Source organism: Schistocerca piceifrons, chromosome 8, assembly GCF_021461385.2.
Source record: "Schistocerca piceifrons isolate TAMUIC-IGC-003096 chromosome 8, iqSchPice1.1, whole genome shotgun sequence".
Lineage (NCBI taxonomy): Eukaryota > Metazoa > Arthropoda > Insecta > Orthoptera > Acrididae > Schistocerca > Schistocerca piceifrons.
The window spans coordinates 501,960,133-502,032,221 of record NC_060145.1 but is presented as its reverse complement, the minus strand read 5'-3'; the positions used below and the strand labels follow the sequence as shown (position 1 = coordinate 502,032,221).

Here is a 72,089-nt window from a genome sequence, read left to right as displayed (position 1 = left end):
AATCGGCACACACAAATTCTTCCAAGGAAGTGTTTCCAAATGCTAACAGCAAGAAAGACCATAGCTACTGTGTTTTGGGACTGTAAGGGAGTGATTATCCATTGATTTTCTTGAACGTGGCTCAATAACTAACGCAGAGAGGTATTGTCAAACACTGTGCAACACGAAACAAGCATCAGGGAAAACTTACCACAGAAGTTTTGTAGTCCTTTCAAGACAATGCACGTCCGTAAATGGCCAGTTATTCCCATGGGGTCCTATGGGGATTTGGATGGGATTTGGCACCGATCGATTACTGCCTCTTCTCAGCAATGAAGACTTGGCTCGCTACAATACACTGCTTTGACACTGACACGAAACTGCATGTCGGTATAAAACAGTGGTTGCAATTGCAGGTGGCTGATTTCTACAGAGATGGTATTGAAAAATTTGTCAGATAGTGCCATAAGTGCATCAGTTTGAATGGTGATTATATAGAAAAGTAGGTTAAGAGTGTATCTTTGAAATGTACACAATAAAATTTGGTTTTTCCATATTTTTAATTGTTTATTTCAAAACATCTGTTTTTTTCTGGATAATCCTCACATGTGTGTTACTGAACATTATACTACTCCTCGGCTTTAGATGTGCCCTTATTCACTGTCTGAAAAGCATATGATTTAAGCAACATATAATTATTATTGATACAAATGTTTAAAGTTTCAAACTATTCCAACCATATTACTCCCAAAAACTTGGCAGTTTGTGACTGTACCAGGAATTTTAATACAATTTACTGTATATCAAGACATGAAATCGGTGATATGTTTCATATGTTAGTGAGTTATCAGTGCTTCAGATTCATTGTGACTAACTACAGGAGGACACGGTTGTTTCCAGTTTGATTATATTAGGCTAGATATACTTTGTGTTCCATAGATCCAAAGTTAGGTAATCTTCAATAATGTTGAACATATCATAATCGAGAACTACTCAGTATAACAAATGGTAAAAAATCAGGGATGGATTAACAATATTAATTCCTACAGACTGGTACTCACCAAATAGAGGAGTCGAGTGGCAGACAGGCACATTTATACACAAACAATTATCACACGAACGGCTTCCATCATCTCTGGAGCACCGTGACCCATCTGACCCCAGTAGGACTACAACTCGCTTCCAGCAAGCTGAGTAGACGTGGCAGACAATGCAGCTCTGAGCAGTTTCGACAGACTAAAGCAATATTAGGAAACGCTGTTCTGAGATACGCTGGAAGGATTACGTGGACAAACAGTGAAAAGATAATCTCTGGGGTGAGGCATATAAAGTCTTCACTGGGAGAATAGAAATACCATTATTATTGTCCCCCCAGGGGGCTCGCAGCTCGTCGGTGGGTTCGTGCTCGGCTACCTCGGAGCCCCAGCCGTTGCAGCAGCTTTTTCCTTCTGTCAGTCCTCTCGCTATTCTTTTTCCCCTCCCTTGTGAGACATGTCTGGGATGTTTTTGGGAATGTGTTCTGCATTTTCAGTAACTGACATCAAAACAGTCTCTCCACTGTCTGTCATTCCTTTTTTCTTTCTTCGCTCACCTTCTCCTGTCCTTCCTCCCCTTTGGCATTTGAGTTTTCTCTCATTTTCTTCTTCCTCCCTTTGCACTCCTGAAGGCCGGCCCGCGTGTCTGATGTGTAACAGGTGACTGGGTAACACGTAAGTCCCAGCCCCGGGTTGACAGGTAGGGTTTGCACGTACCCTCTGGTAAAGGCCAGGCCCAGGGAGAGGTGATTGCCTCAGCTGCTACCTTTCCAAATTGCCGATTGTCTCCCTGTCACGTGTCCGGGAGATGTGACCCTGAGTGTGAACAATCACCTACGGTGGGTGCACCCTTACTGAGGGATCCTCCCCCCCCCCCTCCCCCCCCCCCCTCTCCCCCCTCCGTTATTGGAAGGAGTGCACCATCGAAGATGCTGGCAATCGTGGGGGATTTTCTCGCAATGAGCAAATCGTCTTCTCAGCAGTCAGCATCTACTAAATGTAATTGGAATGGGGATCATAATTCAAAGACCCTCCCAGCTGCCTTGTGGTTCCTCACGGTTCCGTGTACTGAAGACAGTTGATATGGTAAATTCATTTAGTATTCAGAAATCAAACAATGGAAAATCCGTGATGGTATGTAACAACATTTGAAAAGTAAAGTTGCCACTCACCGTATAGCGTAGATGCCGAGTTGCAGATAGAAGTAACGTGTTTATCTGCGACTCGGCATCTCTGCTATATTATTCGGAAAGGTGTCGATACAGTTGCCGGCCCGGTGAAATACTGCTCTCATTTACTCAGTCACTCTTTGCTTTCGGAAATTACTTCAGATTCTCAATCGCAACAACCACTCGCAACTCCGATCCTCCGCGGCTATCGCATTCGTGTCTCTCCCCGCCGAGTGCTTCCCACGATGTCACGTACGCTAGGCCGCTCGTCGGTCCGACCGAGGCAGAAATCCGAACGTACCTCTCCGATCGGGGCGCGATTACGGTCCGTCGGGTGATGAAAAAGGTAGATGCATCCTTAGTGCCCAAAACACACGTTTTTCTCACTTTCGATAGAGTTGTCCTCCCGTCAAAGATGAAAGCGGGCTACAAAATGATCAGTCAGACCGTACCTGGTGTGCTGCTACCAGTGTCATCATTACAACCACACTCGAGAGTCCTGTCGACAACGGGCCAAATGCGTGTAACCTGTGGCAGGGACGCTCACGAGGGTGATTGTCTGCCTCCGCCTGCTCCCCACTGTATCGATGCAATGGTGACCGTGCAGCTTCCTCCTGAGATGAGCGGGCCGTCCGGGAGATCTGGGTGAAGAAAAAAGTGCCGTACCCCGTCGCTCACGTGTTGTCGACTAGTCGGAAACTTTGCGTTGCACCCTCCGGCACTTACAGTAACACTCTTGCTACATCTCGCCCCACAAATGACGTTGCCACACAGATGTGCAACTTCAAATTCGGCACCACAGGTGTAAAATCGCCCAGTGTCACGGTAGCGTCTCCGTCTCCTGCTCCAGCAGTGCGTCGAGCCGCCGGACTTTTGCCTCGTGGGGCAGTCAGCTGCTACACGACCGGCAGGCCGGAAAGGACAGGAGGAATATTTCCGCGAAGGCTTTTTGTAACCCTCCGGCCGGCAAACGTCTTTCCAACTGGAAAGGCTCCAAAAAATCGAATGGAGGCAAACTGTCTTCTCCTTCGCAGACCCGGAGATTGTCTTCGACAGTGTCACCCGGTGACCTCTGTGTCACCAGAGTACACTGCCGAACATTTTTCTGCCCTGGACTCCGCAGACTGACAGGAGGAGAATGCCGAAGCCTCTGTAGATCTCGTGGAGCGTGATCCTCCGGCCTCTGTGCCCTCTATCAGACAATATTTGGAGGCTAGCACTTGGCAGCCACTGAGGTGTCCCTCGTTAATTTTTTTCCTCACCTGCTGTCTTTGTCACGACTCTCCTTCAATAGAACATTCGTGGCTTTAGATCCGAGAAAGATGAGTTATGAATCAAACAATGGAAAATCCAGGATGGAATGTAACATGCTTCGTGGCTTGTTCCACAGCTGGAGGAGGAGACGGAGGTGCTACTGTGACACTGGGCGATTTTACACCTGAGGAATTATGGCTACTCTTAGAATTGCAGTGTCCGCTTGTTCTCTACCTCCAGGAAACAAACTTGTGTCCTCACAACCGCTTCGAGCTCTCGCATTTCTTTCGTGTCCGCTTTGACCTTCCACACGAAGACTGCATTCCATCTCGTAGAGGAGCCGTGCTGCTCACCTGGGATGACTCATGTCCATGGTCAAACCGTCTACCTGACTCGAGCTGTTGCAGTCTGGAGTTTTCTTCCTCGCTTCACCTCTTCTCTTTGTACTGTTTACATCCATCCATCATTTGGTGTCACAAGGGCAGACTTTCTCCAGCTTATTGGGCAACTCCCTCACCCCTTTCTGCTCCCCCCAGGGGGCTCGCCACTCTTTGGCGGGTTCGTGCTCGACTACCACAGGGGCCTGGCCCTTGCAACACTTTTACCCTTCCGTGCTGCATGTCTCTCCTCTTGCTATATTTTCCCCCCCTCACTTGGGGAACACGTCTGGTGTATTATTGGGAATGTTCTGAATTCTGTCGCTGACCTGCAAATAGTCTCAACTTTCTTTTTGGCTCCCTTTTCCTTTCTTTGTTTCCTTCTCCTCTCGTTTCTCTGCTTTGTCATTTGAGGATCCTCTTTTTCCTTCTTCCTCCTTGTGTGCTCCTGAAGGCTGGCCGACGCATGTGGTGCAAAACAGGTGACTGGGTAACGTGTAATCCACAGCCCCAGGTCGACAGGTAGGGTTCGCCCCTGGTACGGGCCAGGCCCTGAGAGGGGTGACTGCCTGAGCTGCAACCTACCCAAATTCCCGACTGGTCCCTCTGCCAGGTGTTATGAAGGTGTGACCTGAGATGTGAACAATCACCTAAGCTGGGTGCATCCCCTGTGAAGGGAGCCCCCAGGTGGAAGGACCACACCAACAGAGAAGCTGGGGATTCCCTTGCAATGAGTCAATCATCTTCACAATCAACGTCTACGATATGTAAACGTAATGAGGCTAACGATTCAAAGACCCTTCCCATTGCAACACGGTTCCTCGTGTTATCACGTACTGAAGATGGTCAGTCCTTCGCCACGGTCGATCCGTTTATTATTCAGAAAGGTGTCAGTGCCATTGCTGGCCCTGTGAAATCCTGCTTTCGTTTACGGAAGGGCACTTTGCTTTTGGAGATGGCTTCTGATTCTCGAGCAGAAATACTACTTGATGCCTCACTTCTGCATGACTACTCTGTTCGTGTCAAGGCACGTAGAACTTTGAATTCTTCCCGTGGTGTAATTTACACCGGGCCGCGTGACGGTCTAACTGAGGCCGAAATACAATCTTACCTCTCCGATCAGGGTGTCATTGCCGTCCATCGTCTAATGAGAAAGGTCGATTCTTAATCGGTGCCCACCCGCACTCTTTTCCTCACCTTTGACAGGGTGGTGGTGGCGTCCAAGATTATAGTGGGCTACGAAATCGTCACAGTCTGGCCGTACATTCCGAATTTGATGTGCTGCTACCAGTGTCATGGGTACAGTTGCACTAGAATGTCTTGTCGACACCCAGCCACGTGTGTAACCTGTGGCAGGGACGCACACGAGGGCGAATGTCCGCCTCCTTCTCTCCGCCGTATCGACTGCAATGGCGGCCGTGCCGCCTCCAAGCGGGATTGCCCCATGTGTCTAGATGAGCGGGCAGTTCAAGAGATTCGGGTAAAGGAAAAAGTACTGTACCCAGTAGCTCGCAGGTTACTGGCTAGTCGCAAACCCCGTGTTCTCCCATCGGGCATCTACAGTTCAGTTCTCGTTAACCCTTGCTCTGTGAAGGACACAGCCATGCAGATGTGCGACCTCAAATTTGGCTCTGAGGTTGTGAAGTCGCCCAGTGTCGAGGTAGCATCACCGTTCCCCTGTCCCACTGTGCGACAAACTGTCCAACTCTTGCCTAAAGGGGTGAAGCTACCCGCTATACAACTGGCAGGCGGAATGAATCCCTCCATCCCTCTAGCCAAACAACACCCCAGTCTTCCTTTAACCGGAAGGGCTTGAAGAAGTCCGCTAAAGGCAAATGGTCCTTTCCTTTACTGACTTGAAGATCCTGCTCGACAGTGTCGCCACGCGCTCACTTAGCCCCACCGGCCTCTGTCTCACCGGTGCGCACCGCCGACCGTTTTTAGTGTCAGACTCCATATTCCGACTGCACCAGCACACCGATGCTTCTGTCGACCCCGTGAAATGGGATCTTCCTGCTTCTGTGCCCAGTAGTAGCAGCTCTGCACCAGCTGTCCCTCGGCGTCCACAGAGTTGACACCCCTACATCTCTTCCTCCTCCTGACAGTACTCCAATGGAACATTTGTTGCCTTCGGTCCCACAAAGAGGATTTACAGTTGCTGCTAGCATCGCAGCATCCCCTTGTACTCTGTCTTCAGGAAACGAAATTGCGCCCTCAAGACTGCTTTGAGCTTTCTCATTACTTACCAATTCGTTTTGTCCTTCCCCCTGAGGTCGGCATCCCATCTGTCTCATGGGGGCATTATGTTGCTCGTACTGGATAACATTCATAGTCAACCCATCTCCCTGACTACCTGTCTTCGAGCTGTTGCCATTCGCCTTCTCCTTCGCCACCTTACTTTTTCCCTCTGTACAATTTATGTACCTCCGTCCTTCGATATCACCAGGGCAGACTTCCTTCAGATTACTGGGCAGCTACATCCCCCATTTTTGCTACTCAGTGACTCTGATGCGCATCATCCCCTTTGGTGTTCTCCCAGGATGTCCCAGAGATTTTCCCTTTAGGCTGACCTTCTGTACCAACCCAACCTCTTCTTTCTTAACACTGGAGCACCCACTTTCCTTTCTGACTCCTCGCACATCTATTCCCATTTGGACCTATCCTTTTGCACTGCCCAGCTTGCCCATCATCTTCAGTGGTCCATTCTTCCTGACACCTACTTGAACAACCATTTCCCATGTGCTATCAGTTTGCTGGCTCCTGTCCCATCCACATGCAGCCCCAAATGGCAGCTTACTAATTCTGACTGGACCTTTACTCCTCCCTGGTGACCTTCGAAGAACAGGATTTCCCCAGTTGTGATGACCAGGTGGAATATCTCACAAACATTATCCCTATTGCTGCAGAACGTTTCATTCCTCGCACTTCCTCTTTACCACGTTGTGTCCCATTTTCTTGGTGGACTGAAGCATGCTGCGACTCAGTTCATGCACTCCACATTTTTAACCACCACCCTATGCTGGAAAACTGGATTCATTATAAACAGATGCGTACAAAGTGTCGTTGATTTCTTCGGGAGAGCAAAAGAGGTAGTTGGATTTCATTCACTAGTTCTTTTAACAGTTCCACACCTTTGTCTGTCATGTGGGCCAACCTCTGATGGATCTCTGAAACCAAGATCCATTCCCCCATTTCCGGCCTGATAGCAACAGGATCCATGATGACACCGTCTGCTACGATCTCCAACACCTTGGGCCGCCATTATGCAGACGTTTCGAGCTCTTTCCACTATCACCCTGCCTTCATCCATCAGAAAGGAGTGGAGGAGGCTTGGACGATACCCTTCTCTTCCCCAAATCGTGAATGCTATTCACCTTCACTATGAGGGAGCTAGATCATGCTCTCAGTCCCCCCCCCCCCCCCCCCGCCCCCCTCCGCCGGGGGTCCACAACTCTTTTGTGGATACGTGCGTGGCGAGCACGGGACCCCGAGCTAGTGCGGCCCTCTTTCCTTTCCAGGCTGCATACCTTCCTTTTCCGCATCCTTCCCCATCCCCTATCCTGCCCCTGCCCCTCCCCCCTCCCCCCTCACCACCACCTCTTCCCTTCCCCTTCTCCCCCTCTGGGAGTATGTTTTGTGCCTACGTCTGGAGACGCTCTCTTGTAACTGTAAGACAGTCTCTCTTCTTCGCTCTCTGTGCTGGAAAGTCTCTGTCCTTCCTTCGTCCTTCTCTTTTCCTTGCCTCTTCTCTTTACCCTGTTCTCCCCTGCAGCATTTGAGACACCTCTTCCTTCCTTTCCTTTTCTTTGTTCCTCCCTTTCACGTTTTTCCTCCCTGTGCATGTCTGAAGGTCGACCCACGCATTCCCACACGTAGCCAGTGACAGGGTAATGCATAATTTCCCGCCCCGGGTAGACAGGTAGGACACGTACGTACCTCCTGGTAACGGCCAGGCCCAGGGAGGGTTGATTACCTGAGCTGGTACCTTCGGAAAGTGCCAATTGGTCCCTCCGCCGTTTCTCGGGAGGTGTGACCTGAGGTGTGAACAATCACCAAAGGCGGGAGTGCCCTCAGAAAGTGCCCCCACAAGGAAGAAGTCCGCCATCGGAGACGCTGGTAATCATGGGGGACACTTCCACAATGGTTTCCTCATCATCTACCATGCCTGCTCACAAGCGAAAGTTAAATGAGTCTCAGCCACGGACAATTCTTCCATCAGTGCAACAGTTCCTCGTTGTTTCTCGATCGGATGAAGGTCAAGACTTCCCCACAGTCAACCCTTTCATTATTCAGAAAGGTGTGGATGCAATTGCGGGTCCTGTAAAGTCTTGTTTCCGATTACAAAATGGCACCTTGTTGTTAGAAGCAGTCAGTGCCCTCCAGCCACAAAAATTGCTGTGAACTTCTCTGCTACACACCTTCCCTGTCCGGGTGGAAGCGCACAGCACTTTAAATTCATCACACGGGGTGGTTTATACATGCTCCATCGACGGATTGTCCGCCGAGGAAATTCAAAGCTACCTGTTTGCCTAGGGCGTAACGGCTGTTCATCAAGTCATGAAAAGGGTTGACAAGGACTTGCTTCCAACCCGTACTGTCTTCCTGACATTTGACAGAGTTAAACTTCCATCAAACATAAAAGCGGGCTATGAGATAATTTCAGTTCACCCTTACATCCCCAACCCTAAGCGTTGCTATCGGTGCCAGCAGTTCAATCATACCAGCCTGTCATGTTCCAATCTGGCCAAATGGTTATATGTGGAAGGATGCCCATGAGGGTGCTTGTCCACCTCCATCCCCTCTTTGCTTCAACCATATGGGTGACCAAACTGTTTCCTCTAGAGATTGCCCCATTTTCAAAGATGAATGGCTTATTCAGGAAATCAGAGTGAAGGAAAAGGTGTCGACATTTGCTGCTCATAAGTTATTCGCCAGTCGAAAGCCCATTGTGCCTCCCATAGGTAAATATAGCACTGTCGTTGCATCTCCTTGGCCTACTAAGGAGGCAGCCATGCAGACTTGTGATCTCACCTGTAGTGCCACGGTTGTTAGATCGCCCAGCGCAAAGATCGCCGGTCATCTTCTGTCTTCAGGAAACAAAGCTGTGTCCCCGCTATTGCTTTGATTTCCCTCCTTTTCAGTCCGTCCGGTTTGATCCCCTCCTGTTGTTGGCACTCCAGCACATGGAGGACTCATGATTCTTCTCCATGATACTGTCCATTATCACCCAATCCCCTTAAACAGTCCCTTCCAAGCTGTTGCTGTCCGTCTTTCCCTTTCTGGTTACACCTTCTCTCTTTGTACTGTATACATTCCATCATCCACACCAATGGCAAGAGCTGATCTCCTTCATCTCCTTGGTCAGCTATTCGCTGGTTGGGGCTTCAATGCCCACCACCCACTTTGGGGATCTCCGCGTCCTTGTCCGCGAGGCTCCCTATTGATTGATGTCTTCCACCAAGCGGATCTTCTTTGCCTCAACACTGGGGACCCTACATTTTTGTCTGCCTCCACAACAAATTTCTCTCATTTGGACTTTTCGGTCAGTACTGTTCAGCTAGCTCGGCTCTTTGAATGGTTCGCTCCTGCTGATACACACTCGAGTGACCATTTTCCATGTGTCCTTAGATTACAGCCACAACTGCCATCTATGCGCCTGAGACGCTGGAAGTGTGCCCAAGCCATTTGGACACTTTTTTTGTCTCTAGCGACATTCAATGACCATCACTTTCACGCAATACGTAAGCGGCGACGTGCTCTTTACGTTTTCCGCCACCATCCTACTTTGGCCAACTGTATTCGCTATAAGCAGTTACGTGTGCGATGCCGTCGCATCAACAGCGACAGCAAGAAGGCAAACTGGGACTTCTTTACTAGCTCATTTAACACCTTCACTCCCTCCTTGGAAGTTTGGAGTTGAATTTGACGGTTATCTGGTGCGCCTAGTTCCTCCCCAATCTCTGGACTCACTGTTGCTCATGATATCTTAGTGGACCCCGTCACAGTTTCTAGCTCATTGGGTCAACACTTTGCTGAGATTTCAAGCTCTTCAAATTACCCGCCAGCCTTTCTCCTGAATAAACATGGAGCGGAATGTGACCTCTTGCTTTCTCCTCTCAAAATCGCGAAAGCTATAATTCTATTTTCTCCATGCGGGAGCTCCAGCACGCACTCTCTTCTTCTCACTCCTTCACCCCAGGACCGGATGGTATCCACATTCAAATGTTGCTGCATTTATCATACCATAGTCTGCGCTACGTCCTTTGCCTTTATAATCGAATTTGGGCTGACAGTACTTTTCCAAGAATGTGGCAGGAAGCTATCATCGTTCCTGTTCTGAAACCTGGAAAGGACAAACAACTCCCATCTAGCTATCACCCCATTTCTCTCATGAGTAGTGTAAGTAAGGTTTTGGAGCGTATGGTGAATTGCCATTTAGCCTGAAGGCTGGAGCCCCAAAGCCTTTCAACACCTGCCTAATGTGTTTTCCGAAAGCATCGTTCTGCAGTTGACCATCTTGTTGCTCTCTCCACTTGTATCATGAACAATTTTCTCCGGAAACGCCAAACAGTAACGATAGTTTTTGATCTGGAGAGAGCATACGATACCTGTTGGAGGACAGGCATCCTCTCCACACTGTTCTCTTGGGCTTTCGAGGTCGGCTGCCCCTTTTTCTTTGTGAATTTATGGCAGAGCGCACATTTAAAGTGCGGGTGAACACTACTTTCTCCCAAGAAAATGCGGCACCCCAGGGCTGCGTGATAAGTGTTGTACTGTTTGCCATTGCCATAAATCCAATTATGGATTTTCTCCTTCCTGATGCCTCGGGCTCCCTCTTTGTGGACGATTTTGCAATCTACTACAGCTCTCAACGGACCAGCCTTGTTGAAAGACGTCTTCAAAGATGACTCAATCGCCTCCACTCTTGGAGCATCGAAACCAGCTTCCACTTTTCTCCCAGTAAGACCGTTTGTGCCAATTTTTGGCATCGTATGGAGTTTCTTATGCCTTCCCTACGTCTAGGCCCTGTCAACCTTCCATTCACATATGACGCTAAATTCTTTGGTCTTATGTTTGACAGAAAACTGTGCTGGTCCTCCCACGTTTCCTATCTTTCGGCTCGCTGTCTGTGATCCCTCAACACCCTCTGTGTCCTGAATGGTACCTCCTGGGGAGCAGACCGAGTGGTTCTTCTCCGCCTCTATCGCGCCTTAGTGTGCTCGAAATTGGATTATGGTAGCATAGTTTACTCCTCTGCTCGGCTGTCTATTCTTCGACGTCTCGACTGTGTCCACCACCATGGATTACATTTAGTGTCTGGAGCTTTTTACACCAGCCCTGTGGAAAGGCTTTATGCTGAGACTGCTGAACCTCCACTGTCCAATCGGCGAGCTGTCCTTCTGAGTTGTTATGCTAGCCATCTGTCTTCCATGCCTGCTAATCCGGCCCATGACATTTTTTTTATGTCTCCTTGGATTTAGGGTATGCAGGCCACCCTTCCTCTCTACTACCATCAGGCGTATGCGTCCATCAACTGCTACGTTCTCTTTCCTTCCACTTTCCTAAAACATTCTTGACAACTTGAGGTACAGCACCGCCTTGGCTCCGCCCCTGGATCTGCCTGCTCTGTGACCTTTGTCAATTTTCCCTTCTCTCGTTTATCCTCGGGCTTTTGCTGCTATATGTGTACAAATGAAGGATGCCACATTTATTTACACTGATGGCTCAAAAACATCATTTGGTGTAGGGAGTGCGTATATTGTTGGCGACACCCCTAATTGATTTTGGCTTCCCGGCCAGTGTTCGGTTTTTATTGCGGAGCTTTACGCTGTTCTCCAGGCTGTCCGATACATCCGTCGCCATCAGCGGATACAGTATATTATATGCTCAGATTCGCTCATCTCTCTCCTCAGTCTCCAAGCTTTTTACCCTGTCCACGGGATTCAGGACTGCCTCCACTTGCTCCACTTGGGGGGCGTCTCTGTGGCATTCCTCTGGATCCCAGGACACGTTGGTATCCATGGAAACGAGGCGGCTGATATAGCAGCCAAGGCTTCAGTCTCTCTTCTTCAGCCTGCTGTTTGCATGGTTCCCTTTGCCAATGTACAGAGTGTTTTATGTCATCATGTTGCTCTTTTATGGCACGCACGTTGGTCTACACTTCCTAGTAATAAATTGCGGGATGTGAAAGCTCTTCCCTGTGCTTGGAGCTCTTCCTCCCGACCTCGTCATCTGGAGGAGGTAATTTTAACTAGACTCTGGATAGGGCACTGTCTTTTTAGCCATCGACATCTTTTAAGTGACAATCCTTCCCTGCTCTCAACTGTGGACGGTGAGACACCTTTTACTTGAGTGCCCCTATTTTACTCTGTTACGTGCCTGTCTACAGCTGTCGCGTGATATATCTTCCCTTTTAGCAGATGACACGTCATCAGCTGATCGCATTCTCGAGTTTAATAGTGTCAGTGAGATGACGTCAGTCATTTAAAGTTCTTTTTGTGGACAAACAACCCCCCCTTCTATAGTGGTTTTCTAAGCTTTCCTTCTGTTTTTTAGTTTCCCCACTTTTTTGAGTTTCACTGCCAGTGCTGCTGATTTCCAGTTTGCTTTTTTTTTTAAAATCCTTTTCGTAGGCCACAGACCGCATCTGGGCTGAGGGCACATTTCCTGGATGCTGGTGTGAAGCCACCGTCATACCCATACCTAAGCCCAGTAAGGACAAAAACCTTCCTTCCAGCTACCGCCCCATCTTTCTTATCAACTGCGTTTGCAAGGTGTTGGAACATATGATTCATGCCAGGCTGGTTTGATGGCTGGAGTCTCGCCATTTACTCACGAATGCCCAGTGTGGATTGAAAGTGCAGCATTTTGCAGTTGACCACCTTGTTACTTTGTCCACTCGTGTCATGAATGGTTTTCTGTGGAAATCCAGACTGTGGCTGTGTTTTTTTATCTGAACGAGGCCTACGACACCTGCTGGGGGACTGGTATCCTCCGTACTCTTTACACGTGGGGCTTCCGTGGGTATCTGCCATGTTTTCTTCAGACATTTTTACAAGACCAAGTTTTCAAGGTACGTGTTGGTTCCGCCTTGTCGGACACCTTTATTCAGAAAAGTGGTGTGCCTCCGGGCTCCATCCTAAGTGTCATCATCTTTGCTATCGCCATTAGCCGTATAACGGCCTGTCTCCCGCCGAACATCTCTGGCTCCCTTTATGTCGATGATTGTGCCATGTATTGCAGTTCTCCACGGATCTGCCTTACTGAGCATTATCTTCAGTGCTGTCTCGATTGTCTTCACTCCTGGAGCATCAACAATGGCTTTCGCTTTTCCACTGACAAAACTGTCTGTATGAATTACTGACAGCGCAAATGGTGTCTCCCACCACCTATACATCTTGGGCCTGTTGCTCTTCCATTCATTGACACTACGAAATTCCTGGGGCTCATGCTTGATAGGAAACTCTCTTGGTCCTCCCATGTCTCTTACCTGGCTGCCCGCTGTACACAGTCCCTCCATGTCCTCAGTGTTCTCAATGGTACTTCTTAGGGTGCCAATCAAACCACCCTCTTCCTTTTGTACTGGTCCCTTGTCCATTTGAAACTTGACTATGGGTGTTTCGTTTATGCATCTGCACACCCATCCCTTTTATGCCGTCTCGACACTATTCATCATCATGGCATCCGTTTAGCCACGAGTGTCTTTTACACCAGCTTGGTTGAGAGTCTGTATGCTGAAGCTGGTGAACTACCACTGTCCTACTGCCGTTTGTCTGCCATTCGTGGCCTTCCCTGCTATGCCTCCTTCTTTGATGACTCCTTAGCTCACCAGTATGGGGCTCGTCCCTCTTCTCTGTTACCTCCTGGAGCCCGCTTTCGCCACTTGCTACGGCAGCTTAACTTCACGCTACCTGTCACTTTTCCATTGGGTATGAACCCTTCACCACCTTGGCTTCGTGAAGCAGCCCATGTTAACCTTGGCCTTCATTCGCTTCCTAAGGACACTACTCCAGTCTCTGGCTGTCGCCTTCAGTTTGACGACCTTCGCATGGAACTTAGCGATAGTACCTTTGTATACACTGATGGCTCTTGGACTAGCTGTGAGGTCGGTGTGCTTTTGTCATTGGCACCCATGTCTTTCGATATTGGTTCCCGGCACAATACTCAATATTTTCAGCCGAGCTTTTCGCCTTGTATCAGGCCACGGAGTACATCCGGCGACACAGCCTTCCGAAATGTGTCTTCTGCGCAGCCTCACTCCGTGCCCTCCAAAGTCTGTGTGTGCTGTACACTGCTCATCCCTTAATGCAACGGGTCCAGGAAAACTGTCACTTGTTCACTCTTGGTGGAGCCAATGTCGTGTTTCTGTGGATCCCTGGTCATGTTGGTCTGGCAGGAAACAAGGCTTCTGACACTGCTGCCAAGGCTGCAGTCCTTGTACCTCAGCCCACAAGTACCTCTATTCCCTCCATTGATCTCTGCATTGCCATCTCTTAGGAGGTGGTGTCTATTTTGCATCGCCAGTGGTCCTCCCTTCAAGGGAATAAGCTTCGGCTAATTAAGCCTCGCCCAGCACTTTGAACAACCTCCTTTCGGCCCTCCCGGTGGGAGGAGATTATTTTAACTTGGCTGCATATTGGGCACTGCCTTTTTAGCCATCATCATTTGCTCTGTGGTGCTGCCCCACCTCTTTGTATGTATTTTGGCCATATTTTAACTGTCCGCCATTTCCTGCTGGAAGGCCTTTTTTTTTTTTTTTTTTTTACCGATTTACGGTCCAGCTTGGGTTTGCCATCTGATTTATCAGCTGCTTTAGCGAATGGCGCGCGGGCTGTCGACTGCATTTTAATTTTTATCCGGCAAAATAATATGGTGAACGCCATTTAATTTTTAGTTTTGCACTTCCATTTTTGTACGGTGTTTTTCTTTTTCCACGTGCCTAGCATAACTGTCTCCTATTCTGTCCATTGGGACTGACATATAGTCGTTTCCCTCATCTCTGTGTTTGTGTTCTACAGTTTTGACTTGGGCGCGTATGACCCCAAGTTGTTTTTTGCACCCTAAAACAAAACAAAAAACAAAAATCCCTTTCTAGTGCTCAGTGGTTTTAATGGGCACTGTCTCTGGGGTTCTCCCAGAACCTGTGAGAGAGGTCCCCTCTTGGCTGATCTTCCTAATCAACTCAACCTCTTCTGCCTTAACACAGGAGCACCCATGTTTCTTTCGGACTCCACGCACACCTATTCCCATTTGGACCTCTCCTCCTGCACTGCCCAGCTTTCCACTCATCTCGAGTATTCCGTTCTCTCTGACATCCACTCAAGTGACCACTTCCTGTGTGCTACCCATTTCTTGACTCTTACCCCATCTGCATGCACACCCAAATGGCAGCTTTCTACGGCCGACTTTCTAAGGCTGTACACACATCTGGCAAGCTTCGACGAGCAATATTTTCCCAGTTGTGATATCCAGGTAGAATATATTACCAGTGCTATCCTCTTCATCACATTGTGTCCCGAGCCTTTGGTAGACTGAGGCAAGCTGTGACTCAATTCGCACGTGGAGACATGCTCTCCGCTTTTTTAACCGCCAACCCATGATGGCAAACTGCGTTTGTTATAAACAGTTGCGTGCGCAGTGTCATCATGTTCTGTGGGATAGTGAAAAAGCTAGCTGGATTTCATTTACTAGTTTTTTTAACAGTTGCATTCCTTCCATCATGTGGGCCAACCTGTGACGACTCTCTGGGACCAAGGTCCGTTCCCCAATTTCCTGCCTAATTGTAGCAGATGATGCCGTAGTAGATCCTATTGTTATCTCCAATACCTTGGACAGCTATTTTTCAGAGATTTTGAGCTCCACCCACTATCACCCTGTCTTCCTTCATTGGGAATGAATGGAGGCAGCTTGGGCAATAGTCTTCTCTTCTCAGAATTGTGAGTGCTGCAATGCAGCTTTTGCTCTGGGGAGCTAGATTATACTCTTACTTCATCCCGGACCTCTGCCCCAGGGCCAGATGATGTTCACATTCAGATGTTGCAGCACCTCTCTCTTGTGACCAAGTACTTTCTCCTTCATATGTACAACCACATCTGGGCAGAGGGCATGTTTCTCAGGTGCTGGTGTGAAGCCACTGTCATACTCCTACCTGAGTCCAGTAAGGACAAACACCTACATTCTAGCTACTGCCTTATTTCTCTCACCAGCTGTGTTAGTAAGGTGCTGGAACAAATGATCCATGCCCGGCCAGTATGGTGGCTCGAGTCTTGCAATTTATTAACTACTGCACAGTGTGGATTTGGAGCACACCGTTCTGCAGTTGACCATCTCGTTTCTATGTCCACTCATCTCACGAATGGTTTTCTGTGGAAATCCCAGACTGTAGTTGTGTTTTTCGATTTGGAGAAACCCTACGACATCTGCTGGAGGACTGGTATCCTCTGTATTCTCTAAACGCTGAGCTTCCAAGGCTGCACGCCGCGTTCCCTTCAGGAACTTTTAAAAGACAGAGTTTTCAAGGTACGTGTGTGTTCTGCCTTCTCGGAGACCTTTATCCAGGAAAATGGTGTGCCTTAGGGTTCTTTCCTGAGTGTTATCCTCTTTGCTCTCATCATTAACCCTATTATGGCCTGTCTCGCGCCAGGCATCTCCGGCTCTCTTTTTGTTGATGATTTTGCCATCTATTGCAGTTCTCCACATACTTCTGTCCTTGAGCTGTGTCTTCAGTGTTGTCTTGATCGTCTGTACTCATGGAGCATTGACAATGGCTTTCGCTTTTCCACTAACAAAACCTTTTGTATGAATTTCTGGTGGCACGATTTCATTTCTTCCACCGTCTTTACATCTTGGGCCTGTTACTCTTCTGTTTGTTGAAACTTTGAAATTCCTGGGGCTCATGCTTGATACGAAACTTTCTTGGTCCCTACACGTGTCTTACCTGACAGCCCACTGGAGGCTGTCCTTCAATGTCCTACATGTCCTCGGTGGTACTTCCTGGGGAGAAGATTGATTGACCCTCCTGTGTTTGTACCAGGCCCTTGTCCGTTCAAAACTGGACAATGGGTGTTTCATTTATGCATCTGCATGTCCATCCCTCTTATGCTGTCTCAATGTAATCCACCATCGTGGCATCTGTTTAACCACTGGTGCGTTTTATATTAGCCCGCTTGATAGTCTGTATGCAGAAGCTGCCGAACTACTGCTGTCATATTGCCATAATTTTCTGCTCAGCAAATATGCTAGCTGCTTGTCTGCCGAACCTGGCCACCTATCCTATGCCTCTTCCTTCGATGACACCTTTGATCGCCAATGTGGGGCGCGTCCGTCTTCTGTTACCTCCAGAGTTCACTTCCAGCTATTGCTCTGGCAGCTTAACTTCATGCTACCTGCCACTTTTCCTGATGGGTGTGAACCCTTCACCACCTTGGCTTTAGGCGGCAGCCCGTGTTTACCTTGGACTTCGTTTGCTTCCTAAGGACACTACTCCAGCCCCGATCTATCACTGTAAGTTTCTCGACCTTCAGACGGAACTTTACAATAGTTCCTTTGTGTACACTGATGGCTCTTGGACTGGTCAGGTGTTGGGTGTGCCTTTGTCATTAGCACCATCAGTTTTCAGTATCGGCATCTGGAACACTGCTCGGTATTTACAGCAGAGCTCTTCGCTCTGCATGAGGCCACGCAAAACATCCGGTGACACAGGCTTTTGAATTGTCATCTGCTGTTACTCTGTGCGTCCTTCAGAGCCTCTACGTTCTCCACACCGTCCACCCATTAGTGCAGTGAGTCCAGGAAAGCTTTCACTTGCTCACTCTTGCCAGAGCCACTGCGGTGTTTTTGTGGGTCTCTTGTCACATTGGTCTGACGGGAAATGAGGCCGCTGACACTGCTGCCGAGGCTGCAGTTCTTCTGTTCCCTCTGATGTGGTCTTGTGTTGTTGTCCGTCAGTAGGTGGTGTCACTTTGGAATCACCACTGGTCCTCCCTTCACTGGAACCTCCGGGGAAGTAAACCTCTCCCAGTGGCTTGCCCTCTCGCTGCAGGTAGATCATTTTATTTATATTGTGTATTGGGTACTGTCTTTTTAGCTGTCGCCATTTTTAAGTTGTGATCCCCGACTACTTTTGCTCATTGCTCTCAATCTTTGACTGTTCGCCATTTTCTGAAGGAATGCGCTATTTTTAACCACTTATGTTCTCATTTATGTTTGCCGTCTGAGTTATCGGCCATTTTAGCAAATGGCGCATGAGCTGTTGACCGCATTTCACTTTTTATCTGTCGTAGCAATATGGTGAAGGACATTTAATCTTTACTTCAGCAGCTCCATTGTCTCTATGGCGTATTTTATGACCCTTTCTCCAAGTCCCTGTATTTAGCTGCCTTTCCTTCCATCGATTGGGCTTAACATGTGGTAGTTTTTAACTCCTTTTTTGTCTTTGTGTTTTACGGTTTTGACATGCGTGCGTATGACCCTAGTTGTTTTGAAGCCCTAAAACAAAACAAAACAAACCGACCATTAGTATTGTCAACATTGAGTTAGGACAGTGGTGAAATGACTTGAGGATGGAGGCACACCATGGAATGTTTGCTGTATAGACTCCTCCCTTTGCACAAGAGGAAGCCGCTTCAGCTATTAAGAAGCAAAGGAAAGGGAAGGCATCTGGACCTGACAGAGTTGTCGGAAGTGCTACAGCTGGTTGCTCTGCAAGTCACCCTGTACCTGACTCTGGTAAACCCACAGTTACCACTACCTTCGCGGTCCACCTCACTCTAGATCTATATGCAGTGCTGGCTGAAAGTGTGTGACCACTCCAGGACACTGCAGATATTATGCAAAGCACTGAGCTAAAGCTCGATAGCTGCAGATGTGGGGATCGACACTAGAGGTTCCACCTTCGGACTCAGGTGCTAGATTACAGCACCAGCTGCACACCACAACTCGAAACTGGCACCGTTGATGTCACTGATGTCTATGCTTGAATGTATCTAGGCTGATGTGAGCCCCCTGTTCTGAGCCAATGCCGTGCTGTCAGCTGTGACTTATCATGCAGCCCTTGAGATTTTAACGTTGTTACACTACAGATCTTGTATCACCTTTGGGCAGTTTCATGTTATTGTACCTAGTGCAAAAAGGGAGGCACAGAGCTCCATGTGAAGCAGCTGTTATATAACAGCAAAGCAGACAGTAGCTCACAGATGGTATGGGCTACCACTGATTTTGATGACTGCCATGAAATTTGTGAAGATATCATAGCAACTACAGTCCCAGACTGTAGCCCTCCTTCAGCAGGCTACCATCGTGAACTTCCAGTGAGAGGCAATGATTGTCATCTGGCCTTCTTTGCATTACAGCTGAAAATCTTTTCCCTTGACTCGCTCACTTACTGATTGTGTAATTGACTGAATGTGAAAACACTATTATCATTAGCCAACATGAAGCCTACAATGAGAACAACATATTTTAGCATAGAATACTTCAGAGGTTTGTGGTAATTGACAGAAAGTCATCCAGTAAAACAGAAGAGATATCAGGCATTCCCAATAGTGTTATGGGCATTATGTAGTTCTTAATCTATATAAACAATTTAGGGGACAATCTGAGCAGTCCTCTTAAATTGTTTGCAGATGATGATGTCATTTACTGTCTTGTAAAAGTCAGCAGATGATTGAAACCAATTACAAAACAATTTAGAGAAGATATCTGTATGGTGCAGAAAGTGGTAATTTACTATAAATAATGAAAAGTATAAAGCCATGTACATAATACTAGAAGGAATCTACTAAATTTTGGTTTCACAATAAATGACACAAATCTAAAGACTTTGAATTCACTTAAATACTTAGGGAGTCTACTAGTCTACCACTGTGTGCTTGTCTGTCCTCTTCTGGAGTATTGGTGTGCAGAGTGGAATCTGCATCGGAGAGGACTGACAGAGGACAATGAAAAATTTCAAAGGAGGGCAGCTTGTTTTGTATTATTGTAAAATAGGGGAGAGAGTTCCACAGATATGACAACAAAAGTTGGGGTGGCAGTCATTAAAAGAAAGGCATTCTTCATTGCTGCATGATCTTTACTCGAAATTTTAATCACCAATTTTCTCCACCAAATGTGAAAATATTTTGTTTTGAGCCCACCTATATGACCATTGTAATAAAACAAGAGAAATCAGATCTTGCATTGAAAGATTTAAATGTTTGTTTTTCCTGTGCACTGTTTGAGAGTGGAACACAGTAGAGAAATAACATGAAGGTGATTTGATGAACCCTCTGCCAGGCACTTAATTGTAAATTCCAGAGTAGTCATGTAGATGTAGAAAGACATCTCTGATTCAGTGCTTTTTCAGAAGCTCATTTTTCTGCTCACAATAACTTCAAAATTGCTCTATTTGTTGCTGTGATTTTGATGTAATTACCAGGAACATCAGCTACTAAAATCGTTGTCATTTATAGTATCAAGGTGTGTGTTGTCCTTGTGACCTTTATGGTTTCTGGAATCTTTGGTGATGACAGTCCTGAATAAAATGTTCCCTATTTTCAAAGAACATCAAACTGAATAAGATTCTTAAGTTTTCACTAACTGTTACCACCATTTTCATCAGCAGTAAATATATGTATTATTGGAATTGATATTGTATCCTTTTACAGGTGAAGTGGATGAAGCAACAGAGTCCAGAACTTTTCAGAATTGGGCCGAAAATATGCAAAGTTACAAGAATGGTATTTACACTTCCCAAGCATGGTAAATTTACTCACTGAGCATTATGAAGAACAAACAGTCAACTCCATACCAATTTGCTCATCATCTTTACTGTTTCCTTGATATAGCTTCAGGGTACAATACTACTGGGTTACAAGAACAGTTTTACTGCGTAGGTGGAGAGATATGCCAGACTACATTCCTTAAATATGCGAGTTCAGCAGAAAATAATCGGTAACCACATGTTGTATACAAAACTAGTGCCCAAAAATTGATACTAGAATAAAACAGTTTTAATCATCCTGTCCTCAAATGAACTGTGTTGCACACATAAAAATAACATTATTGACTGTTGTGTAATTTCAGTGAAGTGAAAAGGCATTTCTAAAACCAAAATTGCGCAAATGCACACACAATTATACAAACACATACACAATGTGTATTCAGTGCTCACAGAACGTAATAGGAGGAGGATCAGTCACAACAAAACATAACAAGCTACGCGTGCAGGACACTGTACAGATGGTCCTGCAAAACTATGTAATGTAAAATCACATTAGCAATAAACAAAACCCACTGGTGATGGCACAGAGGTGCCGAAACATGTTTGGGTAATGAGAGAGAGAGAGAGAGAGAGAGAGAGAGAGAGAGAGAGAGAGAGAGAGAGATATGTTTTTGCATAAGAGATGGAACCTTTATCTGACAATGGTCCATAAGAATCCTGACCTTGAATATATGAGAGGTGTTCAAGAAAAATATTTGTAGAAAGTCGAGTATTGTACACACTTGCAGGTACAGTTGTTAAAGAATGACTCTTAATATGGCAGTATCTTTGGATAAACAATACACTTATTGCTGAGAACTGATTTGAAAACAACACATGCATCACATAAAACAAAGTGGGTTGGATCAAACAACTTCAGTGAAACACAGGTGGGAGAAAGGATCAAACCACTTCAGTGGAACACAGGTGGGAGAAACAGAACAAAATACAGTTTGAAAATTGTAGGAATGTTTGCCCATTCAAATGCAATACTTCTAACAAGGCTGAGATGGTATGGACACATTAAGAGAATGGAGGAGAAGAGGATACCCAGGAGGATACACGAGATGAAACTGGAAGAGACAAAGAGGAAGAGCAAGAGACAGATGGCTGAAAGGAGTAGAGGAATGTGTCCAGACGAAAGGAGAAGACTGGACCTAGGTGAAGATCGAGAGATGGTGGCAAGATGGAGAGGCCTATGTTCCATACAGACCTGGCCAGAGGCTGGAAACTGTCAAAGATGATGATGATGATGATGATGACTTCTAACAGAGAATATGATACAACTTAGAGGCAACAAATGATGGTTTTGAAGAGGTTGACAGTCCTTCATGCCATGTGACACCTACTTGTGAAAAGTCCTGAGATATAGAAACATTTTCATGAATTAAGGAGGTGGGCAGTGCCGCTCTCAGGTGAGAGTGCGTTGCAGCTGTAGATAAATACAATTTATGTCTACAGTGTTTAAACTGGTGAATCTGTGCTGATGTTCTTCTGAATGAGTATGATAAAGAGGAAGTCTTCACGAAAAGCAATAAACTGGAGTAAATGTAACAACTCGTCTAACAGGAGAGGTGTTGAGTTGTCAACAGGCACATAAACAAGACTGAAAACTTCAGTAGCTGCAGCAAAGCTGGTACATGACTGCTTTTTCATGGGTGTCCCTTCCTGTAATGGGGTAGGATAAGCGTGTAGTAGATCTGAAAAACGGTGGGGTGCTAGGTGGGTGTACCTGACATGTCTTGCACCCGGCACTCGATTTCAGTGGCTGCTTCAGGACCCTTGCCTTCTGAATACTATCGCTAGACACCAGCTTCTCCAAACTATGTACGTGGGATTCGTCCTGACAATACATCCTCTGTTCCCGTAATCTATTGGGCCTCGATGTCTGCTATACACTGCCCTGCTCCCCTGTCCACCTTGCCCCAGGACCCTAACTTCGCTCATTCTGCACCAACACCCTCCTCCCTGCAAATCTCCCCTTCCTCTGTTCTATCACACACTCCCAGTCCACTCCTTTCATCAGCCTCCCTTCCTGAGCCCATCCTGCACCCCATCTTGTCTCCCTGTGCCGACTCCACCTGACACAACCTTCCACCTTAGTCAAGCTGCAGAACAGCGGTCCCGGTAGAGTGTATTAGGCCAGCACGGTGTAGCATTACGTGTGTGCGTGGGTGGGTGCACGCATACAGCCCTCTTTATGTGCCTGTTGATGACTTGACATTACTTCAATGGGCAACATGTCATTTGTTTATCGTGGACCAATTAGACCTTGCATGTTAGATGCAAGCAACTTAGCACATTATGTGCCAGGTTTTTGTTGAATCACTTTAATGAGCACTGTTTTGTTGAAGGGCATACTGAGTCTTCACCTCAAAGTGAATAATACTGACTTCATTAACTCAGAAAGCTTATCTAGTTTTTTTCTGTGTAACAGCACAAGAATGTAATAGGTGTGTGTTCCTAATTATTCCTGGTGGTTCTTGTTCTTTTTGATTCTGATTGCAGGATTCCTGGCTTGTCAGATAAATTCTTATATTTCAATGATGATGTGATGCTTGGCAAGGAAGTTTGGCCAGAAGACTTTATTACCTATTCTAAAGGGCAGAAGGTAAGATAAACAACAGTTAATAGGCTTCTATGGATTCTGCAGCAGCATAATCAAGTGTTATTTGTTGTATCTTCGTGTTGGTACCTTAGTAATCTTTCAGAAGATTAGGATAACCTGGCTCTGGTTTTTGAGAATGGGGGTTCACTATTGTTATCCAGGCTATTTATTTGTTATGATTTAGATACATTATACTCTATATCCTGGACATGCATCATGTCCTGCTATCCAATGAGCCGACACTAAAATCAGTAACCTCTTTACATCAATATTAGCACCACCGTGACATCAAATGGTACCTGTATTGTGTGTTTTAAATGGCGTATTGATTGGGAAAGTAGTGTATATTTGTGGTGGTGAAGAGTGAGGAAGACAAACTCTTGTGCGCGATGGCATATTTATGTTCAAACTTCAAATTCTCCTGTAAATCATTCATGAATTATGCATTTTAGGCTAATGTGCTCATTGGCAAGAAGTTGATGTTTGGTGAATTGTGTACGCCTGGTTGTGCAATAGGTAAAACACTGGAATCAGGGACTAGCCTTGAGTGAAAGATGTAATTATTAAATGGCATGGAGGTGATAGGGCATGTAAGGAGACAAATGGATGGTAAATATGAATGATGGGTAGATGACATTATGAAACATTTGTCATTTTTCCTCTTCTCTGAACTTACGGTCCTTATTGTTTCTTCTCTCTCTCTCTCTCTCTCTCTCTCTCTCTCTCTCTCTCTCTCTCTCTCTCTCTTTGAAATCTTCCCATCTTCCCATTCTTCCTCAGTCTTGGTAGAGTTCCACTTCTTACAGAATTTTAATCCTTATCCAAATTTTCATTCCAACACCCTAGCTTGTGTTTTTGCATAAGGCCTGCCAAATCCTTGAATACTTTTATGAGTCTCTGATTTCTTCCCAGCTGTTAATCTCCAAATTAAACAGGTTTTTGAGGTACTTACCTTTGTTCTGCTTCAGTGTCTCCATGTTGATTTTAGGTTTCTTGTTTAAGTTGGCATCGGTCTGTTCAGCTGAATCTTACTTTCATCTTTGACAGGTAGTGATGCGAGTGGATGTTGGTGCTTTTTCTTACTTTGATCTTTAGTATTTCTTTTTGATTTTGGGCTACTTAATGGCAACATGATCAATTTGTATCTCTCCTAGTATTGTGTTGGGAGAAACCTGTTTTCTTCTTCTTCCATGGGAGGGCTTTGACATTTGTGGACATTACTTGTAGATCGAATTGTTACAGAAGGTGATGACTCATTCCTGTTTTTATATGTACGGTATGTCAAATGTTTTCCCAGTATTGTTCTGCATTTATTATTGCTGTCCACTTTACCCTCCAGGTGTCTCTCAACTCTTTTGTGAGTACATGCTTGGCTACCGCGGTGCCTCAGCCTTTGCAGCATTACTTTCATTTGCATGCTGCAAGCTTATACTTCCGCTATCCCTTTCTCTCTCTGTCTCTCCATGTCTCTCCATCAGATGGCTTCCTCGGTGCAGACCCTGCTTGGACCTGGTTTATGACTGGACCTAGAGTTTCCACTTCCGGCATAGCCTTCAACTTTTCATTAAATAAACACATGGTCCCCATTGTTCAGTTTGACCTGCCACTAATTGTAACGTGTGCATGAATAATGTTGTATGGCACATTGACATTTTGTAGAATCGCCTCGAGTAATGTTGTATATGGCAGTCTCGACCACCTGCTGCAATAGCTGCAGCAGTAAACCGTGAGGAAAGAAGCAGTTTTCACATCTCTGCGCGAACAATGCTACATGTTACAAAAATGGCAGAGTGTAGCAATGTTACATTTACTGCAAGTGGTTTGAAACGTGCAATAATGAAATTTTGACTGGGCTCTGATTTGCGAACACATTTCGAGTTTCCCATAGAATATGAGCCATTACAGCAGGAATAAATTCTCAAAAGAATGTCTGCACCCCAATCTCAACTTTTGCAGAATGATTTAATTGTTTACCGAAAATTTTCCTGATAAATCAACAGACAGGTCATACTACCGAAGTGTTTGTCAACAGATTTTGATTAGCATTTCGTAACACCAAGGTCAGATATTTGCAGACATGTGATTTATTGTTTGACAAAATAATCACAACTTATGATAAAATAGAACCACACAATACCAAACTGGAGAGTCAGTTGCATCATGTGACATGCAAAAGCAGACCAAGCAAACAAAGGGCTAAGAAGCGATACGAAATGGCCAAAAGGAACATAATATACATGACGTACCACAGGTTTTACTTTGTCTTACATTGACGCGTTCTTTGGTATTCTACCAGAGATGGCTGTCGTCATATAATTTCATATTTCACGATTTTGATACTGGTAGCATCACAGTATATGTGTGGGACGAATCCACCGCTAGGAGAGGTTTAGCGGAAATGGTTTTCTGTGTGCTTAAATTTGTGATGAACACTTAGAATAAGCTTGAAGAAGGTATGGCACGTAAACTGATTGTATGGTCTGATCACTGCACAATAACTGGAGAGTTTTAGTGCTTTTCTTCTATCTGGTCAATGGCAAGTACTTTACAGAAATGCATTAGAAGTTTTTATGTTCAGGTCACAGTTTCCTACCTTGTGACAGGGACTCTCTGGTACCGCGCGCTGCGGAATTTTAATCCGCGCCAGACGTCTTGGACGCTGAAGACCTATAGAGGTCTCTGCACCATCGTGCCGTAAGCTGTGGTGGCGCGTGCCTCCTGGCCCGCTTTTAGTGTGAGGGCGCTACAGTGGAACACTTGGTTCCAGCGGCCAATAGGGGTGCCCCCGATAGCGTACTTAAGCACGTGCCTCTCGCTCAGCCAGCCAGTCTAATCTCGCGTACGTCGGTTGACACCTCGCCTCGCGTTAGACAGTTTACTTCCTTGTTCTGTGTACGAGTGAAAGTGTTTGTTTCCTTGTGACTCTGTTGTTCGATCTTGTTTTATTCGTTCTGTCCTTCGTTGGTCGTGTCCGTCCTCTCCCGTTGTGTTGTTGTTCATGGATCCCGCCGCGCTTTGTCATTGCTACCCTGTGACCGTCCCGGTCGCAGTTACAACATTTTGGTGACAAGGTAAACGGTGGTCGTTGTTGGTATGGAGGTGAAGTTTGTCTGTCTGCTGGAGCAACAGCAGCAGCTCATGCAGCAGCAGCAGCTCCGGTTAGACATCTTACAAAAGTCGCTGCAGTTACTAACTGCCAAAGTCAATGCCCGGGACATGTTACCGCAACAGCTTCAGAGTCCTCGTGTGTCCGATGCTTTCCTGCGTCCGCCGTCGTTTCCACTCTTTAATGACTCTAAAGAGGACTGGGAAACCTACTTACATTGGCTGAAACAACATTTCACGGCTTTTCAAATCGCGGATGACTCCTTGCAGCGGTCATTGTTTTTGTCTTGGGGCCTCTCCGGACACATTCTTTCTTCTCCGCAAGTTGGCACTGTTGTCCTATCCTGTGGCTTTCCAGGAGATCTGCCTTTTGCTGGCGAACTTTTGTTCCCAATGCTACCATGTAGGCACCTCTCGGCTGGGGTTCCACCCGTACCATAAAGAGCCTGGTCAATCGTATCGTTCCTGGGTCACGGACTTGCAGGGTCTCAGCCATCAATGCAATTTTATATGCACCAATCAGCAGTGTAAGGCTTCGTATGCGGACTCCCTGATCAGGGATGTGGTGATTCAGCTGGCTCCCGACCCTGTGGTCCATACTGCGGCGTTGAAACTCGACAACCCCTCCTTGGAAGAGATTCTCCGCATTGCCCACTCCTTTGAAATTGCTCAATCGGCTAACGATCGTCTTATGGCGCGACTGCAGGTGGCGGCGATCGTGGGGTCATGGCGACCCTCACGACGTCGATGTGGCCCAGCCGACAGAGGCCAGCGCTGTCGGGACTCCTCATGTTCCGATGTCTCTATGGCGTCGGCGCCTTTGGTCGCCCCTAGTCGCCGGTCACGCGGCCCACTTCCATCTTGCCCACAGTGCTTTACTGCCCATTCGCGGGCTGATTGTCCCCACCACTGGAAAATGTGCACGCTGTGTAACAAGGAGGGCCACTTCCGATCGGTTTGTCATAGTCGTTAGACTCGATCCAGTCCTGCCCCTCCTGAGCCTCAAGATACTGTCCATGCTCTGCAATCGGTCGTCCCGCAGGACGACCTGTCAGCATGGAAGCTTTTCCTGACGCTCCGCATTTTCACCGAAGATGTCAGTTCTCAGGTCGACACTGGGACCACCATCTCCCTGATTAACATGGCGACATATACTCGGCTGGGCTCTCCTGCGTTGTCGCCTCCCTCTTTCCGTTTGGTCTCCTATGGAGACAGTTCCATTCCCCTTCGTGGGCAGTTCGTCGTCCAGGCGACATACAAGTGTGTTCCCTGGCTCTTTACCCTCTTTGTCATCGACCGTCCGTCGGCTTCTAATATTTTTGGCCTGGATCCGTTTCAACTGTTTGGCTTTTCAATTTCCGATGAAGTTAAGGTTGTTTCCACGGCTGTTCCCTTTCAGGACTTGGACGATGTGTGCTCCGCTTTTGTGTCGTTGTTTGCACCGGATCTCGGATGTACTTCTGGCTTTCAGGCGCACATCGCTCTATGGCCAGATGCACAGCCTTGCTTTTCTGGGCTTGTCCCCTTCCGGTGGCCTTACGGCCAGCAGTCAAGCAGGAACTTTATCGGCTCCAGGCCGCTGGCGTGCTGGGACCTGTCACATACAGTGCGTGGGTGACACCACTGGTGGTCATACGGAAACCAATGGGTCCCTTCGCCTGTGTGGGGACTTCGGCGCTACAGTCAGTGCTCAGTCCCTTGTTGACACTTACCCCATTCCCCGACAGGAAGACCTTCTTGCCAAGCTTGCCGGGGGAGAGTATTTTTCCAAGATCGAGCTGGCTGAAGTGTACCACCAGTTGCCCTTGGATGCCGAATCTCAGATAATCATGGTTATCAACACGCCTTTCGGATTGTATAAGTACAAGCGCGTTCCCTTTGGTATCTCTTAGGTGCCGGCCATTTTCCAGCGATTCCTGGAGCAGCTTACACAGCTTATCCCTTCATGTGTGAATTATCTGGACAACATCTTGGTCACCGGGCATTGCCGCCAGGAACATTTGAAAAACATCAGCGCCTTATTTCACACTCTGAGATCTGCTGGTCTATGCTGTCGGCTGGTCAAGTGTTGTTTTTTTTCAACCGGAGGTGGAATACTTGGGCCAGTGGCTCAGCAAAGATGGCATTCACCCTTCGGGTAGTAATGTTGCGGCCATTGAGGCCCTTCCTCATCCCAAGGACTTATCTGAACCGCAGGTGTTTTTAGGCAAGGTTACTTATTACTTAAAGTTCTTGCCCCAGGCTGCCTCCGTTGCTCAACCCCTCAATCACTTGCGTCACAGAGGGGTACGTTTTGTTTGGACTCCTGCCTGTGACCAGGCTTTTCTCCATTTACAGGCGATGCTGAAGTCCGTCCCTTACCTTACTCCTTTCTCTCTGGACCGCCCCTTGGTTGTGGCACTGATGCATCGGCATACGGCATTGGGGCCATCCTCGCGCACGGGGATGCCGATGGCTCCGAACAGACCATTGCTTATGCCTCTAAGACATTGACCCCAGCACAACGGAACTACTCCCAGATTGAAAAGGAGGCCCTGGCGATTGTGTTTGCCGTCCAAAAATTTCACACCTATCTCTTTGGGGCAAAGTTCACCCTCCTGACGGACCATAAACACTTGGTTACATTTTTCGGCCCCACTCTCACCTTTCCGAGCGGACGACTCAACGTCTCCAGCACTGGGCATTGTTTTTACGTAATTACACTTACACTATCCAGTATAAGCCCACTGCCCACCATGATTATGTGGACACTTTGTCACGTCTCCCAGCAGGCCCTGAGCCTGCCTTTGACCAACAGGAGGTCCTCTGCTTTCACTTTCATTCCACCCACCAGGATGTGCTGGACTGTCTGCCTCTTATGGCTACTCACATTGCTGCAGCTACCCGCTGCGACCCTGCCTTGCGGCAGGTTCTCAACTACGTGGTCCATGGGTGGCCGTCCTATATTACTCGCCGGATGCAGTCTGATTTCAGCCCCTGGCGCCACCTGTCCCACAGACTCTCCGTGGTCGATGATGTCCTTCTGTTGGCCACGAAGTCGGATGCCCACTGGGTGGTCATCCCTCCGGAATTGAGCCTTCAGGTGCTCAGTTTGTTACACCGCGGGCACTGGGGTATTTCCCGTATGGAAGTTTTGGCTCGTCAGCATGTGTCTTGGCCCGGCATCGATGGCGATATTGAGCGCCTGGTCTGTGGGTGCACTGTCTGTGCGTGTCACCAGGCAAGCCCCCCTCAGACGTTTGCACCCTGGCCTGTGCCTCGCCGGCCGTGGGATCGCATCCATATCAATTTTGCTGGCCTGTTTTTGGGGTCCATGTGCTTACTCATTGTTGATGCCTACTCCAAATACCCATATGTTGTCTGCTTGGCATCCACCACCACGGAGGCTACACTCACGGCCCTGGCCCAAGTTCTCGCCATTGAGGGCCTGCCCCACACGATGGTCTCCGATAATGGTCCCCAATTCACGGCGTCCTCCTTCCATGACTTCTGTCAGGCCAATGGTATCAAACATATCTGTAGCCCCCTTTCCACCCTTCGTCCAATGGCGCGACGGAGAGCTTGTCCGCACTTTTAAACACCAGTTGACTAAGGCGGTCGACACATCTGCGACCACATCGGCCCCCACCCTGTTTTTGAGCACCTATCGCACTACGCCAATTGACGGATGCAATCTGGCAGAGCTCCTTCATGGGCGACAGCCGCAGACCCTGCTCTATTTGCTGATGCCATCCTCCTCCAACCTCACTCCCGGCCCTCGCAGTGGTATGCCCCTGGCACGGCTGTGTGGGCCCACAAGGAGTACAGGCGCAAGGCGTGTTGGACACCCGCCATGGTCGTTTCGGCCCATGGGTGGCGTGTGATGTCGGTGCAGACATCGAAAGGGTTGGAGCGCCGCCTTCATAATAAGCTCCGCCCTCGTGCTACCACGCGACTCGCGCCACAGCCTCTTTCCCTACCTCCTTCGGATACGGACGTGGTCCTCGAGTCACCGTCCCAGCCCCCAGTTGCTGTCTCCCTGTTGGCCTGCCGCAGGCCCTCTCCGCCTCCAGGTGGATCGGCGTCTCCCTCCCCCGCCCTGGTCTCTGGATCGGCTGTCATGGATACCTCGGGCGTCCCTTCCTCCCCGCCAGCTGCGGTTGATACGCCCAGTTCCTCTTCCCACTGTCACCCACCCCGGCACTGTCCGGTGCATTTCCACCCCTGCGAGCGAGTTTCATGGGCGAGGGATCTGGTACCACGCGCCGCGGAATTTGAATCCGCACCAGACGTCATGGACATTGAAGTCTCGTAGAGGTCTCTGCACCATCGCGCCGCGCCGTAAGCTGTGGCGGCGCGCGCCTCCTGGCCCGCTTTTAGTGTGAGGGCGTCACAGTGGAACACGTGGTTCCAGCGGCCAATTGCGGCGCCCCCGATAGCTTACTTAAGTGCCTGCCTCTCGCTCAGCCAGCCAGTCTAATCTCCCTCACATTAGACAGCCTGCTTCCTTGTTCTGTGTATGAGTGGACGTGTTTGTTTCCTTGTGACTCCATTGTTCAATCTTGTTGTATTCGTTCTGTCTTTCGTTGGTCGTGTCCGCCCTCTCTCGTGTTGTTGTTCGCGGGCCTCTCCACAGGTCCCGCCGCACTTTCCGTCATTGCTACCCTGTGACTGTCCTGGTCGCAGTTACAACAGACTCCACAATGATTGAGAAAAGAAAGAAGTGTCAAAGAGTTATTGTTCCTCCAGAACGGAAGGATGTCATTGCTGAGGCCTTTGTCGATCCTTCAAAACTGACCATTCAGGAGATGATGATGGAAGACTTTAAGGACATAGGATCCATTGAGTTGTTTTTAAAAAAGCTCCCTGCTTTGAAAAATAATGATGTGCTCTGGTTGAAGCTGTGTAGTGATGATCCTTGTGGTATAAGTGTGCGCCATAGTCACAACTTGCTTCGCCCATGGGAAAGACATTGTATTCTAAAACATGGTTGTTAAAATCAAGTAAAAAGTTTTCCATTGCCTTCTGGTTTTTGGCCACTGTACAGTGGGGCCTCAAAACTTCATATGGAGAAGAAAAGAGATCTACTGGACATGATGAAATATATGGAGGCAAAGTACAGGACTTTTAACAAAAACTTGCAGTTTAATGAACCAGACTTGTGTCTCGACTTGATAAAAACTCGTGTTCAATTACTTTTTGAAGCCCAGTGTAATCAGTTTACAATACACATTATTTTGTGACTTTTTATAATTTTGTTTCTTACAAATTTTAGATTCTGGACAACTTTCTCATTATAACAGAATACAGTGATTGGGAATGATGCTGTATGTCCATTTCTATGCAGCATTTTTCCATTTTAATACTTACTTATTTTGAAAAAGACTATGCTTAGTGGAATTTTAAAAAGCATAACCAAATATTTTCAACAGTCCGTTTACACAAACAATACATATCTGCTGCTACATTATTATTTTGCAATAATTCTGTAGAATTAACAGTTTTAGTCAATTTCCTAAAAACTGGAAAATGTGCCATAGAGCATTATTTGTGCACATGCTTCAATTTTCAAAATACACCAGGGGGGTGGGTTGTGCAGAGGTGGTCACCCAATGTGGTGTGTGAGCCACCTTTGTGCTTTCTATCTGTGCACCCTTCTGTTTAATGCAGTAATACACCCAAAACCCAGTACAGTAGCCGTCCCATTGCGTGGGGGGGAAGGGGGTTTTCAAGTATGTGCACAGTGGTAGCCTCTGACCACGCAGGGATCACACTGTTGTTATCTGAGCTGAAAACTCCCCAAACATGCCAATGAGTAGGTGCTTGTTATGACAGGGGCACCAGGATTCCAAGCAGTGGATTACTGGCCACGTAGCTATTGTCCAGGCTGGGTTGCACCCATCCATGAGGAGAGCCCGCATTCAGAGTGGGTGGCACGATGGTGGATCAGTTGCAAATGAAGCAGATGAAGTTAACTCCTGCTGGTGGCCATACAGTGCCAGCAATCTCTATGAAAGGATAGTCCTCTTTCAATACAGATAAATACAACCCTAAAATGTTCCTTTCCCTGGCTACACATTGGGAGGAACGTAGGGCTAAGTGTCAAACAGAGCAGTACTCCCCTCACTACTTGGCCACAAAGCCTTTCTTTTTTGTTGAGAACCTGAAGACAAGTTTGGGAAAGTGGCAGCCATCTGCAAAATGAAGAGTGGATCAGTTCTGATCAAAACAGCATCCCCTGCCCAATCGAGGGCACTTCACTGGTAAAAAGCTGGGTGACCTACTGGTGTCTTGTCACTCCCTATTACAATCTAACTTTAGTTCATGCCGTTGTTTTCCACAGAAACCTGCTCTTTGCCAACTAAGAGAGATTTTTTTTTTTTTTTTTGTGGGTGGGGGGGGGGGGGGGGTCACATTTTGTCGGTCTTGTACATAGGGAGACAAAGGACAATAGGGCTGCTACCAGTGCCTTCCTCTTGGTTTTTGAGGGTGATTCATAGCCTGAAAAGGTCAAGGTCTTAGTAAACCATTGCAATGGAATACTGATGGTATACTGCTGCAATGCTTCAAGTGCTTGAAATTTGGGCACATATCTTTGCATTGCAATGCTAGCTCCATCGGTAGAGATTGTGGATGGACGCCACATGCGAACAATCCCTGTGCACCTCCCTCTTTCCATGTCGACTTCCCTCCTTCCGTGTCGACTTTGGAAAGCACCAGTCTTCGTGCTCTCCAGATTGAATTGTCCTCCAGAGAGAAAAGAATGCTAGCCTCTAGACAAACTCGGTTACCAAGAGACCAAGAAGTAGTACAAGCAGTTCCACGCAGCATGTCAAATAATGTCATATGCTACAGCTATGACAACACTGCCCCGTTTGGCGACAGTACTCCTGCCTGATACACCACCTAAAGTGTGCTTTCAGGGCCAGTCAACTGTACATGCCATCGTGATGGTCGGAGGCTCCTGTCTAGCTGCTTCCCCGTACCTACTTTGGGATCGATGGGTTCCCACCCATCAGGAGCATTTGTCCGCACCTCCCAAATACAGACAAATCGTCTACCTCCAGCTTCCCTCGCCAGGAAGAGATCCCTCAGGACACTTTCTACCAAGGTACCTCTGGTCTACAACCTACACCAGCCAGTGTTACCTAATCAGATATATGAAATATTTCATGAAAAATTGCAAGATGAACATATTTTTAGGTTTTGTCAAATGTAATTATGCTGTTGAATTTTGTACAAATACTAATTAGCAATATTAAAAAAAAAATACTTACACGAAGACAAAAATTGTAAAGCAAATATTAGTGCATTAGGGGCACCTAAACTAAAACTAACAGTCAACAATCAGTAAGTTTTAACTTGGATACAGAAAATAATAAGATAAATGATTTGTTCTCTTACACACGTGACTTCCTAAAGTTACTCATTTTTTGAAAAGTTAATACTATTTTGGAAACGGTCTTTTCTGTTATGCTCATCGTAACTGTGAAATACGATACCCCTTGTAATATATGAAGATGCTATCTGTTCTTTTGGACATGTCCGAAAGAACAGATACCATCGGTGACCATGCAGCTCTCTTAGAATGAAATGATAATTAAATCAAGACCCTAAGCTGCCAACAGGCGTTGATATACATCAACGGGATCAGTTGAAAATGTGTGCCCCGACTTGGACTCGAACCCGGGATCTCCTGCTTACATGTTGAAAGAACAGATACCATCTTCATATGGGTAGGGCTAGCCGGCCATTGACCTCCTTCTGTGCTGGAAGCACATCCATTGCCCAAACTCTTACGGGACTAGGTAAGATTGTCTGCCACGAGTAATGAGTGTAATGGGCAGGGGCACTATGAATGTAGTTTGTGGACGTTAAGTTGGGAATATGGGTCTCACAGGGAGCATGCAAGGTATAAATCCCTGCCGTCACACTATCGTCTGTGCCCTAGGTGGCTCAGATGGATAGAGCGCCTGCATTTAAGCAGGAGATCCCAGTTTCGAGTCCTGGTCGGGGTTCACATTTTTAATTGTCCCCATTGATGTATATCAACACCTGTTGACAGCTAGGGTCTTGATTTAATTATCATCCCTTGTAATATAGTATATTATGATACCAATTTCACTAACGAAAAATGCGATACCATATCTTTGAAGCAAGTCCTCTGTTCTTTTTTACATACAATACCATTTTACATTGTTCATACCATTACAATACCATTTTACATCGTCAGTAGCTCATGAAATACTGTGTGCAGCATAGACACAACTAAAACGTCGAAGCTTTTGATAAAGTTGTGTCTGCTACATAAGCACTACTCAGTTCCAGGATACTAGAGTATGTAGAGTATGTAGTTCAAATATAAGTCTGGTGTGCTAACCTAGCACAACTTCAATTGGGAATACCATGTAGTCTGTTTAAACAAACACACAGACAAATTCACTATCAATTTGGTTCAACTCATGGCTTAGGATACTATACAACATCAATGAAATAAGGTATTTATAAGCACTATGGTGAATGTCCATAGAAACATGTCACATAACTAACACTTTAATCACAAAAATGAAAATGTCCTCTCCAGATCATGGGGTTGTCTGAAATTTACATACCATTTCTGGTTGAAAATTCACCTAAAACTAGGTAGAATTGGAAAGTGTCTACTTAGGTGATACACAATATATATATAGCTAATTTTTGGAAGTGCCCACAGATTTCAATAACTCTCCTGATGTCTTTTACACACTTCGGTGAAGTAGCATTTGTTTGTTACAGGGTTCTGTGTCATAGAAATCTTTATAAAATTGCATGGATCATTCTTCACTGTTTACAAGTAGTTCAAAGACAAAGAATAGTATACATATATTACTAGTTATCAGACAGTATCTTAAAGGTATTTACAAAAATGATAAAATGTTGTGCAATGTTTATGGGATATGAGTATAGTATTTAATGGTAAATTAGTGTTGTACCAGTTAGTATCATTCAAGAATCAGCCCCCATAGTTGGTTACATAAATAACAAAACATAAAAAAACGTGTAATAGCACTAATCAAACAATGGAAAATAGCCTTAAGATATTTAAAAGTCATTGTGTGGGATATGGTTGTGTTGAAACTCTTAGAACTATAATTTCTGTACAGATAATTGTTGATGAGTACATGTTTCAGTAAGTCACTATATGGTTGTAACACTTGGTGCACTTCAAGCATGAGACAAATTCAGTATAGAGGCTCCCACCTGGGGTAAAATGTTTTAAAAACTTAGTATTTACCTCGGCATGTTTCCAGAAAAGTAACAAAATAACTCCCACCTCTCATTATATTTTCAGAAACAGTAATGTAACAGTTATATGTCTCAAGCACATAGTCTGATACAATAAGTAGTTCAGTTCATATAGCCTTTCGAGTACAGAGTTCATCAACCATTAAGTGTTCAGATTTGTCGTCCTGACTTACTTTATGTGATTCAGTGTAAGTATAAAAATTTTCATAAGTTCATAAATGAACAGTTTTCTTTTATCGTTACCTTTCAACAGTGTACAAGAATGTAGTGGTGTATAGGTATAGTTGTCAATTCACTGAAAACATTCTACATTTAACTTCCTATTTTCAAGTGTTAATGTTCTTCAAATTAATTGCCAACAAGATGCTTAAACACTTTTCAGTGTACAGATTACTGACATGTTGCCTAATTACAAAAGATGTCGCACTTCACATAGACTCAAACTTTCTGCATTAATATAAATGAGTGTTTACTTGCATCTGTTTCTTCAAATCAAAAACAACTTGCATTACAAACCTTGCTGACTATGTGTGTCTTTTATAAACTTTCTTCACAGTAAGAAAAAGAGGGTTCCCTAACCAGTCCCTACCTAATATCATTCTCCTCATTGCATCAACATAATAACTTCATAATATCACCTCATTTCTCCACTAAATACTCGATAATAATAATCACCTAAGAAAAATCACCTGCTTCATCTTACACAATAGATCAACCTCACAAAATAACGCTACATAGCAGCAGATCTCACAACTGGTGTAACTTTTCCTCTAACAATAGAAACAGACATTACACTATTTACATATTTTATTTCTTTACTGTTTCTAATCATTGCATTGCTTGCACAACTCATTACTGTATACAATCATATTAATTCAACTTTTTGGTCAGAAAGGTAATACTCCATACAATCACTTCATTACTTTCAAATACACTTCACTAGGCAACTGTACTTTCATTTGTCATATTATACAAACACTTTGAAAACTAGTGGATGACACTAAATATCTCAAGTGTTCTCTTCTGCTAATATGTACTATATGTACTACTTCCTCAAAAATTTACCAAAAATTGTGTATACACTGTGTAGTAATCTCATTACTCCTGCAATAATACAATCTTTTATAATTTCATGTTTAGTGGTTACTCAGGTTGTTCAACATAATTTGATACACTTAAACATTTTGTAAAATTCCATTACCTTACTTTTTTGGTATAATTGATAAACTTTTTTTCATAACAAACAGAAAAGCATCCTCCTGCATTACTTTTGTACTCAGAAAATAATCAAATATGTGTTAGCACTCTGAATTTTACATAATCAGTGTTGTATAGGTATTATGTTTCTGTTTATTGTCAAAAATGGCTGTTCACCAATGTTTCTCCTCAGAATATATGTGCCACTCTCTCATAAAGTTAACCACACATTACCTGAAATCGAAGACAGTTGAAGATACTACCTAACTTATTACAAACTAGTGACAGCATGGAAAGAGGAATAAGTGACATCACCACTGAAGTGTCCCAGACAGATCTTGGGACACCCTTCTTGTCTTTTGCAAATTTTGAAAACTAAGGTTTTTTTTATTATTATTATTTTTCAGGAACTGGTCTACAGAATCGTCTGGTCTGTAAACTAACCCCATTTGAATTCTTTCTGGCAGCCTTCTCTTAAGTGCATCCATTTGAGTTAATTCATCAAAGGGTTGGTCTATGTGTGCAAGTTTCATGATCTGGTCTTTGCAAAACTCTTTCATACCCCCTTTCTGCTCCCTGTACATCAGACCATTTAAAAACTTACTCTTTATCCTTGCCTGTTCAGTGTCAGACCAAAACTTTTTCAAGAAACACTTTTCAAATTCATCTATGGATAAATTGCTACAGAAAAGTTAGTTGGCCCATGACAAGGCTTCCCCTTCTAATGATCTTTTAATGAACTTAATTTTTAATTCATCACTCATACCAGGGAGAAAACTATCACAGAAACTTTGTATAAAATCAACTGGATGAAAATGTTTGTCACCAGGGAAACACTTCAGTGGCATAGCAGGAAAGCTTGGATGTCCTACATTACAGAATGTTTTTTGATAAGCCCCATCTTTTTTTTTGGTAATGGTGACATCATTATGTTATCTCAGCTATCTTCTGAACTTTTTCATCTACATCTGAAGCAACGATGTCTGTTTTTTCATTTAGCTTATTTATAAAGTTTACAGATTGTTTACTAGTGTCTCCAACAGCATCTTTACATCTTAACTTCAACAGCATGTATCTCAGATGTGAGGTCCTTGTCTTCTTCTTATATTTTTGTTTATAATGATCGTATTTTGGATTCTGAAGCCTCTACCCTCCCCTCAACTTTTTTCACACGTTCATCTTTAGCTTTCACTGGAGAAAAGCTCAGTCTTTTTTAATATTTGAAATTTGCACATTAAGCTCTGGTCTAATGAGATTACTTTGTTTTCCACTACTTTTTTCCATTGATGACAGGCTTTTTGTTTCAAGTTTTTCACTATTTTTTCCTTTGATGACATTAATGCAGTAAACATGTCTTGTAAATTAACTGTTTGGGATTTTCACTCAGCATTGTTTTACTTACATGCAACTGTACTTGTTTCTCATGGTCTGGACTCGAATCTAACACGTTACTGTCTAAAACTCCTGAGTCTGCACTGATCTCGTTTAATCTGCTTTGGTCGACTATTGTCTAATACATCTTGAAACATGTCTTTATCGGCTATGTCTTGTCTAAACTCACTAGTTGAAGCTGGTAGGTTCGGCATATTTATTTCATTGTTCGGATCATGATTCACTTTTTGTAAGTTTGTTTGTAAATTATCAATGCTAAAAGAAAAAAAAAATGTTGGTCAAAATGTCCATACAGCACAACACTGCACTGAGAAAATACAAAAATTAATATTTTAATTGGTACTTAGCTGCTTATTGTCCTGGATTGGGTAGCTGGCGTCAACTTTATTAATAATGCCTCAACCTTTTACAACCACGTATGTCCATAGTTTTGCGTCTTTCCAAAACTTCTCCACATGGTAATATGTCAAACTACATTTGGTTTAAAATCATTCCACTTTGCAACACAACTATATGCTTTTTGGTCACTTGAAACATAAACACTGTCAAAAATCCAAACGTACAAGTATCCTGGTCCCAATAGCACCACTTTAACAACCTCCTTTGTTACACACATTGGATGACTATTAATTGTAAATAATTGTTCATGGAGTAATTACATACTGTTGGCTGAGTCCAGTTGTAGTTTTAAAGAAAAAATTCTCATCTTGTTTCTTGAGGATCTCCTTAAATTTGTTGCTTGAACTTCTATCTAAAAGCCAGGTTCTCTTGTAGGTCTGGAAACCCTATAGGTTGATGTGTTTGTAGAATAATGTAGACGACAAAACTGATTCGTACGTAATTTTCACATTTGATAGTCCTAGATGCCTTGCTGCCATAAATTTACAATGTTCACTCAGTGAAATACATTCCATTTGTACACAACTCCAGAAAACTTTACATTTCTCCTTCCTTCCTTCCTGCCATACACACATGCAAGCCAACTGATCCCAGTTAACATTGCTCCAAAGTACATCAGTAAAATTATATTCATACTAAGATCAAAACATAGATATAGAACATTAAATTGAAAATAATGTACAAAAAATGAAATTTAGTCAACAGTACAATACAACAATTATGACAATATATGTCACATAAACAAAAATATATCTCTTTTTGTAGTGCAGTAATTTATGATTTTTTTAAAAAAATCACAGGGGTTTATTGTGTTAGCACATCATATACTGTTTTACAGTTGAAGTTTAAAACATTTCAAATAAGATTGAAAAAAGGATAAGATTGTAAATTTGTGAATATACATGGTCCAGACGTCTTATTGCACGTTACAGCCTGAGGTGGAGACTCCAGTGGTTCCTGAGGCCCCAGTTCACACCACACAACAGAACCCAAAACTCTGTGTAATATGATGCCGTAACCCCTCAACCATTGGCAGCAGGTCACCCAAAGGCCTAACCTTCCCCTTGGTCCCTTTATGGCATCACTGTACACCGAGAACATTATTCTCCAGTGGAATCATAGTGTTTTTTTCCACCACCTGGGTGAACTACGACATCTTTTAAGCTCATCACCTACCTCCTGTATTGCCATTCAGGAGATTTGGTTTCCAGCAGTGCAGACCCCAGCCATTCATAGATACCGGGAATATTGTAAGAATCATGCTGTCTATGACAAGGTGTTGGGTAGAGTTTGCGCACATGTTCTAGACGCTCTATGTAGTGAACTCGTGCCTCTTAGTGCACCTTTGGAGGCTGTGGCTGTTCAGGTAAGGGCATTTCAGGATATTACCATTTGCACGGTTACCATCCTCCCGATGGTGAAGTGTCTCACAGTACACTGTTTGCATTGGTTTCTCAGCTCCTCCCTCCCACCTTTTCTAATCTTGGGTGATTTCAACATCCATAACCCTTTGTGGGCTGGAACCATGTTCACTAGCCACGGTACAGACCTCGAAAACTTAGTGGCACAACTTAAACATTGCCTCTTGAATACGGTACCCTCACACACTTCAGTGTGGTGCACGGAATCTTCTCAGTAGTAGACCTTCCCATTTTGCAGGCCTTGTCTTCTTCCACCCGTCCACTTGGGGATCCACGATCACCTGTACCCCCCTAATGACCACTTCCAGATCTCTTCGTCCCTCCCTCAATGTCAGCCCCTGGACACCTGCCTGGATGGGCTCTCTCAACAGTGCTGACTGGAATGTTTTCACGTCTGCTGTCGAGCTTGGCTTCTTGCTGCATGGAGATATCAATGAGGCAATCCAGAATACGATTACAGCAATTCCTTCAGCAGCCGATTTAGCAATTCCCTTTTTGTCAGGTCCTCCCCAGTGGAAGACAGTACCTTGGTGGTCCTTGGAATTCGCAGAGGCCATTCGAGATCGTAGGTGGTTCTCCAACACCCTAAGCGTCACCCATGAATGGAGCATCTTTAAGCTGCTTTTGCCTGGGTCTGCCACCTAATAAAAAGATGGAAGCGTACCTCTCCTTCGCAGGTTTGGGTTAAGATCAGACATCCCTGTGGACACCAGACAACCTGCAGGTGTATCTGGCATACTGTAGACGCCATCGCCGAACATTTTGCTCTACACTATGCTCGAGCCTAAGCATCTGAAAATTATCGACCTGCCTTTTGTGTCCTAAAACAGCAGTTGGAGTGAAAGCAATTATCTTTTACCACACATCACGTATGTCCATGTAATGCTCCATTCAGTAAGTGGGAATTTGTCAGTGTTCTTGCCCACCATCCTGATAGAGCCCCAGGGCCAGACTGTATCCACAACCAAATTATCAAGTACCTGCCAGTGGATCATAGCGTCATACCCTTGCCACATCTAACTGTATCTGGTACAATGCCAAGTTCCCATCACAATGGCGAGGAAGCGTCATTGTCCCGCTACTGAAACTGGGTATGCACCCTCTAGAGATGGACATTTGTTACCCCCAGGGCGTCCACAATTCTTTTGTGGATACGTGTGTAGCAAGCACAGGACCCCGAGCTAGTCTGGCCCTCTTTCCTTTCCGCCGGCCGCGGTGGTCTAGTGGTTCTAGGCGCGCAGTCCGGAACCGCGGGACTGCTACGGTCGCAGGTTCGAATCCTGCCTCGGGCATGGATGTGTGTGATGTCCTTAGGTTGGTTAGGTTTAAGTAGTTCTAAGTTCTAGGGGACTGATGACCACAGATGTTAAGTCCCATAGTGCTCAGAGCCATTTGAACCATTTTTCTTTCCTTTCTGGGGTGCATACCCACCTTTTCCACATCCTTCCCCATCCCCCATCCTTCCCCATCCTCCCCCCCCCCCCCCCCCCCCCCCCCCACCCTCCACCACCACCGCCTCTTCCCTTCCCTTCCCTTCCTCCCGCTCTGGGAGTATGTTTAGTGCTTATGCCTGGAGAAGGACACTCAAAACTGTCTCTTTTCTTCGCTTTCTCTGCTGGCAAGTCTTCGTCCTTCCTTTGTCCTTCTCTTTTCCTTACCTCTTCTCTTTATCATTTTCTCCGCTGCGGCGTTTGAGACCTCTCTTCTTTCCTTTACTTTTCTTTGTTCCTCCCTTTCTCTTTTTTCCTCCCTGTGCGTGTCTGAAGGTCGACCCACGCATTCCCACGCATAGCCGGTGACGGGGGTAACGTGTAATTCCCCACCCTGGGTAGACAGGAAGGACATCTACATACCCCCTGGTAACGGCCAGCCCCAGGGAGAGGTCATTACCTGAGCTGATACCTTCCGAAAGTGCCGATTGGTCCCTCCATCCGTTTCTCGGGAGGTGTGACCTGATGTGTGAACAGTCACCTAAGTGTGAGTGCCCTCAGAGAGGGCCCCCACAAGGGAGGAGCATGCCATCGGAGACGCCGGTAATCATGGGGGATTCTTCTGCAATGGTTTCCTCATCATCTACTATGTCTGCTCACAAGCGAAAGTTAAATAAGTCTCAGCCACGGACAATTCTTCCATCAGTGCCACAGTTCCTCGTTGTTTCTCGATCGGACGAAGGTCAAGACTTCCCCACAGTCAACCCTTTCATTATTCAGAAAGGTGTGGATGCAATTGCGGGTCCTGTAAAGTCTTGTTCCCGATTACAAAATGGCGCCTTGTTGTTAGAAGCAGTCAGTGCCCTCCAGCCACAAAAATTGCTGCAAACTTCTCTGCTACACACCTTCCCTGTCCGGGTGGAAGCGCACCACACTTTAAATTCATCACACAGGGTGGTTTATACACGCTCCATCGATGGATTGTCCGATGAGGAAATTCAAAGCTACCTGTTTGCCCAGGGCGTAAACGGCTGTTCATCAAGTCGTGAAAAGGGTTGACAGGGACTTGGTTCCAACCCGTACTATCTTCTTGACATTTGACAGAGCTCAACTTCCATCGAACATGAAAGTGGGCTATGAGATAATTTCCGTTCACCCTTACATCCCAAACCCTACGCGTCGCTATCGGTGTCAGCGGTTCAATCATAACAGCCAGTCCTGTTCCAATCCGGCCAAATGCGTTACGTGTGGCAAGGATGCCCCTGAGGGTGCTTGTCCACCTCCATCCCCTCGTTGCGTCAACTGTATGGGTGACCGTGCTGCTTCCTCTAGAGATTGCCCCATTTTTAAAGATCAGCGGCTCATTCCCTCATCTTAACCTCCTGTTTCCAAGAAGGCTAATAAGAAACCCAGTTCCTCTCCTTCTCCGCCACGGCGTGTCTCATCTACAGCACCATCCGGTGGTAACCGCCCTCGGCCGTCTTCTGTGTCGCCGAGGCGCACTGCTGGCGGCCGATCAACCGGCCGATTGCTGGTGGCAGGAGCTGCTCCTGAACAACCTATGGATCAGGATCTTCTACCTTCGGCTGAATGCTGTTCCACGCTGTCGGTCGCAAGCTCTGACCAGTCGTTGAGTTGAGGGCAACCTTGGTCACATTCTTCCCTTTTCTGTCCACCCTATGTCCATTATCCATTGGAATATCTGCCGCATTTGAGCCAATTGGGATGAATTGTCGATCCTCTTATGATCCTACTCGCTGATCATCTTCTGTCTTCAGGAAAAAAGCTACGTCCCCATGATCACTTTGTTTTCCCCCATTTTCAGTCAGTCCGATTTGATCTCCCCTTTGTTGAAGGCAATCCAGCACATGAAGGACTCATCATTCTTCTCCATGATACTGTCCATTATCACCCAATCCCATTAAACAGTTCATTCCAAGCTGTCGCTGTCCGTCTTTCCCTTTCTGGTTACACCTTCTATCTTTGTACTGTATACATTCCATCGCCCACACCAATGGCAAGAGCTGATCTCCTTCATCTTCTTGGTCAGCTTCCGCCCCCCTTTTTGCTGCTTGGGGACTTCAATGCCCACCACCCGCTTTGGGGATCTCCACGTCCTTGTCCACATGGCTCACTAGCGATAGACATCTTCCACCAAGCAGATCTTGTTTGCTTCAACACTGGGGACCCTACATTTTTGTCAGCCTCCACAACAAATTTCTCTCATTTGGACCTATCGGTCGGTACTGTTCCGCTAGCTCGTCGCTTCGAATGGTTTGCTCTTGCTGATACACACTCAAGTGACCATTTTCCCTGTGTACTTAGATTGCAGCCACAACTGCCATCTACGCGCCTGAGACGCTGGAAGTGTGCCCAAGCCGATTGGACACTTTTTTTTGTGTCTAGCAACATTCATTGACCGTCACTTTCCTAGTGTCGACAGTCAGGTCACTCATATTACAGAACTTATTCTTACAGCTGCGGAACGTTCAATACCTCGCACCTCTGATTTGCCCCAGTACCCCCCAGTTCCTTGGTGGAACAAGGCATGCCGTGACGCAATATGTGAGCGGCGAGGTGCTCTTTGCGTTTTCCGCCACCATCCTACTTTGGCCAACTGTATCTGCTATAAGCAGTTACGTGCGCGATGCCGTCGCGTCATTCGCGATAGCAAGAAGGCAAGCTGGGACGTCTTTGCTAGCTCATTTAACACCTTCACTCCCTCCTCGGAAGTTTGGAGTCGGATTCAATGGTTATCTGGCGCGCCTAGTTTCTCCCCAGTCTCTGAGCTCACTGTCGCACATGATTTATTAGTGGACCCCGCGCAATTTCTAACTCATTGGGTCAACGCTTTGCTAAGATTTCGAGCTCTTCAAATTACCCGCCAGCTTTTCTCCCGAAGAAACGTGCAGCGGAAGTGCGACCTCTTGCTTTCTTCTGTCAAAATCGCGAAAGCTATAATACTATTTTCTCCATGCGGTAACACAGGACTGGATGGTATCCACATCCAAATTTAGCTGCATTTATCATAACATAGTCTGCGTTACCTCCTTCGCCTTTATAATCAAATTTAGACCGACAGTACATTTCCCAGAAGATGGTGGGAAGCTATCGTTGTTCCTGTTCCGAAACCGTGAAAGGGCAAACATCTCCCCTCCAGCTATTGTCCCATTTTCATCACGAGTAGTGTACGTAAGGTTTTGGAGCGTATGGTGAATTGCTGTTTAGCCTGGTGGCTGGAGTCCCGAAGTCTTTTAACACCTGCCCAATGCGGTTTCTGAAAGTGTCGTTCTACAGTTGACCATCTTGTTGCTCTCTCCACGTATATCATGAACAATTTTCTCAGGAAACGCCAAACAGTAGCAATATTATTTGATGTGGAGAGAGCATACGGTACGTGTTGGAGGACAGGCATCCTCCGCACACTGTTCTCTTGGGGCTTTCGAGGTCGGCTGCCCCTTCTTCTTTGTGAATTTATGGCAGAGCGCACATTCAAAGTGTGGGTGAACACTACTTTCTCCCAAGAAAACCGGGCACCCCAGGGCTGTGTGCTAAGTTTTGTACTGTTTGCCATTGCCATAAATCCAATTATGGATTGTCTCCTTCCTGATGCCTCAGGCTCCCTCTTTGTGGACGATTTTGCAATCTACTGCAGCTCTCAATGGACCAGCCTTCTTGAACGACGTCTTCAAGGATGTCTCGATCGCCTCCACTCATGGAGCATTGAAACCAGCTTCCGCTTTTCTCCGAGTAAGACCGTTTGTGTCAATTGTTGGTGTCATACAGATCTCTTCCACCTTCTTTACATCTGGGCCTTGTCAACCTTCTGTTTGCGGACTTCACTAAATTCTTGGGTCTTATGTTTGACAGAAAACTGTGCTGGTCCTCCGTTTCCTATCTTTCGGCTTGCTGTCTGTGATCCCTCAACACCCTCTGTGTCCTGAATGGTACTCCTGGGGAGCGGGGCAAGTAGTCCTTCTCCCCCTCTATTGCACCTTAGTGCAATCGAAAATGGACTATGGAAGCATAGTTTACTCCTCTGCTCGGCCGTCTATTCTTCAGCGTCTCGACTGTGTCCACCACAGTGGATTATGTTTAACGTCTGGAGCTTCTTACACCAGCCCTGTGGAAAGCCTTTATGCTGAGACTGCTGAACCTCCGCTGCCCAATCGGCGAGCTGTCCTTCTGAGTCGTTATCTGTCTTCATGCCTGCTAATCTGTTCCATGACGTTTTTTTCGATGCTTCCTGGGATTTAGGGAATGCAGGCCGCCTTTCCTCTCTACTACCACCAGGAGTCCGCTTCTGTCAACTGCTACGTTCTCTTTCCTTCCATTTCCCTAAAACTTTCTTGACAACTTGGGGTACAGCACCACCTTGGCTCCGGCCCCGGACCTGCCTGCTCCGTGACCTTTGTCAGTTTCCCAAGGATGGTACCCCTTCTCTTGTTTATCGTCGGGCATTTGGTGCTCTGTGTGCACAAGTGAAGGATGCCACATTTATTTACACTGGTGGCTCAAAAACATCGTTTGGTGTTGGGAGTGCCTATATTGTTGGCAACACCTGTAATCGTTTTCGGCTTCCCGACCAGTGTTCGGTTTTTACTGCAGTGCTTTACGCTGTTCTCCAGTCTGTCCAATACATCCGTCACCATCAGCAGATATAGTATGTTATCTGCTCAGATTCGCTCAGCTCTCTCCTCAGTCTCCACACTCTCTACCCTGTACTCCGTCTGGTCCATGGGATTCAGGACTGCCTCCAATTGCTCCACTTGGGGGGGGGGGGGGGGGGGGGGTCTGTGTGGCATTCCTCTGGATCCCAGGACATGTTGGCATCTGTGGTAATGAGGCGGCCGATATAGCGGCCAAGGCTGCAGTCTCTCTTCCTCAGCCACCTATTCGCAGGATTCCCTTCGCCGATCTACGGAGTGTTTTATGTCGTCATGTTGCTCTTTTATGGCAAGCACATTGGTCGACACTTCCCAATAATAAACTGCGGGACGTGAAAGCTCTTCCCTGTGCTTGGACCTCTTCCTCTCGAACTCATCGTCGGGAGGAGGTAATTTTAACTAGACTCCGGATACGCAGTGTCTTTTTAGCCATCGAGATCTTTTAAGTGGCGATCCTCCCCCACTTTGTCCCCACTGCCCTCAACTGTGGACGGTGAGACACCTTTTACTTGAGTGCCCCTAATATTAGCAGATGACAAGCGCTCAGCCGATCGCGTTCTCAAGTTTATTAGTGCCAGTGAGATTTGAAGCTCTTTTTGGGGACAAACAACCCCCCTTCTATAGTAGTTTTTTAAGCTTTCCTTCTGTTTTTAGTTTCCCCACTTTTTTGAGTTTCGCTCCCATTACTGCTGGTTTCCAGTTCGGTTTCTTTACATTTTCCTAAGTCACAGACTGGGCGCTAATGACCGTAGTAGTTTTGTGCCCTAAACCTAAAACCATAACAAAAAAATCCCAATTAGTCTTTTTAATGTTCTCTGTAAGCTGCTTGAATGCACGGTGAGCCAGCAGCTGTGTTGGCTCCTAAAGTGCTGGGGTCTTCTATGTCCGTCCCGGGATGGTTTTCGCGAAGGAAATTCCACTACTGATAATCTGGTTTACCTGGAGTCTGCCATCTGAACTGCTTTTGCCTGATGTCAACACCTTAAAGCTCTCTTCGTTGACCACATGGTGACACCACATCCTTGCTACCTTACGGGAGTGTGGTCTTTGGGATCTTCTCCCAATTTCTGTACAGAACTACCTGTTGCACCATATGTTCCGGGTTCAAGCTCATGCTTCCCCCAGTAGCCTCATTACTCAAGACGTGGTCGCACAGTGCTCTGTACTGAGTGTCCCTCTCTTTCTAGTCACCATCAATGGTCTAGCAGCAGCTGTGGGGTCCTCAGTATCACCCTACTTGTATGCTGATGACTTTTGCCCCTAATATTCCTCATTTAGTGTGTGTGTGTCACTGAATGTCAACTGCAAAGCACCTTACTAAAGGTGCAGGCATGGGCTGTCACACATGGATTTTCATTTTCCACTGCCAAGACTAGCGTATTGCATTTCTGTCAACATTGTACCATTCACCCACGACCGGAAGTTTATCTGAATTACCAGCTACTCAATTTTGTTTACACTTATCGCTTTTTTAGGACTGGTCTTTGAGTCTCGGTTGACGCGTAATACGCATCTTCGCCAGCTTAAGGATCTTAATACACTTCACTGCCTGAATAACACCAGCTAGGGTTTAGACTGCATTACTCTTCTGCAGCTTTACAAAGCCCTGGTACAATCCCACTTTGATTATGGGAGTCTGGCGTATGGTTTGGCATGGCGGATACTGGACCTCACACGCCACTGCAGGATTCGACTTGTGACAGGAGCCTTTCGAACTTGACCTGTGAACAGTTTACTCGTGGAGACTAGGGTCTCTCCATTGCGGATCAAGTGCCAACAACAGCGTGTCAGTGATGCTGCCTGTGTCCGCAGCTCCCCGAAGCATCTAAACTACCGTCTCCTCCTTCCAAACACAATAACCCATCTCCCGCATTGGCGGCCCTCAAGGTGATTACAATTGCAATCTGCATCCAGTCTATCCTCTCTGGCCTTCAGTTGTTTCCTCTTCCGCCTCTCCTCTGGATCCAGTTCTGTTACACCTCCACGGTGCATCCCTCGACCGCAGCTTCATCTTGACCTCTCACACGGTTCGAAAGACTCGGAACATTCCGAGGCCCTCTGCCGCCAATTTTTCTTCGTCCTAGGTGCATCCCATAATTTGTCTGCACTGAATGGTTGCTGGTCATGTTGGCTTTGCTCATACTCCTGTGGGATATACTGAACTGCTCTCCTTGTCGGATGCTTTCACTTGGGAGTTGGTAGCCTCTCTTATGTGCTTGAGCATACCCCTTCCTGCACTGGTGGGTCCTTTCTCATCTGCAGTGACTCCTTGAGTAGTTTGCAACCTGTCGAGCAGTGCTACCCTCACCACTCCTGATCATTGCTATCCAGTATTCCGTGTATGTGCTTGAACAGTATTGATGATCAGCGACTTTGGTCTGGACTCCAGGCCACATCAGGATCCACACACATCAGGACCCTGTGGATTGAACTTGCTGATGGCCTGGCCAAACAGGCTTCCAGTAAACTGACTCTTCAGATCAGTATTCCAAAATCAGACCTCTGATTGGTGTTACACCATAAAGTTTTAGGAATCTGGAATACGGAATGGATTACCCTGACGTCATGAAGTAAACTGTGGGCAATGAAGGAGAGTATGAATCTGTGGAGGTGCTCTGTGCAGGCCTCTCACTAGGACTCTACCGTCCTTTGTCGGCTCCGCATCGGCGGTACTTGGGTGACTCATGGTCGTATCCTCTGTGGCAAGAACCACCAGACTGTCATTGCGGTTCCCATTTGACGCTGATCCACATTTTGCTAGACTGTCCCAACATAGCTGCCCTGCCGTGGACTCTTAATCTCTCTCACTTGCTATCCCTGCTATTAGGAGACGATACCTCAGCAACTGACTTGGTTTTATTTATGAAGTGTGCTTTTACCACTCTCTGTAAGGGAGGACCACTTAACCTTATCAGCCCATTGAGGGTTTGGCAGAACACTGGCCTTCTGTGCCCAGACTGGGCTGGAGCTGTCTGGGCTTGGTGGTCCAGTCCGGTCTTCATCCTACATGCTATTCTACTCTTCTTTTCTCTCCCCCCCCCCCCCCCCCCCCTTTCCCCTTCGCTCCTCTTGGGTGGTCTGTTGGACTTTGTCTATGCTTCTCTTCCCCTGTCTGTGTTGTCAGTCTTTCCAAGGCAGTCTTGCAGTAGAGTACCACTGATAAGTTGTGGGGGGCTGGGGGATATATGCCACCTGATTGCACTCTGCTTTCAGGGGATTCTGGCTGCTCTCTAGATGGAGCACCTTGTGCTTGCCCTTCTTTTTTCCTGTCACTATTTCTTCTTTTTGACCCTTACCTCAGCAGGTTTTCTTCCCCTGTGTTTTGTGCAGTAGGCTCTCTTTGATCTGCAGTTGTAGAGACCTGTCTCTTCAAGGACAGAGAGACTGCTGACTTAGTAGTTCAGTCCATTTAAGCAACCAATCAACCAACCAATCCACTTAAGCCTGAAGTCACCAAGCAAGATTTTAATACAATGATGAGGGATTGTAGATGCTGCATCTTTGAGAGTTTCCCAAAAGTCATCCACTTTTTCATGATTTCTCTTGCTATTTTTTGAATCTCCACTGCTAGTAACATAAAACTGATGATGGGTTCAGCTCTATTCTTCTTTTACAAAGGCTGAATCTAGAATCATTATGTTTCAGGTACTTTTTACCACTGGTGTTCTCTTATAGATTCTGTACTTTTCTGAATCTGTTGGGTTTCTGTCCAGGTATCTGGCCTCTTGCAAAGTGTTTCTCTCTTAGAAAATTGATCAGCCACTTTTTTTAAAAAAGGAGCATGCTGGTGTTCATGATTCCAAGCACATGTTCATTCAGGACATATTTCTTTCTTAACATTCTGGGAAGTGCAGACTTTCCTTCACAGATGTTTCAGGTTTTCCTCGATCTGATAACCTGGGCTGCACTGCTCATGCTGGTAAAAAGAGGATTTGTATCCCCAGTTACCTCTTCAAGTAGTCTTTACTCTGTTTCCATCATGTCAGAAGTTGAAACCCAGCTTAGAGGGTGGGCACAGCCCATTCCTAGAGGTAAAACTGAGGTTGTAAGCCACAGAGTTCATTTTAGGACACCCCAGACGTGGAGAACAAACAAACGTCTTTGCAGTCAGCCCTGACCTGTTAGTGTTTATGTATCTTGAGCTTTAATATTACCCCTGAAAGCAGGGTTGCTTCCTCCACTAGCTAAGCCATTCTGATGGTCTCCATCTCTGCCATTGAAGTCTCAGCACTTATTCTATTGTGCCATACCTGGAAGATGTTATATAGGAATGGTTAATCGAATATAGGGTCTGAACGTGCGTAAGTAGTGGTGACAATATAATAAATGACGGAAGAAGTTGTTCAGCATGGATCAAAACTAGGAAATGGCTCACCCATTTGATGTGACTCAGCTGCAGCAATAGAATGGTGTCATTGAAAGAATAATAAAAGTGTTTTAGGTGGCAAGAAAGCCGTGTAAAAAAAATAGTGAATTCAACTTAGAAAGTAGAGAACCATCCATTACGAAGAAACATAGACAATACGTTTGCAGCAGAAAAAAAGGTGTAAAATGAGTACCTCAATCCTGATAATGACTTCAGAGCATAGCAACAATATGTCAGATGTAACTAACAAGTAACACCTCATATTTATTTTTGCAAATATAAAAGAACTGGATGAATAACAAATCTGCTCACCAGGGAGCGGCAAGAGAAAACGTGTAGAAAAGTTAGGTAAATTTGCAAGCTCTTGGAATCAGTGGCAGGACGGTTGAAGGGGAATGTAGAAGGATGAAGGAAAAGGACTGGCTAGATTTAGGAAATGGGTACAGTTACTAAACAGTCATCCCAAAATCCATGTCAGGGGAGCATTACTGGATGGGATGAGAGGGAAAGATTGATTTCTGAGGACTGCACTGGACAAGATTTGAAAACCTGAGAGTTAAAAGGTGGAAAATATGGTAGTAAGCAAGGCAGAGATTACTGAAGAAATATTGTGCAACAGTTAATAAGATCTGAAAGTTAAGTGCATTATGTGTGATATACAGGGGAATTGGGGGCAGGGAAGAAAAAGACAGGTCAGAAAATAAAAGATATACAGAAGACTAAATGAGAGTGAAAAAAAGAAATTGTTACTGAAAAGAAATGCTGAAACCAAAGAAATTAATGTAAATTTAGGCCAGGCGGGTGGCAAGAACCAAGAACACGTTGTGAACTAGTTCCGACTTGCAGAGTTGCTGAGAAACTGGTCTCAAGAAAGAGAATCCAGGTGGCACATGTGGTGAAACAGGCACTGAGGTCAGGATTTTCATATTGTAGAGTATACTCTGCAACAGGATATTGTTTGCCAGTCTTGGTAGGTGTCGTACCAGTGTAGAAAGGTGAGTGGTACTAACATAACATGTGGTACACAGGAGCATAGGGTCTGACCAGGATATTTTCGAGGTTGCGGGGGTTGATGAAAAGCTATTCTAGGTGTCAGATAGAGTGGACCTAATTATAGGGCATGATTTTGGGAAGTCATAACTTTTTCGAAGTAGCTGATTAATAAATAGAAGACAAGAATAATACAGAGTGACAAGTGATGTACAAAAAAGTTTTTTTTTTTTCATAGGAGTCATCAGTACCAGGATCAGAAGTGATGGCCCAGGAAATCTGCTTTAGACTATTATGAGATTAGTGACGGACATCCTGAACTGTTTTCATCCTCTGCAATTGGACACACGTACCAGCTATGGTAGCTACAGAGTGTTGTCAGACTTAAGAGTGCATCTGTCTAGTGAGTTTTAGGAATGAAGCTGATGACTATTGACACAGTAAAGCTTAACACTTGCAAAACATATTGTCTCAAAGTTGACAGAAGTGATCTTATAGACATTTAATTTGAAAAAAAAATTCAAGTGAGCAAGCGAGGTACATCTTAAAACAATAAGTAATAATAGATAACAGTTAGGAAACACAGTTTCCACTTTTTCAGACCACATGCCATTATTCAGTGGTCTGACAATTAATTAATTAATTAATTAATTAATTAATTAAGTTCTGAGGATCTCACCAAGAATAACTATCTTCAGAAATGTGGAATGAATCAAGATATACATAAACAGAAGACAAGAAAACATAGTAACTTATTTTGTATTAACAATAAAGTATCACTGTACTGCTTAATGCTGTTAATTGATTAAATTAGTAAGCTGGCCTGCATGAACCATGGACATTGCCATTGGTTGGGTGGCTCGTGTGCCTCAGTGATACAGATAGCCATACTGCCGGTGCAGCCATAACTGAAGGGTATCTATTGAGAGGCCAGACAAACGTGTGGTTCCTGAAGAGGGGTAGCAGCCTTTTCAGTAGTTGCAGGGGCAACAGTCTGGATGATTGACTGGTGTAGCCTGGTAGCATCAACTAAAACAGCCTTACTGTGCTGCTACTGCAAACAGCTGAAAGCATTGGGAAAGTACAGCCATAATTTTTCGGAGGGCGTGCAGCTCTACTCTATGGTTAAATTTTGGGTAAAATATTCTGTAGGTAAAATATAGTCGCCCATTTGGATTGTTGGGGGGAGGGGAGAGGGGAGGGGGGGGGACTACTGAGGAGGATGTTGTCATCAGGAGAAACAATATTGGTGTTCTATGGATCAGAGTGTGGAAGATTAGATCCCTTAATCACGTAGGTGGGTTAGAAAATTTAAAAAGGGAAATGATTATGTTGAAGTTAGATATAGAGGAAATTAGTGAAGTTAAGTGGCAGGAGAAACATAACATCTGTTCAGGTGTCACAGAGTTATAAATACAAAATCAGAAAGGGGCTGTGCTGGGGTAGGTTTAATAATGAATAAGAAAACAGGAATGTGGGTAAGCTACTGTGGATAGCACAGTGAACACATTATTGTAGCCAAGATAGACACAAGTCAACACCCACCACAGTAGTGCAAGTTTATATGCCAACTAGCTCTGCAGATGGTGAAGAGATTGGAGAAATGTATGATGCGATAAAAGAAATTATTTAGATACCTAAGGGAGAGAAAAATTTAATTGTGATGGGGGCTGGAATTTGACAGCAGGAAAAGGAAGAGAAGGAAAAATATAGATGAATATGGACTGGGGGAAAAGAATGAAAGAGGAAGCGTCCAGGAAGAACTTTGCACAGAGCATAATTTAATCATAGCTAATACTCAGTTTGAGAATCATGTATGTGGAAGAGACCTGAAGACACCATAAGGTTTTAGATAAATTATATAATGGCAAGACAGAGATGTCGAAACCAGATTTTAAACTGTAAGACATTTCCAACGGCAGATGTGGACTTTAACCACAATGTATTGGATGTGAACTGTAAATTAGAACTAAAGAAACTGCAAAATGGTAGAAAATAAAGGAGATGGGACCTTTATAGTTTGAGAGACCAGAGGTTGAGAGTTTCAGAGGGAGCATTGGGCAACAACTAACTAGAACAGGGGAAGGAAATGCAGTAGATGATGAATGGGTATCTTTTGAGAGATGAAATAGTGAAACTTCCTGGCAGATTAAAACTGTGTGCCGGACCGAGACTCGAACTCGGGACCTTTTGCCTTTCATGGGCAAGTGCTCTACCAACTGAGCTACCCAAGCACGACTCACGCCCCATCCTGACAGCTTTACTTCTGCCAATACCTCGTCTCCTACCTTCCAAACTTTACAGAAGCTGTGAGGACGGGGAGTGAGTCGTGCTTGGGTAGCTCAGTTGGTAGAGCACTTGCCCGTGAAAGGCAAAGGTCCCAAGTTCGAGTCTCGGTCCGGCACTCAGCTTTAATCTGCCAGGAAGTTTCATATTGGCACACACTCCTCTGCAGAGTGAAAATCTCATTCATGAAATAGTGAATTCAGCAGAGGATCAAATAGGTAAAAAGACAAGGCCCAATAGAAATGTATGAGACAGGCAAAAGATCTTCACACTTCAAGAATAATATAATAATGCTAATTCCAAAGAAAACATGTATTGACAGGTGTGAATATTACTGAACTATCAGTTTAATATAAAGTGATGGTTGCAAAATACTAACACAGATTCAATATAGATGAATGGAAAAACTCGTAGCAGCTGACTTTATGGAAGATCAGTTTGGATTCCAAAGAAATGTAGGAACATGTGAGGCAACGATGTCACTAAGACTTACTGTAGAAGATAGGTTAAGGAAAGGCAAACCTGCATTTACAGCATTTGTAGACTTAGGGAAAGCTTTTGACACTGATGAGTGGAATACTCTCTTTGAAATTCTGAAGGTAGCAGGGGTAAAACACAGGGAGCAAAAGGCTATTTACAATTTGTACAGAAACCAGATTGGAGTTAGAGTCGAGGAGCGTGAAATAGAAGTGTTGGTTGAGAAGGGAGTGAGACACAGTTGTAGCCTATCGTCAGTATTATTCAGTCTGTACATTGAACAAGCATTAAAGAAGACAAAAGAAAAATTTGGATTAAGAAGTAAAGTGCAGGGAGACGAAATAAAAACTTTGAAGTTCGAAAACCTCTCGAAAGGATGGAAGATGACCACAAAGAAAAGCAAAACAAGTATGATAGAATGTAGCCAAATTATATCGGGTGATGCTGAGAAATTTAGGTTAGCAAATGAGACACTTAAAGTAGTAGATGAGTTTTGTTATTTGGGCAGAAAAATAACTAATGATGGCCGAAGTAGGGAGGATATAAAATGTAAATGGCAATGGTAAGAAAATTATTACTGAAGAAAAAAATTTGTTAATATCAAAATGACATATTGATTTAAATGTGAGAAAGAGTTTTTTTTTTAAAATTGTTTGCATGGATTGTAGCTATGTATGGAAGTGAAATAAATATGATAAACAGTATAGTCAGGAAGAGAATAGAAGCTTTTGAAATGAGGTGCATCAGAAGAATGCTGAAGATTAGATGGGTAGATCACGTAACTAATGAGGAGGTACGGAGTAAAACTGGGGAGAAGAGAGATTTGTGGCACAACCTGACTAGAAGAAGGGATTGGTTGGTAGGACACATTCTGAGGCGAGGGGTAATAATTGTAGAGGGTGACCAAGTGATGAATACAGTAAAAAGGCTCAGAAGGATGTAAATTGGAGTAGTTTTCCAGAGATAAGAGGCTTGCACAAGATAGAGTAATATGATGCATCAAACCTCTCCTGGGACTGAAGACCACAACAGCAACAAATTAGTGAGAGAGCTGCTGCCTCCTCAGTCCTACTATATTTACTGCAAAGCTGCTCTACATCTACAGTAATTTTAGTATTCACTTAATTACAGTGATATTTTTGAAAGACAATATTTACTTAAATCTGTGAATGTTGAGTCCTGTTTATAATACATTACTACAAGGTGTACAACTTTTTTTCCTCCATTTGCCTATAGATTGCGACAACGGTAAGTTGTGGTCAAAAGAAACAGATTGCACACATCAGACAGTTAGCTTCTACCTCGGTCAACACAACCTCATTCGAACATTAGCCGATTTGTGTCTGCATCATAAAGTTGTTCTCGATTGAAAATGTCACTTTACGAGCCTAATTCTCGTCATTTGTGGGAAGTGTTACTATTTTGTTTCAGTATGAAGAAAACAGTGGCTGAGTCTCATTGAATGCTCTCAAGTACATATGGTAAGGACACTGTAAGTGAAAGAATGTGTCGTGAGTGGTTTCAACACTTCAAGAACGGTAATTTTAATGCCGTAGACCGGCATAGTGGTGGAAGAGAGAATGTTTTCGAAAATGCAGAATTGGAGTCATCGCTGAGTGAAGACTTGCGTAAAGCTCTGGAAGAATTGGTGTAATTAGTGGGAGTGGCACAGTGAGCCATTCCAAAATGTCTTGAGGCTATAGGCATGATTGAGAAAGAAGGAACTTGGGTCCCATGTGAGCTGAAACTGAGAGATGTTGAAAGGCATTTGTGTGTTTGTGAACAGTTGCTTCAGAGGCAAGAAGTGAAGGGATTTCTGCATTGCATTGTGACCAGGGATGAAAAATGGGTTCAATTCGATAACCTTAAAGGCAAAAAATCGTGGGGATATCCTGACCGTGCTTCCACATCGAATATTCATGGCTCCAAGATTTGCATTTGGTGGGACCAGCTCATCATTGTGTCTATGAGGTATTAAAGCCAAGTGAAACAACAACAGATGCTTGTTATCATATGCAAATAATGCGTTTCAGCAGAGTGTTAAAAGATAAATGGCCACAATACGGCGAGAGGCACGATAAAGGGATTTTGCAGCATGACAGTGCTCGAACCCATGTTGAAAAAGATGTCAAAATGTGCTTGGAAATGTTAAATGGGAAGTCCTACCCCACCCACCGTGTTCTCCAGACATTGCTCCCCCTGTTCAAATCAATGGTGCATGGTGTGGCTGACCAACACTTCCGATCTCATGAAGAAGTCATAAATTGGATCGATTTGTGGATCGCTTCAAAAGATGAACAATTTTTTCGATGCAGAATACGCACACTGCCCAGAAGATGGGAGAAAGTAGTGGCCAGCGATGGAAAATTCTTTGAATGGTACATGTGTAACCAATTTTGTTTCATTAAAGCCTCAAATGGTGGGGAAAAAATGGCGGAAGCAAAGTTGTACACCTAGTAGTTATAATTTAGCTTTATGACACACTGTGCTACATGCTATGTAATTAACAAAACTTTTCAATACCCAAATCTAGATCTTCAGATAATTTGTAAAACTAGTGGATATTGGTACACAGGGCAATGACAGTTAAACAACTCCTTAATTCAATGTGTTGTTATCCAGTGAACTCAGTTTGTTTTACATCAGTAGTGAGGCTTGGGAATTTTCATTTGATTTGCATCGGCTTTCAAGTTTTCATGTGGTTACAAACTGTTACTTTAAAAAAAAATTGTATGGATTTTTACTTTCCAGAACTGACAGTAAACTTAAAAGCTGGGCAACATCCTCAGCTGCAACTGTCTACTAAGGTTCATAAATATCAATATAATGGAAGGAAACATTCCACGTGGGAAAAATTATATATAAAAACAAAGATGAGGTGACTTACCGAACAAAAGCGCTGGCAGGTCGATAGACACACAAACAAACACAAACATACACACAAAATTCAAGCTTTCGCAACAAACTGTTGCCTCATCAGGAAAGAGGGAAGGAAAGGGGAAGACGAAAGGAAGTGGGTTTTAAGGGAGAGGGTAAGGAGTCATTCCAATCCCGGGAGCGGAAAGACTTACCTTAGGGGGAAAAAAGGACAGGTATACACTCGCACACACGCACATATCCATCCACACATACAGACACAAGCAGACATATGTTTGTTTGTGTGTCTATCGACCTGCCAGCGCTTTTGTTCGGTAAGTCACCTCATCTTTGTTTTTATATATAAGGTTCATAAATATTTTTATAAGATTAATGGCATATTGCCATATTGCCATTATTTGTACACATTGACTTTCCTAAATGCTGGTGGTTACATGTCACCACTTCTTCTCTGTCAGACCATATTATCGTACACACCACAATTGAGACACACAGTACAGTGCAGCACTGAAGGTGAATATTACATTTACCATTTCAGAGTTGGTACATTTGTAAACAAATGATGTATTCATTGCTTATTTATGGCTTAATTCTTTCCTCCATATAATTACAGAATCAGCTCTTTTTCCCATTTCAGTTTGTAATAGTTTATCTGAAAGATAAGCATAACTACATTGTTTACAAATCTGTTTTTCATTCTGTTTGTTTGACAAAATGCAAAATTACTTTTCAGGTATACTTCTCATGGTCAGTTCCAGACTGTTCAGTTTTATGTCCATGGTCTTACATCAATGATGGCTCCTGTGATGTTGCATGTAACACTTCAGACTGCTTTTATGACGGTGGCGACTGCGATCTCGGAAATGGAGATGCCGGAAGTAATGGTGGCGTGGAAATGTATGATGAGAACAACCAGAGCATGGATGCTTTCAATGATGAAGGATTTGACAGTCAGCTCAATTTTGAAGACAATAATGACAATCCATTCAAGCACATAAACTTTTTTGATGACATGGATAGGAAAGAAGGAAGTCGCCAGGAGGATTCAGTAGCTCAACTTTTTAACACCTCAGAAAGAGAAACACTTACAGAAAATACTCTCAGTGCAATTAACAGTGTTGAAGAAAATAATGAATATACTGAACCTGTAGCATCATCATCTACAGCTCCTCATGTTTCTGTAAGTCGCCAAACTAACTATAAATTCCATTATAACTATGACAGAACATTGTCACATGATTCAGTCACCAAATTTCCTGTTGGTTCTAATGAAACTGTAGGACCGCTGACACCAGATAACAGTGTGTCACTTGGTACTGGTCGATTCTCAAGTGTTCCTGATGTAAACAAAGAGGTTGATGTTAATGACTATAACAGCACTAGAACATTTGCTACCAAGTATGTGGGCAAATTTGTCAGTTCTATCAATAGGAAGCCAAACTCCATTGATGATAACTTTCAACTTGCAGATGAAACCAGACATGTGAAAAACGCGGACGGAAGTTCTCACAAAACCAGACGCCAGTCATCTTTGAGGAAAATCGTGAAAGATATGATCAAACAAAACAGGAAAAATTATGGAAAATACCACAGATGGGACAGAACTAATGTTGAAAAAATTATTCCTAATGCTTCTAAACCAAGAAAGGCATTTCTGGAGCGTGTTAATGGCATGAGTGTCACAGAATTTCCTCACGAGAAACAGAATTACAACCAATTACGTGTTTATCGAACACCTTACGGAATATCTCGAAAGGTGCTTAGAGACTCGTTTGCTGGGTCATTGCTCTACGTAAATCGCCTTTATAGCAAGGAATTTGGTTTTGAGGTGCGAAAAGTTCCTGCACATATGCCTCACCTCATAGATAAAAAGATAATGGAAGATTTGCAGAGAAGGTAATAAATATAGTGTTGCAGCACATATTATATATTTTTTTGTGTGAATATTGTACCTTATGGTTATTTATGGTTATTTCAGATTTCAGGACGAATGGCTCTTGACCTCTTCGCATAAGATACGTAGAGCAAATGATATGCAGTATGCTTTCTCTTACTTTTATTTTCTTATGAGTGAAAAGAAGTCGCGATCTGCTTCAGAGATATTTGACATATTTGACACTGATCAGTCAGGGTAATAATTTAATTTTTGTGCTTTTAATTTTGTGCTTTTAGCTGTTCAGCAATCAAATTGTTCATGAACATGAAACTTTTTTCTCTCTTCGTTGCAGAACATTGTCTGACAGAGAAATTAGGACACTTCTGGCGAGACTTTATGAATTGCCCATTGGCTTTCACCGTGTTACAGCCTTTACCAACAAAGTAATAAATTGTTCTAGAACAGTGCCACATGTAGTATATGAGAGAGAAGCATTCACACCGATGTATGAGAGGTACCAGGACTCCAGGCTTGTAGGTAGCTACTCATTAGCTTCTTTTATGTTTCTGAGTTTGTACTTGTTGTAATAATGTCTTCCCTCCCACTTTTGCCAGCCTATTGTGAGCAGACCACTTGTGGTGAATTGTGGGCCATTGGCGAAGTTGTTAACATCCAAGTTTGGCTCAGTAAAAAGGTATAAATATGAAATAGTGAAAGATAAACATCAAGATGTGACTTTCAAAATGATTAATTCAAACATAACCCACGTGGTCTCTGTTCTAGATGAAATACGGAAGGAACCAAAGTAAGTACCAGATTATTAACCACAGAATTGAATAAACTGTGATCGGTAAATTGTAAAAAAATGAAGTTTAAAGTTCTTGTGCATGTACATAGTTACATTATATGTGCACTCTTTCATAAATACTCAGCTCCCTACTTGTCAATCAGTACAAACCAGAGGACTCTGGAACACTAGTATTTTATCTATCAGTGCCAACCGAAGTGGACAAATAATAATCTGGTACAGTAGTATAACCATTACTGAATGGGGTGTTTTCTCTTGTCGTGTGGTGTTCATACTATATGTGTGGCAGTGGTGTATGGATAATCTCTTGTAGATGGTCAGTACAGAGCACAGTCATAATCATTGGCTTCAGTGTATGAGGGAGGCAGAGCAGTTTCGTTTTGCAGCAGTCTTCCTGTCTCCTCTGTGGTCCGGCCTTGTCATCTTCACGGTGGATATCGTTTCCCCTGCCGCTTCTCTGGTCACAGCTCAAGAAAAAGTGCACGGACTGCATTTATCACAGTGATAATTGATAGAAACACACAGGACTTTATGGGAACTTGGCACACAGGCCATAGCTTCTGGTAACACTCCTGCTACAGAAGAGCCATGACAAGATTGTGTTTTTTTCTACTGTGCCTTTTGCTTGTTCCCTTCCAGAATTAGTGCTTCATACAAGTATAAATGAAAATGTGCCTTATTGCCTCCTCATGTCTCACCCACTGTCTCTGGTCTCAATTTATTCTGATTTATTTTGTTGTTACCTATCACTTTGTATTCCCATCATTCTTTCACCCCCAGCCCCCTGCCCCCCACCCCCTTCTCTTGCTGTCCCCCCTGAACACTATGCTCTGTACTCTGTACTTTAACTCTGCTTGCACCATTTTCATTCAGTCTGAACAAGGGTGCAGATCCATACATAATTCCTCATCCCAAATTAATTCCGTCTTGCCTCTGTAGATTGAATTATTTGAACGCAACACTGAAGGAGAGTTTTTTTCTAGCAAATACTGACATTTGTGTGAGATTTACCTTACGCCATGAAAACTGTCTTGACTCCTTACACACACACACACACACACACACACACACACACACACACACACACACACACAAGGGCAGAATGAAAAGAAAAAAAGGATCTACACTGCAAAGAAAGTCCATCACATTTCATTTTTGATCTCTGCGGCTTTTTGGTATGATAGTGTGCTTGTGGCAGAACACCCAGAAGTATAATATTATATTTCATACTGTTGTTGGTAACATAAAATGTTTTATTACCTGTGTGGAAGCAGGAAGAGGGAAATGGTGAATTGAATTAATATTTTTGCTTGAATCCATACAAATAATTGCTCAGAACTGTGCTCAGAATGCAGTTATGAGCCCAGCCAATTATGTGTTTATGTCTGAATTTACATATCACCAAAATAATCATTGTCATTGTATGTCTTTAGCTTTTTAAGTACACCTGCAAAGATGATATTCTTCCCGTTCCACTATCATATCATCAAACAATTCATTTCACGTATATTATGATCAGTTACACAGCTAGTGCAATGGAGTACGAATTCTTGAAATGTTTCTTAATATCTCACAAGTGTCGGCCGGAGTGGCCGTGTGGTTCTAGACGCTACAGTCTGGAACCGCGTGACCGCTACGGTCGCAGGTTCGAATCCTGCCTCGGGCATGGATGTGTGTGATGTCCTTAGGTTAGTTAGGTTTAAGTATTTCTAAGTTCTAGGGGACTGATGACCATAGCAGTTAAGTCCCATAGTGCTCAGAGCCATTTATCTCAGAAGTACTTGAAGAAAGGAAGTAAATGTTGTTAGAAAGAACATAAATCCTGGGTGGATCTAGGTTTTATTTTTGAAGGTTAAAACCAATTTGCCACCTACAATTTGCTTTTTTATTTTTGAAGTGATTGTGTCTTTTTTTTCATCATTCACTTGTGCACTATCATCTGATTTTGGTACATGGCAGTTACCAAATTCCACAAATAATGTATGCAATGACGTAGAATAAAGTAGAATCAGTTTCTTTACTTATAACACAGTGCTCATTCTTGCTCTGTTGTTGGCTCAACTTGTGTAACATGCACTGCAGCACATACTGCAGAGATATTTGTTTTGAAGTGTACAGGGAGCTTTGATTTTTGTAGGTCACGATAATGGGAACACATACAAATCCGCTGATAGTGCACGAGTGAGTGAAGGAACTTGTATAATCTTCACTTAGGGCCAACAATGTTGACTGAACACGATCAACTTCTGTGACAACAAACTAAACTTGTCTATTAGTTCACAAACCATACAATAATAGTTCTTGGCAGTAAATTCACCTGAACCACAATAGAAGTTAATGTGGAGTAATTGCTGATTAAGCTGAGTCCGTAATTAACTGCCACACAGAATTAACGACAAGTGATGATGAGGATCATCTGCAGCAAAAGACAGTGTCCATTGACCTAGTTCATTAATCTTAAAGTGACTGCATGTGACTAACTTTGTCCTGCTCTTGCATATTGATGTAATTCACAAATCAAAGTAAATTTATTCCAGAGAAGGCACAGTTCATTTAGGTCTGTCCAGTACAGATCTAATTATAAGTATCATACAGTCAGTTATAAGTTATTCTGTGTTTCAGTATCAGTGTTAACAATTGACATTCTTACAAACTGCATAAGTTTAGATTTGGTCCTATAAAATTACTTCCACTCAGTGTGAAAGATTATCCAGTTTACATCTTCTAATTAACCTTTATATATCAAATAATAAACAGGTTAAGCCTTTCCCACCTTAACTTTCACTTCTCAATTTCCTGCAGTTCTGTGACCAGATGCAAGAAAAGATGCTTTAAAATAATGAAAATTTGGAGGTAAGGGCAAGGTTCACTAGCTAACTTGTTCTGGGTCAAAGAGTAAAAGTGTTAGAGACACTGCCCTCTCCTAATGAAGGCAATGTTACACATATTGATACGTGTGTATCTTTGTTTTCACAATGACGCGGTTATTGAAGAAACATTGATTTTAAAAAATTAAGTAGGCAAAGGTGACAAGATGTTTTTTATCTTAAAAAAAAAAAAGGTTCAAATGGCTCTGAGTACTATGGGACTTAACATCTGAGGTCATCAGTCCCCTAGAACTGCCCGAGGCAGGACTCGAACCTGCGACCGTAGCAGTCGCGCGGTTCCGGACTGAAGCACCTAAAACCGCTCGGCCACCGTGGCCGGCTTATCTTCAAAAAGTTACTGCAACTGTGGACCAGTGCATAAGGATATTAATGTTCCCTGTAATGTCCATTAGTCATTTCATATAAATATTAATGCTGGTCCATCAGCAAGGTTTGGGTCAATACTTTTTGTGTGTACTTGTCAGTCAGAGCTGACTGTTCATCTGTAATACAGTGGCTGCTGGTAAGACAGTAAACCCCAGTAAATTCAACCATATGAATCTACAAAAACGATTGGAACTTACACCTTTGTATGCTAGGCTGTGCATTTCTACTCACACCAGAAAATTGTGGGTGGGTGCGTGTGTGCGCACACCAGACTTGAACTCTTATGGAAATTGGTGAAATGCTGTGAGTGATGAGAATAATAAGCAAGGGGCACTACATTCGTACTGTGTGGATGATTTGATAATTTGGGTCTGACGGAAGGCGTGCTAGGGTAGTCTGTGCAGTTGCGATGACCTCTGTGTCCAGTTGACTTAGTGTCAGAGTATCTGCCTTGAGGACAGAAGACTTGGTTTCGAATCCCAGTATGGCACAAATTTTCAACTTTCCCTATTGATTTAAAACAATGCCCACTTGCAGCCAATGTCTGTAATTCCTTTGTATCTTATTTACCATTGTATCATATTTTGCTTCTTTTTCCTATTGTGCCCACATACTGTTTACAAAAGCTATATGCATTTACAATTCTTACTCCAGAATTTGGAGGTCATTCCTACACTTAAGAGATGGTATGCTGGGTTGTGTGTCACCATGAGTCAGATCACATTAGGTAAGGTAGCCATTCTGCTAAAACATCTTCTCTGCAACCACTAGGTAGTTCAGGAACGTGAAAATAATTTTTCCACAATTCTTTAGTTTTGATTTTTGGTAATTTCTACATTAATTGGCAACAGTCTCCACTGGTGAGTCACAAAGCTTCTGACTGTATTTCGACTCCCTGTTGTCGTGGATGGTGGAGACACAGCTGTGCATGATTAGTAATTGTAAATGAAATGGCCTCTGGCTGCATAGCTGGTTTTACAACTTCTTTTATTACACAGTCAATTTTTAGACCTTTGGTCCCACCATTTGATGCACCATAAGTACATATCTAATAAGTTTTATGTATTTTTTTTTATTTTTTTATTTATTACAGTGGCTGTCAACCTGACAGAAACAGTGCAAGCCCCACACCCACAGTACCATGCAAAGTGACACTGGTGGGCAACAGACTACCCACCAGTTAGTTGGTTGTTCATAGAGGAAGTACAGATCCCATGAGCGGGTTCCAAAGCTTCACGTCTGCGCATCAACAGTCACTGATCCTAAGTCCAGCCTCACACATAATGGCTAAGGCAAAAGGCTGGTCACGAGGTGACTTTCTGTAGTTGGTATATCTCCTCACAGTGTAGAAGACAGTGTGTAGAGTTGAGTGATTCAATACTGTACGTCGGTTTGCAGTGTGGTAATTACAAATAGTTCCTGCCGTCCTCTTAAACTGCTTGCCAAAGAGCCATGTTGGAAACAGTTTCTGCCAGCGTGACATGCACCATCTGCTCCCCAAATGAAACCTTTACAGAGCTGGATTTTGTGGCCTGTTTGTAGCACTATGTGCTACACAAAGTAATAAGACTTAAAATGGCCAGCCGTTGCAGCCGAGCAGTTCTAGGCACTTCAGTCCGGAACAGCACTGCTGCTACGGTCACAGGTTTGAATCCTGCCTCGGGCATGGATGTGTGTGTTGTCCTTAGATTAGTTAGGTTTAAGTAGCTCTAAGTCTAGGGGACTGATGACCTCAGATGTTAAGTTCCATAGTGCTCAGAGCCATTTGAACCATTTGAACTTAAAATGGAAAACCTCAGCATTTAATGTCATTCTGTGCAGCCACTATTTTTAATGGCTCAGACTACTAGTTGCCAGCTGTTTGAGCACCCAACTTTTGTCTGTTGCTCCCAATGAAGGGATCGTGTTCCTTGAAAGCCCATGTTGTGCAGGCAGTGTTTTTTTTCAAATTTTTTAGCTGCATTCATATGTTACTGTGAATATTTCGTGATAACCGTATATTACTATGGCTGCAATATTCAGTTTTAATATGTGTTAGTTTGATTTTTTTTCAACAAAATAGAAAAATCTGTGTTATTTCAAAATTTTAACATTTGAAATACAGTAACAAATTGTATAAATGCCCTTGTTAACAGGAAATTCATATGTCTGAATGACAATCTGGACCCTGCCGTTGAGAAAGTCAATGATGTGATTCGTGCAGTTCTGCAGGACTTTTATGAAGCACTGTTTCCTGCTCCATCATCTTTTGAACTGCCACCAGAATACCGAAATCGGTTTCTGCATGTATCAGAACTGGAGGCTTGGAGAGCGAGCCGAAATATTGCACGCGTGTTTGTATATTTATGCCTAGCTTTACTTCTCAGCTTTTCACTTGTCAGTTTCCTTCTGATTGAGGTGAGTAGCAGATGATCATTATTCTTTCCATGTCCTGTTTATGTTACGTGTTATAAAGTTATCAATATTGATATATGTTACTGTTGACTTGCACTATACCTATTCCATCCATGTCTGCCAACAAGTGATCCATTTAACTTTAATTTATAGTTGAAGTAAAATAATTACATTCCAGAATTGCTTGTATCTTGTCACATTAAAAGGAGAGGTACATCATTGTGAAGAACATGCACCTTCATGCACAGAAATCTTCCTGTTTGCAGTCAAAGTTATTGTGTGTTATAGCAGGTGTAGTCTACATAAAGGGAATAGAAGCATATCACAGTCTTGATGGTACATGTATGATCCACCTACATTATCCAGTAGGCAATGACATTTAGTAAAGGGCAGGGTGCGCAAGAAGTAACTAGGTATTATTAAATGGCTGTTAAATTTTTAATATTGATGGAATAATAATGGAAATGGTACAAACGTACAGAACATTAAATGGGCTAGTGATTTTTCATGCCGTGTAGTACTGACTGTGGCCATAAGAGGCAGTACACTCAGCAACAACAAATATGGCCAATTGCCATGAATATAGGTTGTTTCACACTATTGGCTGTGGAACTTGATTATGCCTGTGCAGAGATGGTAGCATGCGGCAAAAGGAGGGAATGCTGCAGTTCCCATTGAGACAATAAAGAATTGTCATGCAAAGCTGAAGACCATAGGTTTGGTAAAGAATGCAGCAAAAACAGGTGGCAATCCACATCTTGGTGTGCTGAGAATGTGGTGATTGTGCAGAACATGTTCAGACGTAGCCTGGGGAAGTCGAAACACCTGGCAGCTTGTGATAGCAGGCTGTGCAGAGTTAAACTTTGGAGTATGGATCCCATTACGTGCAACAGCTGATACCAGAAGACTGTGATCACAGAATGGAGTATGGGTAGTTGATGTGGGATTGGCATGGAGATTGGCCTCAATTGTTTCACAACATCCTCTTGACTGATGAGGTCATATTCCAAGTGGGAGGTTTCGTCAATTGGCACAATTTCCATTACTGAGTGGCACTGAATCCTGGAGTTACAGTAGAGAAGATGCATTCTTGTCCAAAAGTGACCATGACCATGTGGTGTGGAATAACGGTTACAAATGTCATGGGTCCATATTTTCTGTGTGGCACAATGAATGGTGAATGCTACCTTCCGGTGCTTCAGAATTGTGTTTGGTCTTACTAATCCTACACAACTTCCTCCAGAAAACTGTGGATTCCTTTGCAGGTTGTTTGAGTAAATACGTCAACATCATAGGCATCTACATCAAAATTTAATGAACTGGATGGGAAAATACTGACTACATTATCTTCATGCAAGGCAGTGCACCACCTCATTATGCAAATGTCGTGTGGAAATGGTTAGATGAGAAATTTTCAGGTCATTGGCTGGGGAGAAGTAGACTACATGAACGGCCTGCAAAAAATCCAGACTTGATACCTTGAGAATATTTTTTTATTTATTTTATTTTATTTTATTTATTTTATTTTATTTTATTTATTTATTTATTTATTTTTTATGGGCCCGGGCAAAACAGGAGGAACATTGAACGAAACCTCACACATTGGATGAATTAGAAAAGTGGATTCAGGAAGTTTTTACCGGGAAGTTCTTGCCTACATAAAAATTAAATGGACTTTTAACATATTCCCATATAACAGTGTACATACTGTATCAATTCCAAATAAATAACTGTGTGAAGATAAAATGTATGTAATGTTAATTAAATCGAAACCCTTAGCTGCCAATAGGTGTTGTTGAAATACATCAATAGAGACAGCTGAAAATGTGTACCCCGACCGGGACTGGAACCTGGGATCTCCTGCTTACATGGCAGATGCTCTGTCCATCTGAGCCACTGAGGATACAGAGGATATTGCGACTGAAGGGACTTATATCTTGCACACTTCCCGTGAGACCCACATTCCCAACTGTCCACAACCTACGTTTGTAGTGTTCCTAACAGATATTGGCCCATTCACTCATTACTTGCACCAGACTAAGCTGACGAGTCCCGTAAGAGTTGGAAGGCGTGCGCATTCACACGGGAGGTGGTCAATGGCCAAGTAGCCTTTAACTATATGAAGATGGTATCTGTTCCTAGAAGAACAGATACCATTGATGACTAGAATGAAATGATAATTAAATCGAAACTCTTAGCTGCCAACAGTCGCACTATCCTCTGTGTCCTCGGTGGCTCAGATGGATAGAGTGTCTGCCACGTAAGCAGGAGATCCCGGATTTGAGACCACATCGGGGCACTCATTTTCAGCTGTCCCCATTGACATATTTCAACAACACCTTGTAGTGACTTGGCAAGACAGCCAAGCCACTAGGAGGTGAAGCCGAAAGGCACGCGTTTAAGCTCACGCAGACTGGCGTGAGGTCTGGAACAGTTAAAGGATTTTATAGTAGCAAATAAAGTACGTAGTTGATGCAATACTTAACTTTAATCCATAATTGATGTACATCGCTCTTGATGATACATAATGACAATCTCAATATAAACTGGTAATGGCACCTTGCTAGGTCGGAGCAAATGACGTAGCTGAAGGCTATGCTAACTATCGTCTCGGCAAATGAGAGCGTATTTGTCAGTGAACCTTTCCTAGCAAAGTCGGCTGTACAACTGGGGCGAGTGCTAGGAAGTCTCTTTAGACCTGCCGTGTGGCGGCGCTTGATCTGCAATCACTGACAGTGGCGACACGCCGGTCCGACGTATACTAATGGACCGCGGCCGTTTTAAAGGCTACCACCTAGCAAGTGTGGTGTCTGGCGGTGACACCACACACCTGTTGCCAGCTAAGGGTTTCAATTTAATTATCATTTCATTCTAGAGAAGCTGCACACACGGTCATCAATGGTATCTCTTCTTTCGGGAACAGATACCATCTTCATAAAATGTATGTGTATTTCAAAACCTAATTGCTTCCTGCAGATGATGTACATAAATACATCAATTTCATAACCTAGTTACTTGGTGCATATGATATATGTGTAAGAACACCACAATACTTGTCCCCCGCACTGACAGGCTAATAATTACACTGCCTCACCAGTAGTAAACATGCCCATTTAACAAATTTAGAACTATTTTGTCAGTTAACTCCCCAAGGAATGGAACATTCTAAATTTGAACACGTTACATTAACTTCATCCATCTTCCTGGATTCCAGTAGCAAATTGTAACCAGTAAATGACAACAGCCACAACACTGATTCATTTATTTATTCATTCATTCTGTTGCAGGCAGCTGTCGAGGAGAAAAAAAATGTGTCCTATGAAACCCCCAATTCCATATTGAACAGATAGGTGCCCTGTTGTGAAGAACACGTGCCTTCATTTAAAGAAAATTCCTTGTTTGCCCCAACCGTTTTACTTGTCCGATCCTGGTTTTTGTATATCACGTAGAGGGAGTATAGCCTATGGGAGATCAGTCTCTAATGTCAGAATTACAGTGGTTCTAATGCATGCAGCCGTGTACTGATCCCAGTATGCATTCTACAATTATTGACAAATATTTGCTGCAGGGAGTCTTTTCTTTGAAGGGGTTTAAATCTCGGGCTGCCATTTTTGTGCAAATGTCATTAAACAAACATGCTACAAACAGAAAAGACTGCTATTCGTATGGAGTAAGTGCACAAGGACCAGCTGGGAACAAAGTCTTGATCACAACTTTCGGAATGACTTTTGTATGTCAAATCTGTGGAGGCATCACCAATACGTCCGATGGCAATTTCAGCTTGACAGCTAAAAAATGATATAACTGTTATAACTGCTGAGTCATTTCCATGCGTTAGTCTTATATGTTATTTCAAAGCTTTTTCTCATTTATATTCTAATATATTATCAGTTGCTTGATGATATAGTAAGATTTCATAATTTGTAATTATTTGAGTTTAAGATCATTTATTACTTTCTCACATTTCATTTTGCAGCGCCAGGTTCGATGCCGTCGTAAAGCGTCAAATGGCAATCTGGCAAGACAATATGCAGATGTGGGCGTGTAATGTGTAAAGAATGCTACAGGTTCTGAACCACAATCTAGTCACAATGTAAATAATATTTCCTTACATTCCAGTTTTTGATGGATATATTTGTAATTTGTTTATTAATAATTTTTGTCTTAAATAATACTTTTTGTAATATGAATAGGCAATGAATGTAAGATGTGTGTGTATATATATGGCATCAGACTGTTTGTTTGTAATAGTGTGAATAAGGAAGAGCTGTACAGTTCATATAAAACATCACACCATTTTGTGTGTACAGCAAATACACCAGTGGTGTTAGAAATGTAAGTAATATTTTCTTGGAATATTTATCTCCAACATCCTTTTCCAAAAGTTGCTGTAAATGTTGACATATTGTCCTGAAACATTACATTATTTTGCTTGACAGGAAACAGAATTCCTCCTCTAGCAAATCCAGAGAGAAATTGGGCAATGAGGTAAGTGAAAGGTGAAGTATTAGTCGCTTGGGACTAAGAAACAAATGTTCACAATGCAGTCATTAGGTAAAATAACAAAGACATGTTGATAAATGATTGGATACTAACTGTTTAGGGAAGTGGGTCTTAAAGGTGCAGCAAGGAATGATGTGTGTATGAAATTTACCCAAATAGTTCAATACTTCACTGTACAGAACATTCTGCAAATATTACAGATAGCCTTGTCAACCTTTTCCAGATGATGTCCAGAACTGTTGAGAGTATCCTTTGAATGAGTCTTGGAGTATCATTCCATACACAAGTTTTATTAGTCAGTTGTGAAAGCATGTGTAATTAATTATGGAAATCATTCCTATCATGCTGCAGTCTTAATAAATAAAGAAAATTTTGGAGACTGTCAAATCTTTCCTTCAGTCAATTTTTTATTGGAATTAACTTGTATAAAAAGAACATTAATTTATGTAACTGCTAATATACCCTCAACCCGAGCATATTAATAGGTCAAAGTGAAAGGGCAACATATTATCATAAAACAGCTGGTTCTTAAGTTGTAAAAAATGGGGAAGGCTCTGTGATTTTACTTTTCCACCGCTCACAAGTGTTACAGTGCTGACAGTTTTTCGAGTATTTTGCAAATGTGAGAAGCAAACATAGTGTAAATTGCAAAACAGTAATCTGAATATCACTGACCATTTAAGCCCCGTGTAGTCTTCTTGAACTGAAAACTGTGCTGCTGTTCAGTTGGCTGGCTCAAGGCTGCTGCACAGCTTTAAAATCTCGCCACACTTCATATACAAGCGTGAGTCCCGCTTGCACGATATTCATGTTACATACTGTGATTTGTCACAGGTGTTAACAGTATTTCAGTATCCCGATCTTTACGGTTACAACAGGAAGACTGCGATAAAATGTCAGGAGGACACTTAAATCTAATTCCTTCAGGATAGTGGAACGTGTATAGAACCAATGAACTGACAATGTAATTTATGAGTGAGGTGGTAGTAGACAGCAGGTTGGAGTTCGTGAAAATGATTTGAAATGCTTTGTTGTTGTTGTGGTCTTCAGTCCTGAGACTGGTTTGATGCAGCTCTCCATGCTACTCTATCCTGTGCAAGCTTTTTCATCTCCCAGTACCTTCTGCAACCTACATCCCTCTGAATCTGCTTAGTGTATTCATCTCTTGGTCTCCCTCTACGATTTTTACCCTCCACGCTGCCCTCCAATACTAAATTGGTGATCCCTTGATGCCTCAGAACATGTCCTACCAACCGATCCCTTCTTCTGGTCAAGTTGTGCCACAAACTTCTCTTCTCCCCAATCCTATTCAATACTTCCTCATTAGTTATGTGATCTACCCATCCAATCTTCAGCATTCTTCTGTAGCACCACATTTCAAAAGCTTCTATTCTCTTCTTGTCCAAACTATTTATCGTCCATGTTTCACTTCCATACATGGCTACACTCCATACGAATACTTTCAGAAATGACTTCCTGACATTTAAATCAATACTGGATGTTAACAAATTTCTCTTCTTCAGAAACGCTTTCCTTGCCATTGCCAGCCTACATTTTATATCCTCTCTACTTTGACCATCATCAGTTATTTTGCTCCCCAAATAGCAAAACTCCTTTACTACTTTAAGTGTCTCATTTCCTAATCTAATTCCCTCAGCATCACCCGACTTAATTTGACTACATTCCATTATCCTCATTTTCCTTTTGTTGATGTTCATCTTATATCCTCCTTTCAAGACACTGTCCATTCCGTTCAACTGCTCTTCCAAGTCCTTTGCTGTCTCTGACAGAATTACAATGACATCGGCGAACCTCAAAGTTTTTATTTCTTCTCCATGAATTTTAATACCTACTCCGAATTTTTCTTTTGTTTCCTTTACTGCTTGCTCAATATACAGATTGAACAACATCGGGGAGAGGCTACAACCCTGTCTTACTCCCTTCCCAACCACTGCTTCCCTTTCATGTCCCTCGACTCTTATAACTGCCATCTGGTTTCTGTACAAATTGTAAATAGCCTTTCGCTCCCTGTATTTTACCCCTGCCACCTTTAGAATTTGAAAGAGAGTATTCCAGTCAACATTGTCAAAAGCTTTCTCTAAGTCTACAAATGCTAGAAACGTAGGTTTGCCTTTCCTTAATCTTTCTTCTAAGATAAGTCGTAAGGTCAGTATTGCCTCACGTGTTCCAGTGTTTCTACGGAATCCAAACTGATCTTCCCCGA

General features: G+C 44.0%; 1 protein-coding gene across 2 annotated transcripts; it reads left to right on the top strand.

Annotated features, from left to right (window-relative positions):
- Positions 1-20,388: 20,388 nt before the first annotated feature.
- Positions 20,389-69,701, top strand: LOC124711841 (N-acetylglucosamine-1-phosphotransferase subunits alpha/beta-like). Of its 2 annotated transcripts, none has more exons than XM_047242065.1 (7): positions 20,389-23,162; positions 57,764-58,926; positions 59,009-59,161; positions 59,259-59,439; positions 59,521-59,711; positions 65,104-65,365; positions 69,339-69,701. In XM_047242065.1, exons 1-7 carry the CDS (start codon positions 23,106-23,108, stop codon positions 69,408-69,410), a joined length of 2,079 nt encoding a protein of 692 aa, XP_047098021.1. In that variant the 5' UTR covers positions 20,389-23,105; the 3' UTR covers positions 69,411-69,701. The 2 variants fall into 2 exon arrangements, with proteins under 2 accessions (XP_047098021.1, XP_047098022.1); XM_047242066.1 differs by lacking the exon at positions 20,389-23,162 and adding an exon at positions 51,693-51,793.
- Positions 69,702-72,089: the final 2,388 nt, after the last annotated feature.

What these genes read in the sequence shown, in the direction of transcription:
- LOC124711841 (XM_047242065.1), top strand. Translation starts at nt 23,106, where the DNA reads ATGCTTGGCAAGGAAGTTTGGCCAGAAGACTTTATTACCTATTCTAAA. An exon ending in CCTATTCTAAAGGGCAGAAG is followed by an intron (nt 23,163 to 57,763) that starts GTAAGATAAACA and finishes ATTACTTTTCAG; the next exon opens with GTATACTTCTCATGGTCAGT. An exon ending in TTTGACACTGATCAGTCAGG is followed by an intron (nt 59,162 to 59,258) that starts GTAATAATTTAA and finishes TCTTCGTTGCAG; the next exon opens with AACATTGTCTGACAGAGAAA.